Here is a 53,978-nt window from a genome sequence, read left to right as displayed (position 1 = left end):
TGCACCTGAATCGCCTAAAACTGACTGTTTACATTTACCCCGAGATTTTGAAATTTTCCTAAAATTCGGGGTAAATGTAAACACCACTGTAGTTAAGCGAGGTTTAAGAAACAAGTTATTTCAAGCATACTACTGTTTTAAGGGATGGAAAAACTGAAAAAAAATTCTTCGTAGATGTATAGTAAATCAACCAGTTGACTGATAATTTATCATATAAAATAAACAATCAACCATTACAAAACTAGTAATAAAAACTTGAATAACTGGAACAAATTTTAATAGATTTTCATTCAACTTTGTAAAAAGAAGTTTTTAAGGTTGCTGAATAAGAATCTAAAATCGAATTTTTAAATTTCAAAATGGTGGATCCAATATGGCGGATGAACCTAAAAATAATATTTTTAAAAATTGATCAAATTTGCTTGAATCTGGTTACTAGGGGGTTTTTGAGGTCACTGAATACGAATTTGAAGTCAAATTTTAAATTTTCAAAATGGCGGATAAACCTAAAAATATTTTTAAAAATTGATCAAATTTTCAAAAAAAAATTTTTTTTTTTATGAAATTTTTTTTTCAAAGAGGACCTAATTCCCTTTTCTATGTAATTTTACATTGCCAAATTAATGAAATTGTGAAATAGAAGCAAAATACAATTATTTTCTTTTAAAATGTAGTTCAAGTTCTGTTTACATTTACCCCGAGTTTTCGAATTCTCGGGGTAAATGTAAACACTTAATTATTTATTAACTAAATTGACGAAAATCAAAAATCAAAGTCAATTTTTGTTAGGGCATTAATAAGGAAGAATTACATATTTTTGTTTGATTTTTAAATTTATTTTTATGCAAATGCGAGACAAAATACTGAAACAGTAAAATTTTGATTTTCAATCTTTTTTGAATTAAAAAATAACTTACACTATGGCATTGCCAATTGTCAAAATAAAATATTGGCAATACTCAGAACATCTTGCAGGTGAGCTGAGGTAAAAATATTGACGTCGTACTTATTTTTAAATTTGTAAATTTAGCTGAAACATCTACTGTTTACATTTACCCCAAATAACCCTAATTGCATATTTTTTAAAATTGAATTTTTATGAAGAATTTTATCAAAATTTTTAATAATAATTGAATTATTCTTTCGGCGAATTTAAAAAAGAAATTTTTAGAATAAATGCAATTTTCTATCATTTTGCTTCCTCATGAGGAAGTTTTGCATTCGTGACGATTTTCAATTTTTCAAAAGAAAGTTATATGGACTCATTTTCATCTAAAACATAATATGTATATTCAATTCTGAGCAAATGTCCAGATGTATGTGTGTATGTGTGTGTGTGTATGTCACAAAAATTGTGTACAAATTATCTCAGACAAATTTTAATGGATTGTCCTGAAATTTTGCAGGGTTTTTGCTGTCATTAATACTTAAAATCTGACACAAGGATTTTCGAAAATATCTACAAAAATTTTTTTTAAATTCAGAAAAATTTTTTTTTTGTATTTCTTGAAATAATTTTTTTAATTGTTAATATTTTCATTAATTATTTTCAAAATTACATTCCTGACAAGAAAACGAATCGATTGATGTATACAAAGTATATATTTTATCAAAATTTATAAAATTAATAAATGTTTTTCTCTTTCACAAAAAATTCAAATTTTTGAATTTTTGAATTTCAAAATTTTGTACGTGAATTACGTCACGAATTTCTATTTATATATTGAGGAAGCTAAATGGTCATGAAATGAACAACTTGTTATATAAACTTTTTATAAAAATAATTGAAATTCTGCGATAAGTTTCGTTATTCATGAAAATAATTGAATTCTTGCAACGAATTTTATTAAAAATCTTTTTAAAGAATTGAATTCCTGTGAAGAATTTTATTTGTAAGAATAATTGAATCCCAGAGGAAAATAATTGAATTTTTGAGAATTTTTAAAAACTTTTTAAAAATAATTAAATTCCATCTAGAAATTTCAATAAAAAATTTGAAAATAATTGAAAACTGTCAAAGAATTAAAAAAAAAAATTTTTAACTAATTGAATTCCTGTGAAAATGTTTATTTTTATAAAAAAAAATTGAATTTTTGGGAAGAATTTTATTAAAATTTCTTAAATAATTGAATAGCTTAGAAGAATTTTATTTTTTGCGAAAATAATTGAATTGTTTCGAAGATTTTTACAAACATTTTTGACAATAATTGTTTTTCTAGAAAAAATGTTGTCTTTTATTATAATTTTTTAAATTTATAAAGTATTTTATCAAAATTTTCAAAAATAATTAAATTATCAAGAAAGAAAATAATTTATTTCTAGAGAAGAATTTTTATTTTAAATTCCTTTAAATAATTAAATTCCCATAAAAAATGTATTATTTCTGAAAATAATTGAATTCTTAATAAGAAGAAAGGTATTGAAAACAATTGAATTGTATAGGAAAATTTTATTAAAATTGCAATTTAATGAACTAAATCTTGCAAAGAATTTTTTCAACATTTTGTTAAATAATAGAATTATTAAAAGAATTTTATTTAAATTTTTTGAAATAATTCAATTTCTCAGACTATGTTTTGAAATTTTTTTATATATTTGTATTCTTTCGAGAAACTTTATTAAAAAATTAAAAATAATTGAATTGATGTGAAGAAATTTATAAAAGAAATTGGTACGTAATTGAATTCCTGTGAAATTTTTATTAATATTTTGTTTAAATAATATAATTCTTTTGGAAAATTTTATTAAAATAGTAGATATAAAAAATAATTGAAATGAGAAAAACTTTAAAAAATAATTTAAATTTCGGAGAAGATTTTTATTATTTATATTTTATAAAAATAATTTGAAATTTTGACGAGAATTTAGAAAAATTTTTGAACATAAGTAATTGAATTTATGCGAAGTTATTTAAAAAGAAATTATTGTCATATTTTCAGTAGACACCCTGATTTTCTTAAAATTCAAACTTTTAATACTTCTTAGCTTTTTTATACCTATTCTAATTCAGAGAGACCACTTTTTTAAAAAAAAGAACTTTACATATTTAAATTTCATGACTAAAAATGAAAACAAAAATCTCTAAGCAAATAAAAAAAAAATACCTATTGATATTATAGTGAGTGGTGATAATGTTGCCAAACTGTTTATTGAACTCTGATTCAGACTCAATATCATTAGAATTACTAAGAAAATTAAGTAGTTTCAAACGTAAGATGTGAAATTGTGCAGTATAGTGAGTAGATATTTGACTAAAGTAGGCGTCCGATCCAGTGTAAGCGAATGTTCCACAAAGTATTCCCATATATTGGAAAGAAACTAAAATTTCAAATGTTGGACTGTAGTTCCATGTAAATGGAAAATAAGCATCAATAAATAGGGTATAATTTTTATAATAGTCTGGACTATTCCTGAGTGATTTGTTTGCAAAAATACATTCAATCACCATACAGATGACTGTCAATTGACCCGTTAGGACGCATATCAAAGAATATTTCTTTCCCTCTCGACCAATTTTAATCATTATTTCTAATTCTTCGTCACTTTTTTTTCTCTTCCAATCTTCCTTCATGTAATTATAAAGAGTTGTCATTTCTATAAAAATAATACAATATAATAAGGGATTATTATTTTATTTATATGTTATTTTTTTTTTTTTTATTATAAAATTTGATACAAACTTTGTTTATTGAGATAAAGGACAATCATCTTTGTCATTGCTACTGTTAATGGTAATTCCACTGTACACAAAACATTACTCAAACGATCCAAATCCTTCCAAACTTGAAACAATTGACAGAATTGAGGAATAAAACAAGCGAATAGTACACAGAATAGACTAATAGTAAATAGGCCTCTTGATATTCTTTCATTTTTCTGAGTAGGGGATGCTCCAAAAGTGCTGAGACTTATTCGAGGGAAAAATGTAAATTCTTCTAAGTAGTCATCTTGAAATATTTTTAAGAATTAATTTTAAATACTATAATCAAAAAACCAAATTAAAATTAAACAAAGTTGTTTGAAGTAATTTATTCAGGGTTGCCACAAGTCCCGTGGAAAAATAATAATAATGATTAAATATTATTTGAAAAAAAAACTATTTTTGTTTCGAATAATTTTGATTCGACTTCGACTTTCGATTCGATTTTGACTTTGAATTTAACTTTGACAATGACTTTGACTTTAATTTTCACTCTGACTTTCATTGTGACTTTTACTTTCATTTTCACTTTCATTTTAACTTTCATTTTCACTTTCACTTTGAATTTGACTTTTACTCTAACTTTAAAATTCAATGTCAAAGTCAAAATGAAAGTGAAAGTCATAGTCAAATTCTGTCTGCAAATCAGGGAAAAGAAAATCAAATTTTTGTAGTAACCCTAAAAAATTTACACTATAAACTGAATCTAATAATGAAATATTAAGACACACTTTAATTATTTTTAAACACATTAAATTATTATAATCTCATAAAATTATAGAAAATCTAAAGAAAAGACGATTATTTTTGTTATAAAAAAAATGTAATTTATTTTGTTGCCTTTTTTTACCCTCCATTTTTTCTGACTTTTTCATTTTATTTTCTCTCTTACAAGTTTTCTTTTTCTTTTTTAATAATTTTAATTTAATTTAATTTAATTAATTTTCATTATTTTCGCGCACTACAGACAAAATACGAAAATTTCATTAAGTGATACTTGTCATAAGGAAAAAAGAAAAAAAGATCGTTACATTCTAGTCTCTTATTAAAAAGAAAAAAAAATAATGAAATTCCACGTAACGATTGAGTAAAATTAAAAGTTTTATATGAAACAATATGTATAATGCATAAGATTTAGAAACATTGTAGCTGTATTGTAAATGTAGTGCAACACAAAATAATTGAAGGTGTCTATTTTCAGAAAAATTTGAAAAGAAGAAGAACAAAGTATAAAACTTTGTCTCTAAATTACATAATAAGGAATCATTTTGGTATCATTTTTTGTAATTATGCTAAAAAATTCAACGAGTGCAATTATATATTTATACGTCATTTTACTTTTTCCGAGGCATGCGCATTGGACATTTTCCTTTGAATTTTCGCACCATATCGTTTTTTCTTTTCCACAAGTCACATCGTGTGAAATATATTTACACCTCCCTTGATTTTACAAAAGAGAAAAATTTTCGACAGTTTTTCATTTATAATATTCGAAAGTTTGTTTATTTGTCGTATTAACCCTGTTATTTTAACAAAATAGTGGAAAATTTCTTTCAAGACCAAAAAATGTTATGTTAATTAAATCACTAAGAACATCGTCAGTGGTAAAACAAAAACAAGACTTGAAATTTTTAATTCAAATCGAATTTATTTATTTAAAAAGTACTTACAATTTTGTAATAATTTAATCGAAACAATTTTAAACAAATTTTTTACAATCTTTTCTGCAGTGAAAAAGCAATATATTTGAATCAAACAATCTTTGTCATACTGTCAACAAAAAATTATTTTTGAATTAAACATAATAATTTTCATTCAATACATATAATAAGTTTGATTCATTAAAAATTTCGTTTAATTCAATATTATAAAATGTGTTTAATTCAAATATTTTTTTTTTGATTCGCTACATATTTTTGGATTAAAAAAAAATTTTTTTCTTAGTGAGAATCATTGTTTGGAAAAAAAATCTGCAAACAAAAGGCTTTTATTGTTTTCTGCCTGAGAAATTTTTTTTATCATTCTTCAAAATTTGAATATATTCTTTTGTTTAAAAAGTAAAAAGATATTTTTTTGCTGATATGATCCGAAAGTTTCGAATGTTCAAGCGATCGAAATCTATTTATTTCTCGTTCGAATTAAATTTTTATTGCAAGAATTTTGAGTCAAATATAAAAAAAATTATTTATAAATTTTCTAAATGTAAAAATTAAATATTAAATTTTTATTACATTTTTATTACAATCCAGTAATTTATAAAAAAAATAAAAATGTTTTTAATAAAAAATATTTCGTTCATTTGAAAGTTTGGAACTTGAGGATCTTTGATATGTTACCTTAAAATGTGGAAAACACTTTATTTTTTAATGGAAGTACTACTTAAAAGATAATATTAAATGTTAAAATATTTTATTTTTTATCAATAACATATTCTAAACGTATAATACAGTTACAAATCTTTTATTTGTAATTGAATAAACTGGAGAATTATTCTGCTTTCATTCATTTTTCTTCATGGTTATTAAAAACGATAAATATCCGAGAGACGTTTTCACAATCTGAAATTAAATACATTTTTAAAATTAAATTAATTCTTGTATTTGTGTTTTCATTTCTTTTGAATATTTTTGTTTATATTTTGTTAATATTTTTTTAATATATGTTTTATTTTTGTTTCAGGTGATGAATAACTTGAACTATAATATGATTACAACGCACACTGCCAAATAGTTTAAAGTTATAAACGAAAAATTTCCCAGCCGTTATTTCTACAGGTTTGTTTCCACCTTGAATTAATAAAATAATGCATTTTGCTTTTCTTATTGGCAAATTATACCATTCACTTCCGTATGCCGTATTTGCAAATTCAAAACTCTAAAAAACGTATTTTTATTATTATTGGAATAAGTCTTATTTTATTCTATTAATATTAATTAATTGTATTAATACTAGAATAATGTTAATATTAAAATAATATGTGACTCTCCACGGTATCTAAAGTATAATAATTTTATATTTTAACTCTCAGTGAAAAATAATATTATTTAAATCCTTAATACATTTAAAATAGTCAACAAAAATTATTATTTATTTTCTGAAATTAAAAAAAGCTCCACTAATAAAAGTGATACAATCGTAAGCATTACTTAACATTTTTTTTGAGAAAGGTACTCATTAAACCGTTGAACGTCACATAATACGAAACATTAAATTTTAGATCTAATTTTAATGATTAAATAATTATTTAATCATAAAGATAGTTGGATAGGTCACTAAAGTTGTTATCGAAGCTGAGAGTCGAACAACATTTTTTGCAAAAACCGAAAAGATTAAAACCATTTTTTCATCCATTTCAGGTTAAAAAAGTACTCAAGAAAAATTGTTAACTTAAGGAGTTGAAATTAGTGACACTTTTTTCTCTAAAACACCATAAATAACAAAAAATTTTTACGAAGAGCATCGATGTCAACTTCAGAGACATAAAAACGTACCAAAAATCGATAAAGAAATACTTTTAAAATTTAATATAAAATAACATATATCTTACTTCCACTTGTAACATTTCAGTTAAATTGCAAAATATATAAAAGTTTCCCATTTGATATACACAAAATACCAGTATAAAAAGAATATCAGGTACCAGAGACATGTTTGGATGTTTCAGGTACTGGAAGAATTTTTAACAACTTGGAAAAATATGTATTGAAAAAATAATTATGTATAATATCCTAATTAGAAGTTAGAAATATATTCATTTACTGTAAACATTCATTAAACTGTAAAGTAATGAAAATTTACTTACTAAAACAAGAAAGTAACCTAGTAGGCAAAACTGTAGAGCACTAATAACTAATTGTGCGAGAAACATCAAATAAAAGTTACTTTCTATTATTTCGATGCAACTAATACAGAAAAAAAATTATTATTATTAGAGTTAAAATAACAATTGGTATAATTTGTCTTATAAAATTTTAATATAAAGTTAATAGTTTTAGCTGATATTTGAATGTAGAATTACGAATTAAGAATTAAATCATGGTTGCCACACAACCTGGAAAACCTGGAAATAGCATGGAATTTGAACGAATTTCTGGAATTTTTTTGAGTTAATGAAAGATATTAAGAAAAATTTCATTCAACATGTTATTTTTCTAGGTCTGTGAAGCTGGCCGAACCACTTTTATAAAAATGAATTTAAATTATACCATTAATTAGTGCTCAATTAGTGCTATTTTTGTACCATATTGCCGAATTTAGTGCTCAATGTTTATTTAAAAAAAAACAATGGTTCTGCTGAGTGAACGTTCCGCTGGCCGGACCATAACGAAAAACGCTTTAAAAACGCCAACAGAATATTTATAAATAGCCTATTATTTAGTGCTCAATTAGTGCTCAAAGATTAACAAAATAAAAAATTTTTTTATTAATTATTTATTTAAAAAAAAAAAAATTTTTTGAATGAGTGAGTAATCCGTTAGCCAGACCATAACGAAAAACGCAATAAAAACACCAACAAAATATTTATCGATAGCCTATTATTTAGTGCTCAATTAGTGCTCAAAGATTAACAAAATAAAAAATTTTTTAATTAATTATTTATTTAAAAAAAATTTTTTTTCGATTGAGTGACTAATCCGCCAACCGCACCATTACGACAGACACGTCAAAAATCACAACAAAATATTTATCAATACCCTAAAATTTAGTGCTCAATTAGTGCTTAAATATTAACACAATAAAAAATTGTTTATTAATTATTTATTTATAAAAAACATTTCTTCGAAAGAGTGAACACGTTAAAAATGTTTTAAATTCGTTTTATAATTCGTTTTCTTAGCCTATAATTTAGTGCTCAAATAGTGTTCGCAGATTAAGAAAATAAAAAATTTTTTTTATTAATTATTTATTTAAAAGAAAAACTTATTCAAATGAGTGAGCGAACCGCTATCCGCACAATTAAGAAAAACACATTAAAAACGCCAACAAAATAGTTATCAATAGCATATTATTTAGTGCTCAATTAGTGCTGAAAGATTAACACAATTCAAAATTTGTTTATTAATTATTTATTTAAAAAACTAACTTATTAGCTTATTACTAACTCAGCGATCCGCTGGCCGGACCATAACGAAAAACACGTTAAAAACGCCAACAGAATATTTACAATTAGCCTATTATTTAGTGCTCAATTAGTGCTCAAAGATTAACACAATTCAAAATTTGTTTATTAATTATTTATTTATAAAAAACATTTCTTTAATAGTTCTAGAGTTCCTGATAGTTTTTAGAAATAGTTCCGGCGATTAAATAGTAAAAAATAAGTTTTTTCATAATAGGGGGCCAACTTCACGCAGTCCCTCACTATTGAAAAAGTGGATTTATAATTAGAGTTTTGAGTTGTTTTAATAGAGTTCTAGAGTTCCCTTCCTTTTCAAAAAATCTAAAATGTTACGTTACAAGAGTTCTAATCAGATTTCTGTGAGCCCCCAATACTGTTCGATAAAATAACTATAATAGGTAACAATTTTCTTAAGACCCAAAAACTACTGAATTACAAGACTTTAAAGTTTCAAAAAAATTCATTTTTTTGTTAAATTTAGAGTTCTAAGAGTTCTGATGAGAGTTCTGCGAGCCCCCAATAGTGTTCGATAAAAAACCCTGAAACCAATTTTTTCAAAACCTAAAAACTATTAAACTACAAGACTTTTATGTTTCAAAAGAAATTTGGTTTTTTTAAATTGAAAGTTCTATGAGTTCTAATCAGAGTTTTGTGAACCCCCAATAGTGTTTGATAAAAAACCCTAATAAGAATTTTTTCAAAACCTAAAAACTACTGAACTACAAGACATTGAAGATTCAAAAAAATTTGTTTTTTTTAAATTAAGAGTTCTTGTAGTTCTGATCAGAGTTCCGTGAGCCACCCATGGAGTTCGAGAAAAAACCCTAATAACAATTTTCTCAAAACCCAAAAACTACTGAATTACAAGACTTTAAGGTTTGAAATTAATTTGTTTTTGAATAATTGAATAAGTTCAAACACTTAGTCATGTAAAGTTGGCACTACTTTTTAAAAAAATCAAAATTTTAACAAGAGTTCTGGGCACTTTAGCAATAGTTCTCGAGTTCTATAACGATTATTATTTAAATAGTTCTGATGATTGACAAAAAAAGCGACAATGAAAAAACTTGGTGTTAACTTTGCATAGAAGTATTATTTATGCAAAAAAGAGTTTTGTTCTCATATTCTGAAAGAGAATAAAGAGTTCTACAGTTCTCTACCAAAAGAACAAGAGTTCTGCAAAATTTCGAAAGTTATTAACAAATTAACCCCTTGGCTATCAACGAGATTTCCACTGTTCGGGCCAAAAGTTTGTTGAAAAAATTTTTAATAGATTTTTATGAAACTTGGTACCTTAAGGTTTCTAGGGTCGCTGATTATAATATATAATAATATATTATATAATATTATCTCTCTATATTACAAAAAGATATCGCCGCCGCTGTTTCAAGATTTTTTGACCTACAGGTCAAGAGTTGACCTGTAGTTTTCCCCTCAAAATTTAGGTCAATTTTGAGGACTGTTTTGACCTAGACGTCAACATTTGACAAACAATTTTCGCTACCCTCAAAATGTAGGTCAATTTTGAGGGCAGTTTTGACCTACGCATCAAAATTTGACAAAGAATTCCCGCTACCCTAAAAATTTAGGTCAAGTTTGAGGGCAGTTTTGACCTAGACGTCAAAATTTGTCAAACAATTTCCGCGCGCAGACTTAATGATGAGGTGAAGTTTGCCATCTGACCTAACAATGTAAGGTAATTTTATAATTGTGTTTGCTCTTACACCTATCATTTTGACCTAATTTTGACGTTTCATTTTTTACTCTCTCATTTAGTTACGTCATAATCTATGTGTAATTTGACTTTTATTTAACTACAACTTAAGGGGTTAATCTGACATCAGTATGATAATTTTTGGTAAAATCAAATGTCAATAAATACCCTGACATTAGCTGATGAATTTAATTTTTATAGTTTATTAAAATTTTTATATATTTTTTTACTTTTATTTTTTTATACAGGGGAGGATGGGGCAAGGATAGTAAGTTTTTGCTTATGCTCAAAAATCGAGTAATTCATGGTATATTCGCATTTTAACACCAAAAGATGATAGTAAAAATTGGAAGTCAATCTGTCACCATTTGCGAAGTTAGGAGTTTATTTTTGAAAATAGTCTATTTTGCTAAAATGTCAACGTTATGTTTATCATATTGTTTTCTATATTAGAGTTTCAGAATATTTATTTACGTAAGTGTTTTTCGGAGTGGAATTTCCTGCTGAACACGAATATTGTATTTATTTTCAAATTAATTCACGTCGTTCCTTAAAATTTAGAAAAAACTGAAATATGCGCTCAAGGGGCAAGGATAGTTATAGAGATAATACGGCACGGTAAAATCCTGTTAATGCCATTGCAAATTTTAAAAAAGTGTTTAATTGTTCTTTTTAGGTTGATATACATAATGGTGCGTAATTATATATGTAAAACAAAGCTTATTGACCAAGCAATTGGTAGTTGTCTGAAGATTTGGGGTTCACAAAACTCTGATTAGAACTCATAGAACTTTCAATTTAAAAAAACCAAATTTCTTTTGATCATAAAAGTCTTGTAGTTTAATAGTTTTTAGGTTTTGAAAAAATTGGTTTCAGGGTTTTTTATCGAACACTATTGGGGGCTCGCAGAACTCTCATCAGAACTCTTAGAACTCTAAATTTAACAAAATAATGAATTTTTTTGAAACTTTAAAGTCTTGTAATTCAGTAGTTTTTGGGTCTTAAGAAAATTGTTACCTATTATAGTTATTTTATCGAACAGTATTGGGGGCTCACAGAAATCTGATTAGAACTCATAGAACTTTCAATTGAAAAAAAAAAAAATTTCTTTTAAAACATAAAAGTCTTGTAGTTTTGTAGTTTTTAGGTTTTGAAAAAATTGTTATAAGAGTTTTTTATTGATCTAGATGGGGGGCTAACGGAACTCTAATTAGAACTCTTGTAACGTAACATTTTAGATTTTTTGAAAAATTCTCGTGTTTTCAATTATTTTTTTATGACTTCGGATTATCAGAACTATTCAGTCATGTAAAGTTGGCACTACTTTTTTAAAAAATCAAAAATTTTACAAGAGTTCTAGGCACTTTGGTAATAGTTCTAGAGTTCTCTAACGATTATTTAAATAGTTCTGATGATTAACAATAAAAAAAGCGACAATGAAAAATCATAGTTCTAACTTTGCATAGCACTATGATTTTTGCAAAAAAGAGTTCTGACCTAATATTCTGAAAAAGAATAAAGAGTTCTAGAGTTCTTTACTAAAAAAACAAGAGTTCTGCAAAATTTCAAAAGTTATTAACAAATTAAAAAAACATATGAAAATAATATTTTGCAAGTTCTGAATAGAGTTCTGGCATCGTTGCGAAGAGTTCTATAAGTATGTCTAATGACATTTTGTTCTAAATCCAAAATCAAAAAAGTTACGGGACTATGAAGTTTTCTAAAATTTTCAAAATTTAAAATTCAGAGTTCTGAGAGTTTTGTAAAGAGTTCTGGCATCGTCATAAAGAGTTGTATAAGTATTTCTAGTGACATTTTGTTTTAAATCCAAAATCAAAAAAGTTACAGGACTTTGAAATTTTTATAAATTTTCAAAATTTTAAAATTCAGAGTTCTGAGAGTTCTGAAAAGAGTTCTGGCATCATCATAAAAAGTTCTATAAGTATTCCTAATGACATTTTGTTTTAAATCCAAAATCAAAAAAGTTACAGGACTTAACTGTTTGAGGAAAGTGCAACATGATTGTCCCAAAATTATTAAACATTAAATTCTCAGAATTCTGAATTTTTAATTTTTTTAATTTCTTGAAATCTTCAAAGTCCTGTAACTTTTTTGATTTTGGATTTAAAACAAAATGTCATTAGGAATACTTATAGAACTTTTTATGATGATGCCAGAACTCTTTTCAGAACTCTCAGAACTCTGAATTTTAAAATTTTGAAAATTTCAAAGTCCTGTAACTTTTTTGATTTTGGATTTAAAACAAAATGTCACAAGAAATACTTATACAACTCTTTATGACGATGCCAGAACTCTTTACAAAACTCTCAGAACACTGAATTTTAAATTTTGAAAATTTTAGAAAACTTCATAGTCCCGTAACTTTTTTGATTTTGGATTTAGAACAAAATGTCATTAGACATACTTATAGAACTCTTCGCAACGATGCCAGAACTCTATTCAGAACTTGCAAAATATTATTTTCATATCTTTTTTTAATTTGTTAATAACTTTTGAAATTTTGCAGAACTCTTGTTTTTTTAGTAAAGAACTCTAGAACTCTTTATTCTCTTTCAGAATATTAGGTCAGAACTCTTTTTTGCAAAAATCATAGTGCTATGCAAAGTTAGCACTATGATTTTTCATTGTCGCTTTTTTTATTGTTAATTATCAGAACTATTTAAATAATCGTTAGAGAACTCTAGAACTATTGCAAAAGTGCCCAGAACTCTTGTAAAATTTTTGATTTTTCAAAAAAGTAGTGCCAACTTTACATGGCTGAACTATTCGAATAAAATGTAGGGAACTCTAGAACTCTATTAGAACAACTCAAAACTCTAATTATAAATCCACTTTTTCAATAGTGAGGGACTGCGTGAAGTTGGCCCCCTATTATGAAAAAACTTATTTTTTACTATTTAATCGCCGGAACTATTTCTAAAAACTATCAGGAACTCTAGAACTATTAAAGAAATGTTTTTTATAAATAAATAATTAATAAACAAATTTTGAATTGTGTTAATCTTTGAGCACTAATTGAGCACTAAATAATAGGCTAATTGTAAATATTCTGTTGGCGTTTTTAACGTGTTTTTCGTTATGGTCCGGCCAGCGGATCGCTGAGTTAGTAATAAGCTAATAAGTTAGTTTTTTAAATAAATAATTAATAAACAAATTTTGAATTGTGTTAATCTTTCAGCACTAATTGAGCACTAAATAATATGCTATTGATAACTATTTTGTTGGCGTTTTTAATGTGTTTTTCGTAATTGTGCGGATAGCGGTTCGCTCACTCATTTGAATAAGTTTTTCTTTTAAATAAATAATTAATAAAAAAAATTTTTTATTTTCTTAATCTGCGAACACTATTTGAGCACTAAATTATAGGCTAAGAAAACGAATTATAAAACGAATTTAAAACATTTTTAACGTGTTCACTCTTTCGAAGAAATGTTTTTTATAAATAAATAATTAATAAACAATTTTTTATTGTGTTAATATTTAAGCACTAATTGAGCACTAAATTTTAGGGTATTGATAAATATTTTGTTGTGATTTTTGACGTGTCTGTCGTAATGGTGCGGTTGGCGGATTAGTCACTCAATCGAAAAAAAATTTTTTTTAAATAAATAATTAATTAAAAAATTTTTTATTTTGTTAATCTTTGAGCACTAATTGAGCACTAAATAATAGGCTATCGATAAATATTTTGTTGGTGTTTTTATTGCGTTTTTCGTTATGGTCTGGATAACGGATTACTCACTCATTCAAAAAATTTTTTTTTTTTTAAATAAATAATTAATAAAAAAATTTTTTATTTTGTTAATCTTTGAGCACTAATTGAGCACTAAATAATAGGCTATTTATAAATATTCTGTTGGCGTTTTTAAAGCGTTTTTCGTTATGGTCCGGCCAGCGGAACGTTCACTCAGCAGAACCATTGTTTTTTTTTAAATAAACATTGAGCACTAAATTCGGCAATATGGTACAAAAATAGCACTAATTGAGCACTAATTAATGGTATAATTTAAATTCATTTTTATAAAAGTGGTTCGGCCAGCTTCACAGACCTTATTTTTCTTTAAAAATGTTAACATGCAATTTTCCTTTTCCATGTTATCTTCTCTTTAAATTAATTTAATTTTTTTTTAATTATTGACTAAATTAAATTAATTTAATTTTTCCTTTTAATTATTAAATAAAACTGTGAAAAATAGGATTTTATATCTTTATTAGTATTACGATTGTCAAAATTTTTTGTTACCAGTTGCTTTTTGTTCAAGATTTTAAACAAAGTTTGAAGATGAAAATTATTTAATTTAGACATGACTTCAATGTGCTAATTATGGCTGATTCTTCTGAAAGTGACATTTTTGATATCTCGATTAATTTTATAAAATCTACTCTCTGATAATATTATTAACCATTTTCATAGAAAAAATTTAGCACTTACTTATCATTAAAAAAATTAAACAATTTTATTTAACTGAATTTATACAATGGCTAAAATAATTTCATCTTTAAAGTCTTTTTAACATGTCTCCAATAGGAGTTCTATAAGAAAACTAAATTTTTATGGTTTTTTTCAAACTCTTAGAAATTTTTTAAAAATAGTGCCAGAAAATACAATGTTTTTTCTATCATTATGTGCATTTTAAAAATTTTTTGACCTCCGTTTTATATGTGATAAAAATGTTTAAATTTTGTCTTCCGTTTAAGTTAAAATTACTTCACGATGATTAATTATGTTTTTATACATTAAAAATATTCTAAAAAAATGTAAATGCACATTAGAATAAAGTTAATGGTCTGATTGCTTTTATTTTTGATTATTGCTTTTATAAATATTCAAATTTTACATATTGGCCCGAGTAAAATTCAAAGAAGAAAGACTTTATTATTTTCAAATTAATTTTGCGCAACTTAAATTCTTACTATTGAGTATGAAATAAAGTAGTTTCAATAGAAAAAACCATATAATTTTAAAAAAATATATTGAAAAATCGAATATCAAAAGTATCACTTTCAGAAAAATAAACATAAAAATGCAGTTTTGTAAAATACTTGTTTTTTCATCACAAATAATTCCTAAATTTTAACCTGGAATTTTTAATATTTTTAACCTGGAAAACCTGGAAAAAGCCTGGAATTTTGAAATCTAGATTTTGTGGCAACCATGTAATAATTAAGAACATAAATGACCTATTGATATCGTAGTGAATGGTTATAATTTTGCCAAATTCCGCATTGAACTCGGAATCACATTTGAATGTATTAAAATTTTCAATAAGACGCTTGAGTCTTAGGCGTAAAATCTGATATCGTGCGGCATAGTGAAATGATATTTGACAATAGATGCTGTCCGTTCCACTGATGGCAAATGTCGCACAAGTTGCTCCGATGTACTCGAAACAACATAAAAACTCAAATGTTGGACTATAGTTCCATGTGAATGGAAAATAAGCGTCAACATATAGTGTATAATTTTTATAATACTCCGGACTATTCCACATTGATATGTTTGCCAGAATGCATTGTATACCATGAACAATGACTGTCATGTGACCAGTTATTATGCATATCAGTGAATATTTCCTCCCCTGACGACCATTCTTTATCATTATTTCTAATTCTTCATTGCTTTCTTTTCTCTTCCAATCGTGCATCATGTAAGCGTAAAGAGTCAAAATTTCTGTAATAACGTGAATTAGGTTTTGAAATTAAATTAAAATTATTTTATGTAAATTATTATTTGAGTTTTATGTCAAATGAAGTTTATGGAAAATGAAGTTTTTGTCAAATGAAGTTTATGTCAAATGAATTTTATGTTAAATGAAGTTTATGTCAAATGAAGATTTTGTCAAATGAATTTCATGTCAAATAATTTTGACTGTCAAATAAGTTTTAAGGAAGATGATTTTGACTGTCAAACTAAGTAAAATGATTTTAATTGTCAAATAAATTTTAAGTCAAATGATTTTCAAGTTACTTTTATGGTAAATATAAATTATGTTAAATGAGTTAAATTATGTCAAAGGAAATTTATGTTAAATGAACTAAAGTTAAACTAAAGTTAACATCAATTTCCTTTGACATAAAACGCATTTAACATAATTTCCTTTGACATATAAAACTCATTTAACATAATTTCTGTTATTTTTTTTATGTATTATGTTCATTTGACATAAATGTAAAATGAACTTTATGTCAAATGAAGTTTATGTCAAACGAATTTTATGTCAAATAAATTTTAAGTAAAATTATTTTAATTGACAAATTAAATCTGTGTTAATTGAAATTTATATCAAGCTACTTTTATGGCAAATGGAAATTAGGTTAAATGAGTTTTATGTCAAAGGAAATTTATGTTAAATGAACTGAAGTTCATTTAACATAAGTTTCCTTTGACATAAAACTTATTTAACATAATTTCTGTTATGTTTTATGTATTATGTTCATTTGACATAAATGTCAATTGAACTTTATGTCAAACGAAATTGATGTTTCTTTAATATAAATTTGATACAAACTTTGTTTATTGAGATAAAGGACAATCATTTTTATTATTCCCACAATGAATGGCAATTCTGCTGTACACAAAACATTACTCAAACGATCCAAATCGCGCCAAACTTGAAACAATCGAAAGAATTGAGGAATAGTCACACCGAATAGTAGAAAGAATAGACTAATAGTAAAAAAAGTTCTTGATATTTTTTCACTTTGACTAGGCCAGGCTCCGAAAGTGCTGAGGCTTATTCGAGAGAAAAAAGTGAGATCTTCCAAGTAGTTATCTTGAAATATTTTTAACAATTAATTAAAAATATTATAATCAAAAAACCAAATTAAATTCGAACTAATTAATTAATTAATTAATTAATTAATTTTCTCGTTGTCAAAAGTGTAATTTATTTCGTTGCTTTATGTTTACCCTTAGTTTTTAATGATTTTTTCATTTCTTGTATTTGAGTTTTTCTATTTTTGTTATTTATTTTATATATCTATTTATATTAATTTGTATTAATTTAATTTAGTTTAAATTCCAATAATTTAGTTTAATGTAATTCAAATTCCTTTAATTTAAATTCTTTTAACTTAGTTTAAATTCCTTTTCCGCAGTTATGACAAAGATATAAAAATACAAAAAAGATACAAAATTTCTTCAAGTAAAACTGATTGTTATCGCAAGGAAGAAAGAAAAAAAAAGATCGTTACATTCTACTGTCTTATTAAAAAGAAAAAAAAATAATGAATTTCCACGTAGCGATTGAGTAAAATTAAAAGTTTTATGGAACAATATGTAAAATGTAAAAGATTTAGAAACATTGTAGCTATATTATAAATAAGCCGCGACATAAAATAATTGAAGTTATAAATTTTCAGGGAAATTACAAAAGAATAAGGAAGCATGAAAGTTTATCTCTAATTTAGGTAATAAGGAATCATTTTGGTATTATTATAAGTTCTGTTCAATGCAGCAACTTATTAGAAATTAATGAACCTTGTTACATATTTTTGCGCAGGCGCAGTGGATATTTTTCTTTGAATTTTCATTTTCTATCGTTTGTCGCCGCGAGTAGATTTTAGACGTGAAATGTATTAGTACTTCTCTCTGGATTTTTTATATGAAAAGAGAAAAAGCGGAATAAAAGTGTTGAAAGGTTGAAAGTTAAAAAAAGGAAAGATAATTTAATGAATCTATTTCTTTTGCAACAAAAGGTGTCATATAAATAAATTTGTGTAATAGAAAATAAATTTTAATATAAATATTTTATCATTCAACATTTTTGCTTAAAAATGTGAAATTTATATATATAAAGTGCATCTCTCTTAATTTAAATCAATAAAAATGTTTACTAATTTGTTTTAGTGACTATGACTTCTTTCTTTTGAACTAGTAAATTTTACTAATAAAAATTCATTTCATTTTTTAGTAAAATGTACTTAAATTTCTTAATAAATAGTAATTTCTACTAATTTATTCGTCAAATTTACTATAATTCAAAAGCAAAAATTCAGTCACTTATTCAAGTTTGTAAACATTTTTACTAATTCAAATTTAGAGAGATAAGTGACTTAAAAGAAATAAATATAACAAATAAATTTTTGTTCACTGTATAAATTTAGAAGTAAAAACAAAAAAGTTGATTTTTTTAGTGAAAAATATTTATTAAATGTGTATTGTTTCTTTATAGAAAAGTATTTTGAATAATTTATTGGAAAAATGTAAAAACAATTTTTACAGAGAAAAAATTTTCGGTAGTAACATTTTTTTTTTCAAAATTATCCCTGTTGACAATATTTAGAAATTATTAATTAATATTCAAATAAATAAATGAAGAAAGAAAAAAACATATTATGTAAAATATTTATAAAGAAGCAAATTAATTTTTTTGTTTTACTGCGCTTTGCAGATTTGTTGAGAATTTATCTTTTCATTGTTATTAGGAATGATAAATAACCAATAGACGTTTTCATAATCTGGAATTTTAATAAAATCTCTGTTATTAATAAAAATAATTTCGCTATGATATTTGTAAATTAAAATTAAATAAGTTAATTAATTAAAATTAAATTAAAATATATTATTAATAATTATTTATTTGGGAGTTAGTGAAAAATATTTATAACTCACTCTACCGAACATCATGAAGTTGATGACACAAAATTTTCCAGCAGTTATAGACACTGGTTTGTGGCCTCTTAACATTAGTAGAAAAAGATATTTTGCTCTTTGAGCAGATAAATTGAACCATTCTGATTCATATACAGATTCTGCGAACGCAAAACTCTAAAAAAAAATTATTGTTATGCAAAAATATATTACAAATATATTTTTGTTATATTTTTAATTTATTTGAAAATTACTTCTATTTGTAACATTTCTGCGCAATGACAGTAAATGTAAAAACTTCCTGCTTGGAACATGAAAAATATCAGTATGAACATAATTGATGGTAGCATTGATTTTGCATTTTCGTCTGTTACGAACTGAAAAACATATATTTATATTTATAATTTTATTCAATTTAAGCATTATTTTGATCTATTTTTATTAATTTTTTTTACGCAGAAAAAGTTAGTAAATTTTTTAATTTTGTTTAGTTTTTTCCGAAATAAAAATTTTTTATTAAAAGAAAATAGTTTTCTAAACGTAGTAGAAAATTTACACTTACCAAAATAAAAAAATAAGCTTGAAAACAAAATGAAATGAGCAACAGAGTAATTGAATCAGAAACATTACATTGAAGGAGCTTTCTAATATCTCAATACAGCTGTTTAGGGGAATATATTTTTAATTATATATAAAATTATATACAGACATATACATATTTTTGATAGTATTATAAAGAATAATAACAGACAATAAGAAAAAAAAATTTAATTATAAATAAGTAGCTAACGAAAAAAAAATGTTTGAATTAAAACATATTTTATAATTGAATTAAACGTAATTTTTATGGAATCAAACTTTATTATCTATGTGTTGAATTAAGATTATTATGTTTAGTTAAAAAATAATTTTCGATTGACTGTAGAACAAAAATAATTATATGTTTGATTCAAATATATTGTTTTTTGTTAGTGAATAAAAAAATCTTTTATCTTAAATTAAGATTTTCTTTTTATTCTGAAGAAAAATCACCTCATAATATGACAATGAGTGCACAAAATAAATTTAAATTTCTCCTTAAATTCCAACTTTGATGTATTATTGCTTATATTTTTGATGAGTTCAGCAAGTTTTACACGTAGAATTTGATACTGTCCAACAAAATGAAAAGTAATTTGACTGAAGAAACAATCGGTTCCACAATTGGACAATGTTGAACAAATAATTCCGATGTATTGTACCAAGCATGTTATTTCAAAAATTGGACTATAGTTCCATTAAAAGGGAAAATATGCTTCAACTAATAGAGTGTAATTTTTATAATAATCAGGACTCTTCCAATTATTCAAATTTTCCACAATCCACTGAAAAACACGACCATGTACTGTTGAATACGCCAAAACGACGCAAATCGTTGCAAATTTTTTCCCTCGTCGACGATTCTCCATCATTATGCTCAATTCTTTTTCATCTTTAATTTTGTTCCAATGTTCAATCATATTGTTGTAAATTATTGTCATTTCTGGAAAAATTGTCACGAAATTAAAAAAAAAACAGAAAAAGAAAAAGTCAATTAATAAATATTTATAAATATTTTTCCTACACGGAAAAAAATATTTATATGGAAAAATCACATTTTTCAAAGTTTCTATTTTTTAATTTTGATAACTTTTTACTAACGTGGATATAAACTATAAAAATGCGAATAAAAATTTGAAAAACGATTTCAAAATTCAAAAATACGTACTATCCTTGCTGGCAAAAATCACAACCATCTTTGTTATAGCGATGAAAAATGTCAACTCTGCAGTGCAGAGGACATTGCTCAAAAGATCAAAATTAGTCCAAACTTGAAGCATTTTAATAGTTTGAGGTAGGAATAAAAAGAAAAGTACATACAAAAAGCAACAGATAAACAAGCATTTGCTAACTTTTTCATTTTCTATTTTTGGCCAAGCACCGAATGCTGTTAAACTAAAGCGAGTGTATTTTGTCAGAATTTCCAATGCTTAAAAAAATTGAATAAATTCGTTAAATTCAATAAATTTAATAAATTCAATAAATTCAATAAATTCAATGAATTCAATAAAATAAAAATTATAATTAATGATAACACAAATAAAAATGAAGTCACCAATAAAAATTTTGTATAGTGAGAACTATTTTCTATTACAACTCAATTACAGGATTGACACACAATTTGAAATTTTAGAAAATTTCAATTTTGAATGAATTTAATTAGAAATTTTAAAGAACTTAGATTTTTGACAAATTTTAATAATTCAAATTCTTCTGAAATTAATTAAATGTTTCAGTATTGTATTTAATTAATTATTAACAATAATGAATTTTTATAGAAGAATTTTAGTTAAAAATAATAAAAGAAATTGAATTTTGGAAAAGTTATAAATTCAATTATATTTTCAGAAGTAATAAAATTCTTCGCAAAAATTCAATTATGTTTAAAAATTTCTAAAAATTCACGTCAAAATTTCAATTATCTTTATAAATAATAAAATTCTTCTCCGAAATTCAATTATTTTCAAAAATTTTCCTCAATTTAATGATTTTTTAATATCTACTATTTTAATAAAATTATTTCCAAAAGAATTTAATTAGAAAAAAAATTTTTTAAATTAAAAATTTTTTTTTTTTAAATTTAAATTTTTTTTTTTTTTTTTTTTATTTTTTTGATAAATTTTTACGCAAACATTTAATTTTCTTTTCATTAAATAATAAACATTCCACAGGAATTCAATTATTTCCAAAATTTTTTTTTTAAATTTCTTCGCTATATTTCCATTACTTTCATAATTCTTTTTAGGAATTCTTTTTCAAAAAAAAAAAAAATTATTAAAAGTAGATTTTAAAAAGAATTAGTTAAAAATTAATTAGTTTAAATTAATTAAAAATTAATTAATTAATTAGTTAAAAATTTTATAAAATAATAATTGAATTGAAATGATGAAAATAATTATTGAAAATCTCAAGTCCTGTGGAAAAATAATAATGTTTAAATATTTATTTAAAAAAGAAATTATTGATGTTTTCAAATAATCATTTTTAAAGTGAATTATTCTTTATGGTCAGGGAAAAAGTCAAAATTTTGTCTGGAAATCAGGAACAATTATAGGGAGAAATAAAATAAAATTTTTGTGGCAACCCTGAATTGGCTTTTTTGAAAAATTTTTTGAAATTTTACATATATTTAAAATCTTTTTTTGCAGTTTTGAATGTAAAAATTTTTTTCAGACATTGACTATCAAAATTTTTACAGTTTTCAATTCTCATACGTTAACGTACCAAACTCTTGATTCATTTTTTATCCAATGTAGATATAATAATTAATATTCACACTTTTGTTATAAATGAAAACAATTTTTTTGATAAGAAACAATTTGATATTGAACAATTAAAAATTTATAACATGTCATTATAAAAAATTTTCACAATGGTATTTTAAAAATACAGTGGTGTTTTAAGAATACAATAGTTTTTTAAAAATACAGTGGTATTTTTGGATAAAATTGAAAATTATTTTCCAGATAATGTAAAATAAAAAGAAATAAAAACGTAAAGTTGAATTAAACCAAAGACAAAGTATCAGACTTCTATTTTTTTAAGTAAAGATCGGAAAAGAATAGGAAAAAAATTTTATTTCTATAAAAGTTAACTAATGAGTCATTTTGCATTAATGCGGTAGTCAAGAATATGTAACCATAGATAATAATGTAATGATGTCCATTAAGAAATTATACTTTTGTGCATGCGCAATAATATTTTTTTGTTTCGATTTTTATTTCTCTTCGTTTGTCTCCTCTGAGATTTCGTATGTGATGTTTCTTACATACAAAAAGATAAAAAATATAAAAAATTTCAACTATTGTAACATTAACAGTTCAAATATCTTTTACTTAAAAAAATGTGTTGAGAATATTTTAATTTACGTCCTGTAATAAAATTTTACCAGTTTGGTTCATAGCAAAAAATTTGAATTTAAATTTAATATAAGAAAAAAGTAATGAACCTGAAAAAGAAGAGTATAATAATTGAATACAAAAAAATGAATAAATATGAAAACAAAATGATATGATGGAGAAAGAAGTAAATTTTCAATATTGTATAATTATATTTATTCAAGTTTTAACTGTTTTTACATTACAACGTAAGTAGTCAAAAATGTAATTCATCATTTTCTAAATAAGTGAAATCTGTTTTTTTTTCAATTTAATTGTAATTTTTAATTTCTATTTATTTTTTCATCGTTATCAGAAATGACAAATATCCGAGTGATGTTTTGATAATCTATAAGTCCAAATACACAAGGGTTAAAAATAAAAAATATTTGATATTATATTTGCCTTATTTTAAAAAATATTTTTTTAAAAATAAAAAATATTTATATATTTAGTGAATACACTGCAAATATATTGTTTATTTGAAAAAAAATTAACAAAACTCACACTTCCAAACATCATAAAATTAAGAATACAAAATTTTCCGGCTGTGATTTCAACTGGTTTATGACCACTCTGCATTAATAGCAGAAGACATTTTGCTTCCTTCGAAGGCAAATTAAACCATTCAGTTTCGTAAGCCGTGTCGGCGAATGCATAACTCTGGAAAAAATTTGTGATTTTAGAATTTTTTATTCTTATATTTTTACTGTTGTAATAATAATATTTTTTTGTTTCATTACTTCTACTTGCAACATTTCTGCACAATGACAATAAATGTAAAAACTTCCTGCTTGGAACAGAAAGAATATTAGTATAAATATAATTGCTGGTAACATTGAAAGACGATTTGGATGACTTATGTACTGAAAAAGAAGTTAAACAATTTTTGAGAAAAATTAAATTAACTGATTTTATTTTTTATTATATTTATAATACTTTATATGCAATATATATAAAAATCGAAACTTTCTGGAAATGTATATAGTTTCATTGTTCGTTGTCATAAAAATTTCATCAATTCTGGTAAATTTTTATCCACCGATCAGTGACTACATATCGACAATATTCCACTTCTGCAATATGGGTGAAATAATTTTTTTTTATTCTATTGTGATTTTTGAAGAAAAGCACACGACGAATATTAATCGCCATAAATGTCTTGGATATATCTAATAATAAAAAATTACCAAAAGTTGTTGAAATTAATTAATTTTACAATTTTTATTAAATTAATATCTATTTAAAAATTAATTTTGCTTCTGGAATAATATTTTTTTTTTAAGTTTTTTATTTGAATTATTATATTAGCACAATAAACAATTCAATTTATTGAAACTTTTAAAATCGCGCCATTTGTCATGGCGTTGCTCATCCAACTTTCGTCCTTGAATCAGTGGCGGATCCAAAGTTGGGGCCACGGGTGCTTGGCCCCCCAAGAATCGAATATTCCTATGAGATAGAAAGAGACAACATTATATTGGTTTCATTTCTTTTGAATGGATGTGTCAACCCCAAAAGAAACCTTGTTTGGATCCGCCACTGCGGATACAGGTCTAATATATGTTTTATACATACATACATTTTGCACTTGTGTGAAGGTGAACTCTCCATAACGTCCATAACACATTTTTCCCAAAAAAGAAAGATGGGTTAATTTTTCAATAACACAGTGCGACATAACCTCACAATTAATAAACATTGTTTATTCCACTAATATTAAGTATATTATTAAAATAGTGCGTCACCACATAAGAATAGTATAGCTTTAAATACATTATGCTGTAAAAAAAATTTATTTAATAATAATTAGAAAACAGATGGTTTATTTAATCATAGTGACGCCCAGACGCTTTTTCGTGGAAATGCCCTACTGTTCTATTTAATTAGTTTCAACAAATTATTACCTGTATCGATGAATGGCATTAATTTCGGAAATGAACAAAAAGTACAACTTATAGGTAAATAAAAAAAAAATTCTATATTAATAGTCTCGTTGTATTCCAGCATTATGAATTCTTGCAAAGAATTTTACAATATGAATTTATTATTTTATTAACATTTTTCAAAATCCTAATAATAATTTTAAAATAATTATGCATTTTCAAAATTTTAAATTAAATATTTCATTGTTGAATTTTATTAAAAATAATTGAATTCTTTTTAAAATATTTAATATTTATCAAACATAATTAAATTCTTCATAAAGAATGTTATTATTTATTAAGAAAATAATTAAAAGTTCATTAAAAAATTGACATAATTAAAATTTTATAAATAAATTGTATCATTTAATTTCAATTATTCAATTTTAATAAAGTTTTAAAACATTAAAAACTTAAAAACTGAATATAAAAATTTAAGAATTGAATGTAAAATTAAATAATTGAATTAAAGTAATATAAAATTCAGTTCTTAAATTTTTAGATTTAATTTTCAATTTTTTAAATATGTTGTAATTAATTTTTAAATTCAATTTTTATTTTTATTAAAATTCAATATTTAAAAACTTTTTTTCCTTTACTTACAGATTTCACAAATTCGATATCGAGAAACTTGAAAGTGGATTAAAATATTTCATTGGACTACATAATTTTCAAACATTTTCATTTGAAGATAAAGACAAATAAGAAAAAGTCTATTGACGATATTTCGTATGAAATAGTACTGGAAAAGGCAACTCCTCTATTTCCGTTTGTTTCATGCGTGGAAAATTTTGATTTCTGGCATATTAAATTTCGATAAAAATCGTTTGTTCATAATCAGGTATATATATATAATAATAATAATAATAATATTGTTATCAAATTATTTCAAATCAAAAAATTCGGAACTTTAGTTTCTTGTGTAATCACGCACGGATTTCGTTGGCCCCTTGAATAGAGGAGACTCACTGAACACGGGGCCAACGAAAGTCACGCGTAAGCCCTTTTAGTTAACGGTAGTTTAATTACATTTTAATTTAAACAAGATTTCAATTTAAATTTAAAAAAATTAAAAAAAAAAAATGTTTAAATAAATAAATTTTTTTAGATTCGATGGATGGTCTTCGCACTTTTTGCCCTCGCCAGTTGACAAATTGCGGAAAAAGATGTAAAAGAAAATCTTTGAAAACTCTTCTTTTTATTTTAAAAAATAAATCTGAAAAGTTTACTAAACAAAAAACGCATACAATCGAAATCGTATATAAAACTCTCATTTATTAGTGCCACAAAACCAGATTTTGAAATAGTGAAAATAATTTCCGATCTCTATTTAAGTTTATTAAGTGAGAAATTATTATTGAAATATTCGATAAAAAATATTCTCAGTATTGGCATGTTTGAAGATGTATTGGAATGTTTGAGAATTATCTATAATAATTGTCGGTGGCAGTGATGAAAATATTTTAGTTCATATTGAAATAGGAGAATTTTACGTTCACCCACAATTGTCATTTTTGACGATAATTTAAAATAAATTTGTTATTATTGTACTTTTTTTAAAAAATTTATTAGTGAAAAAACATAACCTCAAAAAATCAATATTTAAATATTTCTTTGTATTTTTCTTTTCTGTTCTTTTATTTTTCTCACATTGAGATTAAGAATTAAAAAAATCGCTAAATATTCAATTGAATATTATTTCCATGGGAAAAAAAACAAAAAATGCATTTGCACTGAACTTATTTAGGCAGCGTCTAAAATAGAAAAAAATAATGTGTAATTTGTAGTGTAATGTGTATTGTTTTTGTCATTGCCAACTGTCAGGGTCAATTCAATTTTGGAGAAATTGCAAATAATTTTTTGCAGAAATTCAAAAATGACAATAAAATTCTTGTTCTAATTTCAATTATTTTCAATATCTACTATTTTAATAAAATTTTCCGAGAAAAATTTAATTATTTTAAAAAAATTTAATAAAATCGTACACAAACATTTAATTATTATCAAAAATATTTAAAATTCCACAAGAATTCAATTATTTTACGATTTTTAAATTTTTAATTAAAAAATTGAAATAATGTAAATTATGAAAATTGAAAATTTTCTACAAAAATAAACGGGAATATGTAATGTTTTTTCCCAAAAATAAAAGAATGAGTTTGTAAACAATTTTGTTATTGAAAAATAAAAATTATGCATAAAATGGGTATTTATTTACTATTTCTTAATCATAATGTTTTAACAAATTTTTAATTTTTTATAAATAAACAAGAGAAAAATTTGCATTATTTAAATCAGTCAAACGAAATGTATTATTAAAAAAACATATAATAAACAAAATAGGAAAAAATTTTCATTTATGTTAATCATCATTTTTTTTTAATTTTTCTAATTTCTAATATTATTTTATTATGAATTATGAAAAAATACCTGCATATTTTTGATTTATCAAAACAAATTTTTTTTAAAGAAAAAAACAAAAGAGTACTCAAAAACTAACTTCAGGTGTGGACAGAATGAAAAAATGAATAAGACGAATTATAGTTAATTTGTTATTATAGTATTTTTTAAAAATTTATTAGTGACAAAACATAACCTCAAAAAATCAATATTTAAATATTTCTTTGTATTTTTTTTCTGTTCTATTATTTTTTTCACATTGAGATTAAAAATTAAAAAACTACTTTTAGGTTAGAAAAATTTTCGCAAAATATGCAATCAAATATTATTTCCATGGGATAGAAAATTAAAAATTTGTAAATTATTAATAAATTATGTATTTACCTACAATGTTTACAAAACAAAAAATGCAATTGCACTCAACTTATTTCAAGCTTGAGATAAGTTTGTTATTTTCATTAATGTTTATAATTAAAATTTTTGTAAATTGGCGCGCAAAGAGTGCAATTTCCCACCACTCACCCCTTTTCTAATCTTCCGACCAATGGGAGAAGTATTCAAGAAATTCTAAGCCAATTGCTTTGCCCCTTAAAATCGAGAAATTCACACGTTCAAATAGGCCAATCATAACATCCAATTCATGAAAATCACAAACATTACCAATGTTGCCAGATTCATCTTCTCCACTACATACTTTTAATCACAGTGGCGAAGATGCGCGCATTCCGCATTTAGCAACAGTTAGCAGTTCGTGCGTCATCTCCAAAAATTAATCCTTTATCCAGTGCTCTTTTTAATCGTTTATTTCGAAATAAATAAACGATTCAAAACAATCGAAGTAAGTGTTAAAACTAAATTAATTAATTTTTTTATTTAACCTTTCTTTTTTATACAATAAAATTTCAAAAAAAAATTTATAAAGTGACGTAATATTTTCTTTTTTGCACGCTTCACATTCTCATGAATTTAATCTATACGAAAGTTTTCTCTCAATTTTTTATACTAACAAGTGTTTTTTTTTCTTTGTATTCTTTAAAATTGTGAAATTAATGGTGTTTTTTAGAAAATGTGTGTAATTTGTAAGTGGAAAATTTTCGTCGGAATAATACTTAAAGTACGTTAGCTTTTTCAGCCATTTTATAGCACCCTCCCCCCAAGCGTACTTTTACATATATTAGCGCCATTTTGACAACGAATCGTTAAATAAGTGTTTTATCCAGTTTTATCTTTAATTTTTTTTTATAAGTAAATAAACGATTCAAAAAAAAAAAAAAAATTGGGAACAAAGTAAATTTTTCAAAAAAAGAAATTCTCAATATTTATACAAAGAAAACATAAATTTATTTGCAAAGAAAAAATTATTCCACACGTGTTAATCTGTCAGTTTTCATTAAATTAATTTTGTATTTTGTCTATTATTTTCGGGTGGGCTATCTTTGTTGCACGGTCCGCGTTCTCATAAATTTAATCTATACAAAAGTTTTCTCTCAATTTTTCATTTTCACTGGTGCGGTTTTTTTCTTTTTTCGAATTCTCTAAAATTTAAAAATCAATGGTGTTTTTAACAAATTTTATTATAATATTTATTATTATGTATCTTTGAATTACTAATCGATTTTCCTTTTTTTAGGACGAGGAATATCTACAATTGTGATTCTTGCTACCAGAAAGAATATTCACGTCAGTGACTCGATCAACTATCAAAGAGGAGGCGGAGGACTATCATCAACATCAGCAGTGGCGAGGCGATAATATTATCACACATTTTTAGAATAATAAAAGTAACGGCGAGGATCAGTCGAAGCAATACAGCAGCGATGGTTGCGCGATGGACATGAATCCGGAACAAGGAACAAAGGTTTATTTCTCTCTTTTTATCCTAAATGAAAATAAAAAATATTTCTTTGTTTTTCTAAAAAATGACGAAAAAATTTTTTTTTTATTCAAAGATAAATAACAAAAATTATTTTTATTTGTTGTGTAAATCAAATAAAAATTGTTTTTTTTCTTTTTTTTATAAAGAAAATAACAAAAATTATTTCTATTTTTCTAAAATAAAATTTCAAAAAAAAAAATATGTGAAATGAAGTGTAATATTTTCTTTTTTGCACGCTTCACATTCTCACTAATTTAATCTATACAAAAGTTTTCTGTCAATTTTTCATTTTAACTAGTGCGGTTTTATTCGAATTCTCTAAAATTGTGAAATCAATAGTGTTATTTAGAAAGTGTGTGTAATTTTTAAGTGTAAAATGTTTGTCGGGATAATACATAAATTACGTTGACTTTTTTTTTAAATTTTAAAGCAACCCCCACCCCCTTCCCCTCAAGCGTTTAACAAACTTATACATACAGTAGCGCCATTTGGACGATGACTCGTAAAATAAGTGTTTCGCAACCAGTTTTCTCTTTAATCTTTTTTTACAAATAAATAAACGATTAAAAAAAATTGAAAGTAATTATTATGGAAAAGTAATTATAAAGCTATTTGAAAAGAAAAAAATTATTCCACTCGTATTAATCTCAGTTTTCATTGAATTAATTTTCAATTTTGTATTCTGTCTATTATTTTCGGGCTATCTTAGTTATTGATTTATTAAACTTTTTTTTCTAAAATAAAATTTCAAAAAAAAAATTTGTCAAGTGAAGTGTAATATTTCCTTTGTTGGACGCTTCACATTCTCATGAATTTAAACTATACAAAAGTTTTCTCTCAATTTTTCATTTTAACTATTGCGGTTTTTCTCTTTCTTCGAATTCTCTAAAATTGTGAAATCAATGGTGTTTTTAACAAATTTAATTTTAATATTTATTATTATGTATTTTTGATTTACTAATCGATTTTCCTTTTTTTAAGGACGAGGAATACCTACAATTGTGATTCTTGCTAACCCGAAAGAATATTCACGTGAGTGACTCGATAAACTATCTATCAACTATCATCAACATCAGCAGTGACGAGGCAAATATCAACATAGAGATTATTATCGTGATTCGCGCGATAATATTATCACACCTTTTTTGGAATAATAAAAGTAACGGCGAGGATCAGTCGAATCAAAAGAGCAGCGATGGTTGCGCGATGGACATAAATCCGGAACAAGGAACAAAGGTATATTTCTCTTTCTTTCCTATTCGAAAATAAAAAATATTTTCTTTTTCTAAAAGAAAATTAAAAATTTCTTTATTTTTCTGAAAAATGACGAAATTTTTTTTTTTATTCAATGAGAAAAGAACAAAAATTATTTTTATTTGTTCAGGGTTGCCACAGGTCAGGGAAAAGTCAGGGAATTTTATTAAAGTAACTAGAAAAAATTGAAATTTTGGAAAAGTTATAAATGATTGCAGAAATTCAATTATTATCAAAAGTAATACAATTCTTTGCAAAAATTCAATTATGTTCAAAAATTTTTTTAAATTCTTGTCAAAATTTAATTATCTTTAAAAATAATAAAATTCTTTTCTAAATTTCAATTATTTTCAAAAGATTTATTTTGTTTGCCTCATAAACTATGAAATTGGCAAGAATTATGATTCAAAACCTTTAATTTTTTCTAATTCCGACAATAATTTCTTTTTAAATAACTTAATTCTTGAACAACTATCATAAAATTATTACTTAGAAATTATTTAATGAATAATTTTACTTCAAAATTTTCAAAATTAATTAGATTTCAAAAGAGTTGCGTTTAAAATCTGCATAAATAGATCAACTACAAAGGCTACAATATAAAATTTTTAAAAAATTTTATTTTTAATCATTTTAAATAGAAATTTTAAGTACAACTGATTACAAAAATTCAATTATTTTCAAAAATTTATAAACATTCTCGTCAAAATTTCAATTATTTTTATAAATAATAAAATTTTTTTTCAAAATTAAATTAATTTTAAAAATTTTAATGAAATTCTTGGCAAAATTTCAATTATTTTCAAAAATTTTTCTCATTTCAATTATTTTTAATATCTACTATTTTAATAAAATTTTTCAAAAAAAATTCAATTATTTTAACGAAATTTTAGTAAAAATTTCACAGCAATTCAATTACTTTCCGATTTTTTATCAATTTCTTCGCACCAATTCAATTATTTTTAATTTTTAATAATGAAGTTTATAGTAAGAATTCATATATATTCAAAGAATAGAGAAAAATAGTTCTGAGAAAATCAATTATTTCGCAAAATTCAAATAAAATTCTTTTTAAAAATTTATTATTTAAAAAAATTTTGACAAAATTCTTTACAAGAATTAGTTAATAATATTGCAATTTTAATAAAATTTTCCTATTCAATTCAATTATTTTCAATACAATTCTTCTTAAGAATTCAATTATTTTTACAAATAAATAAATAATACATTTTTTTCATGGGAATTCAATTATTTGAATATTAAAAGCATCATAGCGTGAATTTTTATAAATAAGTGAATTTTGAAAAGGGTCAAAAAATGAAAATGTTTGAAAATTTAAATTTATAGTTGCAATATTCTTATAATATAAAATCATGATTTTATCACTCTGACATTTTTAATTTATTATAAAACGTGAAGAAATCAATTGCTTTGATTTTAATCGATTTTTTCATGTTTTATAACAATTTTTTATAAGTCGTTTAATTTCAGAAGGTTTTGATTTGAAATCCTTAATTCCTATAAAAAATAATAATGATTTAAAAATGAAATTATTGATGTTGCAATAATTTAATTATTTTCATAAATAATAACATTTTTTACAGATATTTAATTATTTTCATGAATAATAAAGTTCATCATAGAATTTCAATTATTTTTCATACAAGTTTAGTTGAATTCCTCTGGAAAAATTTAATTATGCTAAAAAATTTTATTAAAATTTCTCGAAATTTGTTTCGAGAAACATTGATTTATTCAATAAATTATTTATTTTTGTATTTAAATAATTGAATGCTCATAGAATTTTCAATTAAAAATTGATTTAAAAATAAATATTAATTAAAATTTTAGATAATTATAGCATGAATTTTTAAAAATACATAATTGATTATTGAATTCTTTCAAAGAATTTACTTAAAATTGTATTAAAAATAATTTAAATCCTGGGAAGATTGTTATTAATTTATTAAGGTAATTGAATTGTTCCAATTAATTTCCTTAAATGTTTTTTTAAAATAATTAAAATAATGTAAAGAATCTTATTATTTATGAAAATAATTTAATTCCTGAATAGAATTTTTATTACATTTTTTTAAAAAATTGAATTCTTTTGAAAACTTTGATTAAAAAAGTAGATTGTGAATATATTTGAATTTCAACGAAGACTTTCATTATATTCGTGAAATGTAATTAAATTCTTACAAAAAATAATTTAAGAGAATAATAATTTCATTTTTCTAGAAATTTACTTTAAATTTTATTATAAATAATTGAAACCATGTGAAGAATTTTATTATTTATGAAAAAAATAGTATTCTTGCAACGAATTTTATTATAATTTATGTAAATAATTTAATTGATGTGAAAAATTTTATTACTTGTAAAAATAATTGTATTAAAATTGTAAATTTTGAAAATTTAATGCTTGCCAAAAATTTTTGAAAATAATTTCGTTTTTCGAGAAATTTATTTAAACTTGTATTAAAAATAATTGAAACCATGTAAAGAATTTTATTATTTATGAAGAAAATAGTATTCTTGCAAGGAATTTTATTATAATTTTTGTATAAAATTTAATTCTTTTTTTTTTTTTTTTGATAAATTTTATGGAAATTAAATTTTTTTTATTGTTTTGGAGAATTTTAATTCCTATGGAAAAATAATAATTAAATACCTACTCATTTAAAAATTTAGTTATTGATTTTTGCGAATTATTTTACAATTTAAGAAATTCGTAAGTAAATGTAATAGAATAATTTTTTTTGAGTATCTAATAATTTATATTATAGTAAATCAGAATATTCTTTAGGGTCAGGGAAAAAATCAAAATTTTGTCTAGAAATCAGGGAAAAGTCAGGGAAGAATAAAATAAATTAAATATTTGTGTCAACCCTATTGTTGTAAAAGAAATTAAAAATTGTTTTTGTTTGTTTTTTTATAAAGAAAATAACAAAAATTATTTATATTTTTCTCTCAATTTATCATTTTAACTAGTGCGGTTTATTTCTTTCTTCAAATTCTCAAAAATTTTTAAATCAATGGTGTTTTTTACTAATTTTATTATAATATTTATTATTATGTATTTTTTAATTACTAATCGATTTTCCTTTTTTTAGGACGAGGAATACCTACAATTGTGTTTCTTGCTACCCGAAAGAATATTCACGTGAGTGACTCGAGAAACTATCTATCAAAGAGGAGGTGGAGAACTATCATCAGCAGTGGCGAGAGAAATATCAACATAGAGATTATTATCGTGATTCGCGCGATAATATCACACATTTTTTGGAATAATTAAAGTAACGGCAAGGATCAGTCGAAACAATAGAGCAGCGATGGTTGCGCGATGGACATGAATCCGGAACAAGAAACAAAGGTTTATTTCTCTCTTTTTATCCTATATAAAAATAAATTCAATTATTTTTAAAAGTAATAAAATTTTTTGCAAAAATTCAATTATGTTCAAAAATTTTTAAAAATTCTTGTCAAAATTCAATTATCTTTAAAAATAATAAAATTTTTCTCCAAATTTCAATTATTTTCAAAAGATTTGATAAAATTCTTGGCAAAATTTCAATTATTTTTAAAAATTTTCAAAAATTTTTCTCATTTTAATTATTTTTAATATCTACTATTTTAATGAAATTTTTCAAAAAAAATTAAATTATTTTTAAAAAAATGTTGATAAAATTCTAAGCAAACTTTGCAATAATTTAATTATTTTCATAAATAATAACATTTTTTACATATATTTTATTATTTTCATGAATAATGAAGTTCATCATATTTCAAAAAAAATTAAATTATTTAAAACAAAAAATGTTGATAAAATTCTAAGCAAACTTTGCAATAATTTAATTATTTTCATAAATAATAACATTTTTTACAGATATTTTATTATTTTCATGAATAATGAAGTTCATCATAGAATTTCAATTATTAAAATTTCTCGAAAAAATTAAAATTTGTTGATAAAATTTTGTATGATAATTTAGTTTCGAGAATCATTTATTTATTCAATAAATTATTTATTTTAGTATTTAAATAATTGAATGCTCGTAAAATTTTCCAATAAAAATTGATTTAAAAATGAATATTAGTTAAAATTTTAGATAATAATTGAATATTAAAAGCATTATAGCATGAATTTTTAAAAATTCATAATTAATAATTGAATTCTTTCAAAGAATATTAACAAAATTTTTAAAAATAATTACATTTTTTGAAGAATTTACTTAAAATGGTTTTAAAAATAATTGAAATCCTTCATGTTTTATAATAATATTCTTATAAGTTGTTAAGTTTAAAAATGTTTGAATTTGAATGTTTTGAAGAAATTTAATTCTTATGGAAAAATAATAATTAAATACTCATTTAAAAATTTAGTTATTGATGTTTGCGAATAATTTTACAATTTAAGAAATTTGTAAGTAAATGTAATATAATGTTATTTATGAGTATCTAATAATTTATATAGTAAATCAGAATATTCTTTAGGGTCAGGGAAAAAGTCAAAATTTTGTCTGGAAATCAGAGAAAAGTCAGGGAAGAATAAAATTAAATAATTGTGTCAACCCTGTTGTAAAAGAAAATAAAAATTGTTTTTGATTGTTTTTTATAAAGAAAATAGCAAAAATAATTTCTATTTTTCTCTCAATTTTTCATTTTAACTATTGCGGTTTTTTTCTTTCTTCGAATTTTCTAAAATTTTTAAATCAATGGTGTTTTTTACAAATTTTATTATAATATTTATTATTATCAGGGTTGCCACGCAACCTGGAAACCTGGAAATGTCAGGGAATTTTTATAAACCTTGAAAAAACCTGGAAAAGTAAGGGAATTTTAATTGAAATCCTGTAAAATTATTGTTTTCTTTAATTCAATTTTCTTAATTCAATTTTAAAAGAGTTGCGTTTACAATTTTCCTTCGCAATAATTCAATTATTTTCATAAATAATAACAAAATTTATAGATTTACAATTATTTTCATAAATAATAAAACTCATCGTAAAATTTCAATTAATTTTAATACAATTTTAATGGAACTCCCCGAAAAATGCGTATAATTATTCTTAAAAATTTTATTCAAATTCATCAAATAAATTTAATTATTTTTAAAAATAATAAAATTCTTCGCAGAAATTCAATTATGGTCAAAAGTTTAAAAAAATTTATCGTCAAAATTTCAATTATCTTTATAAATATATTAAAATTTTTCTTCAAAATTAAATCATTTTTAAAAATTTTAATAAAATTCTTTTTAACAAATTCAATATTTTTTTCAAAAATTCACTTCAATATCTACTATTTTAATAAAATTGTCCAAAAGAAGTGTATTCTTTTGAAATTTTTTTACAAATTTCTTAGCGATAATTCTATTATTTTCAAAAATATTCAATTTATGTTTACAGAGATTCAATTATTTTTATAAATATATAATACAATTTTTTACAGGGATTTATTTATTATTTTCATAGATAATAAAACTCATAGCAGAATTTTAATTATTTTTGATACAATTTTAATCGAATTCCTCGAAAAATGTAATTATTCTTAAAATTTTATAATTAAAATTCGTCAAAATAATGCAATTATTTAAAAATTTGTTAGTAATATTCTTTATGAAAATTCAATTTTGAGAAACATTCAATTATTCAATAAATTATTTATTTTCATGTATTAAAAATAATTAGGTATTTAAAAAGAAATATTATTAAAAAATTCGTCTTAAGAATTCAATTATTTTCAAAAGTAATAAAACTCTTCGCAAAAATTCAATTATGGTCAAAAGTTTAAAAAAGTTGTAGTCAAAATTTTTTTTAATTTATTTAAAGTTTTTATTTTCTAATATATATTTGATTGAAGAATTTCTGAATATATGAATAATCGATGAAATTTCGTAAAATTGAATTGTAAACAAAAGGATTTGAAAATGAATGTTAAAAGAAATTTTTCAGAAATTATTAATAATAATTAATTTAAAGAACAAATTTTAGTTAAAAATTGTGCAAAACAATAATTGAATTAAAAGAATGAAAGTAATTTTGAATAAGTTACAGTAACAATATTCTTATAATAGGTATAAAATGATGATTTTAGGTTTTAAAAACATGGAAAAATTCCGTTTTTTAACCTGGAAAACTTGTAAAAGTCAGGGAATATGAAATGAGCAAAAGCTTGGCAACCCTGATTATGTATTTTTAAATTAATAATCTATTTTCCTTTTTTTAGGACGAGGAATACCTACAATTGTGTTTCTTGCTACCCAAAAGATTATTCACGTGAGTGACTCGAGAAACTATCTATCAAAGAGGAGGTGGAGAACTATCATCAGCAGTGGCGAGGCGAATATCAACATAGAGATTATTATCGTGATTCGAGCGATAATATCACACATTTTTGGAATAATAAAAGTAACGGCGAGGATCAATCGAAACAATATAGCAGCGATGGTTGCGCGATGGACATGAATCCGGAACAAGAAACAAAGGTTTATTTCTCTCTTTTTATCCTAAATGAAAATAAAAAATATTTCTTTGTTTTTCTAAAAAATGACGAAAAAAATTTTTTTTTTATTCAAAGATAAATAACAAAAATTATTTCTATTTGTTCAGGGTTGCCACAGGTCAGGGAAAAGTCAGGGATTTTTATTAAAGTAACTAGAAAAAATTGATATTTTGAAGAAGTTATAAATGATTGCAGAAATTCAATTATTTTCAAAAGTAATAAAATTCTTTGCAAAAATTCAATTATGTTCAAAAATTTTTAAAAATTCTTGTCAAAATTCAATTATCTTTAAAAATAATAAAATTTTTCTCCAAATTTCAATTATTTTCAAAAGATTTAATAAAATTCTTGGCAAAATTTCAATTATTTTTAAAAATTTTCAAAAATTTTCCTCATTTTAATTATTTTTAATATCTACTATTTTAATGGAATTTTTCAAAAAAAATTAAATTATTTAAAACAAAAAATGTTGATAAAATTCTAAGCAAACTTTGCAATAATTTAATTATTTTCATAAATAATAACATTTTTTACAGATATTTCATTATTTTCATGAATAATAAAGTTCATCATAGAATTTCAACTATTTTTCATACAAGTTTAGTTGAATTCCTCTGGAAAAATTTAATTACGCTTGAAAATTTTATTAAAATTTCTCGAAATTTGTTTCGAGAAACATTCATTTATTCAATAAATTATTTATTTTTGTATTTAAATAGTTGAATGCTCATAGAATTTTCAATTAAAAATTGATTTAAAAATGAATATTAATTAGAATTTTAGATAATTATAGCATGAATTTTTAAAAATACATAATTGATAATTAAATTTACTTAAAATTGTTTTAAAAATAATTGAAATCCTGGGAATATTGTTATTAATTTATTGTTATTAATTTATAAAGGTTATTTGAATTCTTGAATAGAATTTTTATTACATTTTTTTTAAATAATTGAATTCTTTTGAGAAATATATTTGAATTTCAACGAAGAATTTCATTATATTCGTGAAATGTAATTAAATTCTTACAAAAAATAATTTAAGAGAATAATTCCATTTTTCTAGAAATTTACTTTAAACTGTATTATAAATAATTGAAATGATCAGAAAAATTTGTTAACTTATGAAATTCTCAATATTTATACAAAGAAAATATAAATTTATTTAAAAAGAAAAAAATTATTCCACACGTGTTAATCTGTCAGTTTTCATTAAATTAATTTTCAATTTTGCATTCTGTCTATTATTTTCGGGTGGGCTATCTTTGTTATTAATTTATTAAACATTTTTTTATAAAATAAAATTTCAAAAAAAGACAAATTTGTGAAGTGAAGCGTAATATTTTCATTTTTGCACGCTTCACATTCTCATGAATTTAATCTATACAATAGTTTTCTCTTAATTTTTCATTTTAACTGTTGCGCTTTTTTTTTCCTCGAATTCTCTAAAATTTTTAAATCAATGGTGTTTTTAACAAATTTAATTATAATATTTATTATTATGTATTTTTGAATTACTAATAGATTTTCCTTTTTTTAGAACGAGGAATACCTACAATTGTGTTTCTTGCTACCCAAAAGAATATTCACGTGAGTGACTCGAGAAAATAACAAAGAGGAGGCGATCAGTGGCGAGGATCAGTCGAAACCCTAAACAAAGGAGCAGGTTGCGCGACAAATATGAATCCGGAACAAGGAGCAAAGGTTTATTTCTCTTTTTTTCCTATTCGAAAATAAAAAATATTCAGGGTTGCCACAGTTTAAGGAAAAGTCAGGGATTTTTATTAAAGTAATTAGAAAAAATTGAAATTTTAGAGAAGTTATAAATTATTTATTGTTATTAATTTATGAAGGTAATTGAATTCCTGAATAGAATTTTTATTACATTTTTTTAAATAATTGAATTCTTTTGAGAAATATATTTGAATTTCAACGAAGAATTTCATTATATTCGTGAAATGTAATTAAATTCTTACAAAAAATAATTTAAGAGAATAATTCCATTTTTCTAGAAATTTACTTTAAAATTTATTATAAATAATTGAAATGATCAGAAAAATTTGTTAATTTATGAAAATAATGGCAACAAATTTTATCAATATTTTTTTAAATAATTGAATTGACGTGAAAAATTTTATTACTTGTAAAAATAATTATTGCATTTTATGCAACGAATTTTATTTAAATAATTATATTCTTTTGAAAAGTTGTATTAAAATTGTAAATTTTGAAAATTTAATGCTTGCAAAAAATTTTTGAAGATAATTTCATTTTTCAAGAAATTTATTTAAAATTGTATTAAAAATAATTGAAAGCATGTGAAGAATTTTATTATTTATGAAGAAAATAGTATTCTTGCAACGAATTTAATTATAATTTTTGTAAATAATTTAATTCTTTTTTTTTTTTAAATTTTATGGAAATTAAAATTTTTATATTGTTTTAAAGAATTTTACTTCATATCGAAAGATAATAATTAAATATCTACTCATTTAAAAATTTAGTTAATGGTTTTTGCGAATAATTTTACGATTTAAGAAATTCCTAAGTAAATGTAATAAAATCTTTTTTTAAAAAGTATCTAATAATTTATATAGTAAATCAGATAATATTCTTTAGGGTCAGGGAAAAAGCCAAAATTTTGTCTGCAAATCAGAAAAAAGTCATGAAATTGTTATAAACCTTGAAGAAACCATGGAAAAGTCAGGGAATTTTAATTGAAATCCTGTAAAATTATTGTTTTCTACAGTTATTGTGCTTATTCTTGAAATTTAATTTTTCTTTAATTCAAATTTCTTAATTCAATTTTAAAAGAGTAAAAAAGCCTTTACAATTCTTCTTCGCAATAATTCAATTATTTTCATAAATAATCAAAAAATTTATAGATTTACAATTATTTTAATAAATAATAAAACTCATCCCAAAATTTCAATTAATTTTAATACAATTTTAATGGAATTTCTCGAAAAATGCGTATAATTATTCTTAAAAATTTTATTCAAATTCATCAAAGAAATTCAATTATGGTCAAAAGTTTAAAAAAATTTATCGTCATAATTTCAATTATCTTTATAAATTTTAAAATTTTTCTTCAAAATTCGATAATTTTCAAAAATTTTAATGAAATTATTTTTAACAAATTCAATATTTTTTTCAAAAATTCACTTCAATATCTACTATTTTAATAAAATTGTCCAAAAGAAATGAATTCTTTAAAATTTTTTTTACAAATTCTTTCGCGATAATTCTATTTTATTTTCAAAAATATTCAATTCATGTTGTTTACAGAGATTAAATTATTTTTATAAATATGTAATACAATTTCTTACAGGGATTTAATTATTATTTTCAATTTTATAATTAAAATTCGTCAAATTAGTGCAATTATTTAAAAATTTGTTAATAATATTCTTCATGAGAATTCAATTTTGAGAAACATTCAATTATTTAATAAATTATTTATTTTCATGTATTAAAAATAATTAGGTATTTAAAAAGAAATATTATTAAAAAATTCGTATCAAGAATTCAATTATTTTCAAAAGTTTAAAAAAGTTATAGTCAAAATTTTTTTAAATTTATTTAAAGTTTTTATTTTCTAATAAGTATATATTTGATTGAAGAATTTCTGAATATATGAATAATCGATGAAATTTCGTAAAATTGAATATTGTAAAGAAATGGATTTGAAAATGAATGTTAAAAGAAATTTTTCAGTAATTATTAATAATAATTAAATTAATGAACAAATTTTAGTTAAAAAATTGTGGAAAACAATAATTTAATTAAAAGAATAAAAGTAATTTTAAATATGTTACAGTTTAAAATTAAATTAGGATATAGCCGGGAAAAACCGGGAATTTTGTTGAACGAAAATAGTAGACATTCTGAAGATGATAAAAAAAATTTTTCTTTTTAAATATAAAAAAATTATTTCTATTTTTCTAAAAGATATTCTTAACAAATGTTTTTATTTTTCTACAAGAGTAAAACAAAAATGTCTACTATTAAAAAAAACAAACAAACAAAATAATTTAAAAAAAAATTTTTTTGAGTTTATTTTTATCTTTTTAAACTTTTCGTTTGTTTCTAATTTTTTTTCTTTCTAATTAATTTTTGAAAATTCATTAAATTTTTTAAATAAAAAAAATTAAATTTCATTTAATAAACTGTACTTTTTTTTTAGAGTGCCAGTACCGCCAGTAAAAAAGTTTCGAAACCCCGTGAAGAGAGTGGCAAATGTGCTTCGGATGGTTCAACACCTCCAGCAACGAGCACTCCACCTGATGGTAATTAAATTTTATAATTCTTGAAAATAAGGAACATACAAAAAAAATATCGATATTTTGTTATTATTTTTTATATATTCAGGAACTTTAATATAATTTATTCTTCGTAAGAATCCAATTATTTTAATAAATATTAGGAATCATTTGAAAAAATTTAATTATTTTTATAAACGAAGGGTGCGCTAAAACAAAGCATTAAGCGGCAGCACGACACTTTAACTTTTAGAGCCAATTATCAATAATTAATATCAGTTTATTGATAATAAAAAATTATTTATAATTATCATAAATTTTAACTAAGTAAGAATTTTTCACTGATTTAACCATAATAATCTAACCTATGAAAAATTGGCGCTTAATGCTTTGTTTTAGCGCACTCGGATATCTTGAAAAATGCGACTTTTTCTATATTTTTTTCTTGTTTTAAAAGAAATGTGTGTCAGAATTTCTCAAACGGATCACCTAAAACTAAAAAATTTTCTTATTGAACGAAAATATTCTCTTTTACTCTTAATATAGTTGAGAAGAATCCCTGAAAATATTAAGCCGAAAAAATTTTTTAAAAATTGTTTATAATTTTTTTTTAATCAAAGTTAATAATTTGCAAAATTTTTTTATTTTTCATTGCAAATAATTGAAATCAATTTAAATTAGTCTAGCATGACAACCAGACAAAAAGTAATTTATAATACAATTTATTTAAATTGTTGCAAACAATCTTAATTAACAAATAGATAACTTTGGTTCTTTTTTATAAAAATTTTTTTTTTTGCAGTCAAATTTATTGACATAAATTACTTGAATAAACATAGATTTGTCTCAAAAAAAATTTTTATTCTATTTGTTAATTAAGATTGTTTGCGACAATTTAAATAAATTGTATTATAAATTATTATTATTTGTCTGGTGGCCATGCTAGACTAATTATAAACAATTTAAAATTCAAAAATTGATTTAATATCTCTTAGAAATTTTATCCCCTTGAATTTTATTTAAGACCAAGACCATCAAAATCAGATAAAATTTGCAGGCTACAAATAATTTGAAAATTAAATTGTAAAAAATGCCAGTGTGCGCGGGGCGAGTTTAACGTCATGTAAAGCTCTACACAACTGCAGTTTTTAATGAATAACTTTTCTTTCAAAACAGATTTACACTCGGATACGTTTAAGGAATATAATACAATTATTATTTTTTTGTTAGGACGTGAACAACATATTTGTTTATCAACATTTTATAAATAAATAATATAAAAAAATTTAAAAACAAAATATATATTCAAATTACGCAATTCAAGACGAAAAAAATCCATATTTGCAATTTTAAATCAGACAACTGGAACTCGAGAAAAAATTTGTTAATTTAGCAGTACTAAAAAATTCAATTGTTAATAACTTTTACAAAAAAACATTTTTTTGGCTTAATATTTAGAAAACGTTGTTTTGTTATTTGAATTGAAAATATTAAAATGGACTTTTTCGACTATTTTCAACTACAAAAGTCAATCCGAGGCCTGACTAAAAATTTAAAATTTTAATAATAACTTCTCCAAAGAATTCAATTATTTTTTGAAATAGTAATCTTTGCAAAAATTTAATTATTTTCAATAAAATTGTAATAAACTTAAATAAACAAATATTTTATTATAATTATTAGTAAAACTATTTGCAAGAATTAAATTAATTTCAATGTATTGAAATATAATAGTAAAAAATATGCCTATTGATATATTGAAATAATTTTCTGTAATAACAAATTTTTTTTTTGCAATTTTAACTCATTTTTCATTTTCTCTAATAGAATCGTGGAATGTGGATTTCAATCCACCGGCGCCATATCCAGTGGAGAAAATAGTTTCCATCGACTTGGGCTTCAAGTATCCTGTTACAGCTAACGTTTTAGACACTGCTGATAATTTCGAAAAATTCGTGACATTAACCTCTCAGGAATATAACCAACTTAGCGGTTCCAATAGAAGAATAAAATTATCTCATAAAATTTTGAGCAAAGAAACGAAATGGAAGGAGAAATTACGCAAAAATTTAAAATTGAAAGATTTACATAATGATGGGAAGAGGGAAAAAATCTTTAAATACTATTCTCTCATTATGAAAATTAAAAAAAAAAAATTAAGGCAAAAAAAACTTCAAGCCCTCGCGAAGGCGACTAGAGTAGAAACACATAAATTTTGGGATAATTTTGTCAACAAAAAATTGATTGAAAAATCAAAAGATGTTCTCTTTATTTTAGGAAAATATATTCCTAATGTCGGATGTGGATACAGAAAATCCAATCTAAGAATGTTGATTCACACTTTAAACAACAAGTCAAAGGAATTGAAATCAAAAAACATCAGGGTTCAGACGGTGGATGAATATAACACCACTCGAGTTTGTAGCGAATGCGGAGAGAAAAACTACAAACTAGCATCCTCACCGCATCGCTATTACATTTGTCTAACGTGCGGACACAAATCTGACAGAGATAAAAATGCCTGCATTAACATTCGGCAAATTGGTCTTGTTAATGCACGATATCTGGAAAAAGAAGACATAAAGGGAAATGAATTTTTTCGTTTTGAAAAACAGAAGAAACCAGGACAGCGACCAACACCTTGGAAATCAAATAAATATGATGAGTTAATTTGCAAGGACTGCATGGAATCTGGCCATAACTCCAGAAGAAGTTCAAGGTGCTCAATGTACAAGAAAACTGGTAGACAAATCCTCGCAGAATCGCATGAAAATGGTAATTTCACGCAAGAAATAGTCACAAGAAATTTAAAATTCTATGAATGTTTCATAGATCCAAATATTCGGAAAGGAATTAGAAAAGATCAAGATTTCACTGTTGAATTTCGAAATGATTTTACCAATTTTATGCAAAGTGCATTAAATAACAACGAAATTGTTAAGTACATCATTGAAAGAGAAAAGGCAATGGATTTAGGATCTTTTGCCATTTACTTTCACGGAGGACATGGACGTTTGAAAGACTTTCCGTGGGAAACAATGAAAAACTTATTTACAGATTTTCAAGAAGCAATCGGTTTTGAACTCATTGATATGAAAAATAGAAGATATTTGTTAAAGGATAAACTACAGCAACTTGAAACTAACTGGAAGAATTTAATTTCATTAAACTTGCGAAAAAGAATGAATAAATTTTTCATGTGCCACATTCCCAATGATCCAAAAGATCCTACACGGAAATTGTACCGGGAAAAATTAATAAAACAATTATTTCAAGAGAATGTCCATCCGACGAATTTAAAGTTTTTTAAGAAACTTTTAAAAGGAAGTCCAAAGAATTTGGATTTCACAAAAATTGATAAAAATTACTGGAGATTTTTATTAATATTGAAAAAAATTCGAAAATACATGATTCATCACAAAAAACCGTCATTTGATTTATTTCCAAAGGCGAGAGTAACTGATACCTGCGTGTCTTACACAACTTGCAGTATTCAAGAATTTTTCAAGCGGCACAATCTTGGAAATGGTGAAGCGAACATTGCAGAAATGAATGATTTAAGCGAAGCAGAAAAAATCAAACGAAAATGGAGTACATTTATTCAATTGGAGGAAAAACATTGGAATCGGTTCGCAGGCAGTTTAACAACAAATTGTTATGAAGTTCATCTAGGAGTTCAAAAACAAAATTGGTAAATATTACATTTTATTTAAAGTATTACTGTACCAGTTTAACAAAAATAATTTTTTAAATTGAAATTTAAACAATTTAATTTGGAAAAATTAATTATTTGCTATTTTTTGTTAACAGATTGACAAATGCTGAATCGAATTCCTCGAGAGATTTTCTTCCCTTTTCATATTTCGATTGAAAAAATGGTAGCGTTTACCTAACTCGTTAAAAATTTCATTATCGTGAATGACTTTTCTGCTTCAACGTCGAGATTAAAGTTTGAATTTGTTTTCTTACATGTTCCATTTGGCGACTCTAGATTCATGTAAGTTGATGTACTTTTTTAATACGATAAAAAACTCGAAAAAACGGATGAGATTCGACAATTGTATTTATACAGGCGAACTTGGAAAAAGAAAGAAAATTACTTTCTCGAGAGATTGCTTTAAATTTTCATATTGCGATTAAAATAAAAGGTTGCGTTTACCTAATTAGTTGAAAAAAGTATTTTTCGTGAGTTACTTTTCTGAACGACGACAATTATTTAAATACTTTGAAGAAAAATGGTTGCGATTACCTAACTCGTTAAAGATTTAATTATCGTGAATGACTTTTCTGCTTGAATGTTGAGATTAAAGTTTGAATTTATTTTTTGACAATTTGCTTTTGGCGACTCTAGATACATGTAATTTGTTATACTTTTTTTAATAAGATAAAAAAAACTAGAAAAAAAGGTTCAGATTCGACGACAATTGTATATATACAGGCGAACTTGGAAAAAAAGAAAAATACTTTCTCGAAAGATTTTTTTAAATTTTCATATTTCGATTACAATAAAAGGTTGCGTTTACCTAAATAGTTAAAAAATTATTTTTCGTGAGTTAATTTTCTTAACGACGACAATTGTATTAATACTGCGAACTTGAAAAAAGAAAGAAAATTACTTTCTCGAGTGATTTCTTTAAATTTTCATATTGCGATTAAAATAAAAGGTTGCGTTTACCTAATTAGTTGAAAAAATTATTTTCCGTGAGTTACTTTTCTGAACGACGACAATTATGTAAATACTTTGAAGAAAAAATGGTTGCGATTACCTAACTCGTTAAAAATTTAATTATCGTGAAAGACTTTTCTGCATCAATGTTCATATTAAAGTTTGAATTTATTTTCTCACAATTTGCTTTTGGCGACTCTAGATTCATGTAAGTTGATATACTTTTTTTAATACGATAAAAAAACTCGAAGAAACGGATGAGATTCGACGACAATTGTATATATATACAGCGGACTTGAAAAAAAAAGAAAAATACTTTCTCGAGAGATTTCTTTAAATTTCATATTACGATTAAAATAAAAGGTTGCGTTTACCTAATTAGTTGAAAAAATTATTTTTCGTGAGTTACTTTTCTGAACGACGACAATTATGTAAATACTTTGAAGAAAAATGTTTGCGATTACCTAACTCGTTAAACATTTAATTATCGTGAATGACTTTTCTGCTTCAACATTGAGATTAAAGTTTGAATTTGTTTTCTTACAAGTTCCATTTGGCGACTCTAGATTCATGTAAGTTGATGTACTTTTTTTAATACGATAATAAAACTCGAAAAAACGGATGAGATTCGACGACAATTGTATATATACAGCGGACTTGAAAAAAAAAGAAAAATACTTTCTCGAGAGATTTCTTTAAATTTCATATTGCGATTAAAATAAAAGGTTGCGTTTACCTAATTAGTTACAAAAATTATTTTTCGTGATTTACATTTTTGAACGACGACAATTGTATTAATACTTCGAAGAAAAACGATTGCGATTACCTAACTCGTTAAAAATTTAATTATCGTGAATGACTTTTCTGCTTCAATGTTGAGATTAAAGTTTGAATTTGTTTTCTTACAAGTTGCATTTGGCGACTCTAGTAGATACAGCGAACTTGGAAAAAAAAGAAAATTACTTTCTCGAGAGATTTCTTTAAATTTTCATATTGCGATTAAAATAAAAGGTTACGTTTACCTAATTAGTTGAAAAAATTATTTTTCGTGAGTTACTTTTCTGAACGACGACAATTATTTTTTTTTACCTAACTCGATAAAAATGTAATTATCGTGAGATACTTTTCTATTTCAATGTTCAGATTAAATTTTTAATTTGTTTTCTGACAAGTTGCTTCTTGCGACTCTATATTCATGTAAGTTGATATACATTTTTTAATGCGATGAAAAACTCGAATAAACAGATGAGATTCGATGACAATTATAAAAAAATATACTGCGAACTTGAAAAAAAAGAAAATTACTTTCTCGAGAGGTTTTTTTATATTTTGATATTACAATTTGTTTATTGCGATTATAAACTCATCTAATGTTCTTATACTTTTTTTACTTTTCTCTTTTAATTGTTTAATAAATTTTTTAATACTTGGAAATATTGTGTAAAAATTATTTGTTTCCTTAATTTTATATTTATATTAGTATATAATACGCAAATTATGCTTGTTTGTATTTTTGACTTTTGATTAATTAATTTGATGATAACGCGTCCAATATTTTACAAAAATTATTTTTTAAGCAATAAATTCGTCAGATAAATGAAATGTATCGGCAGGCACAGTTGGTGACTAATTTGAATCACGAAAGTGCTTTCTTAAATTTTTTCACGTCCCTTTGTTCTCCACTCAATCAATCTAGGTATCTATGGAAAAAAAGTTTATTATCAAAAAATTCTTTTTCGCTTCAAATTTTTATTTTCAATATCACGAACAGCAGAACCTCCTTTTCATAATCTGTAAGTTGATCGAAATATTTATTCCAACTACCTCACAATTGATTTTTACAACAGGTTTGCCACGCAACCTGGAAAACCAGTAAATGTCAGGGAATTTTTATTGGAATCCTGGAAAATTATTGTTTTCTAAAATTATTGTAATTATTCTTGAAATCTACTTTTTCTTTAATTCAAATTTCTTAATTCAATTTTAAAACCGTAAAAAAACCTTTACAATTATTCTTCGCAATAATTCAATTATTTTTATAAATAATCAAAAAATTTATATATTTACAATTATTTTCATAAATAATAAAACTCATCGCAAAATTTCAATTAATTTTAATACAATTTTAATGGAATTTCTAGAAAAATTCGTATAATTATTCTTAAAAGATTTATTCAAATTCATTAACGAAATTCAATTATGGACAAAAGTTTAAAAAAATTTATGGTCAAAATTTAAATTATCTTTATAAATATTAAAATTTTTCTTCAAAATTCAATATTTTAAAAATTTTAATGAAATTATTTTTAACAAATTCAATAATTTTTTGAAAAATTCACTTCAATATGTACTATTTTAATAAAATTGTCTAAAAGAAATGAATTAAAAAATTTTTTTTTTACAAATTTCTTCGCGATAATTATATTATTTTCAAAAATATTTAATTTATGTTTACAGAGATTCAATTATTTTTATAAATATGTAATACAATTTTTTACAGAGATACAATTATTATTTTCATAGATAATAAAACTTATAGCAGAATTCCAATTATGGTCAAAAGTTTAAAAAAAAGTTATAGTCAAAATTTCATTTATTTTTATAAATATTAAAATTTTTCTCTAAAATTCAATTATTTTCAAAAATTTTAATAAAATTCTTGGCAATATTTCAATTATTTAAAAAAATTTAATAACTTGACAAAATTTCAATTATTTTCGAAAACGTTTCTCCCAATTCAATGAAATGATTTTACATAGATTCAATTATTTTTAATAGGTACATTTCTGATCTAATTTCTCGAAAAATGAAATTAAATTTGTTGATAAAATTCTTTAAATGAGAGTTTAATTTTAAAAAACATTGAATTCTTCAATAAATTTTTTTTTACTTAAATAATTGAATTTTCGTAGAAGTTTCTAATAATAATTGATTGAAACATAAATTTCAGTTAAAAATTTAGATAATAATTGAATTTTAAAAAGCAGGTCTTAAATTATAATCTTTGAATGTTTGAATTTTTCATACTTTGTAGATTTTATTTTTTTTGTAAAAGTTGAATTGAATTTTTTTGAAGTTATTTAAAGTTTTTATTTTCTAATAAGTATATATTTGATTAAAGAATTTCTGAATACCTGAATAATCGATGAAATTTCGTAAAATTTAATTGTAAACAAAAGGATTTGAAATGAATAAAAGCGTGTCAACCCCGTTGTTAATGTTGAATAAAGAACAACAACAACAATATTGCAAAAGTGACAATAAGAAGACGTAACCTCAAAAAAAAACTGTAATCGCTGCCTATTCTCATTTCAATTTTCTCTTTTAAATTTTCTGCTACTCTTCTCTCATAACTTTCTATTAATTCCTTATTTTTAATTCTTTTGTCATTTCTTGCTTAAATTTTCTGTCACTTTTTACAAATTCCTTTTTAATTTTAATCAAATTTTACAAATTTTCCATCAAAAAATAAAATAATTGCATTATTTATATTATTATTATTATATTATAAAATAATTACATTACACTCATATTATATATTCTATAATAATGATTTTCTTTACGAATAATAAATTAATTTAATTTAATTGTTAAAAATTCAATTTAACTCAAGTATTAAAAAAAGGTAATAAGCATATTTAAAAGTTGGCGCCAACAATTGGACAACCGCAGCTCCATCTGCAACATCTCCATCTGCCTTTCTCTAATGCTGTCATTGGCTGCTTTCGAATTTGCGCGGTAACAAGGATCCAATTGAAGAGAAGCGTATCACAAACACATATGACACATTTCTCTCGCAAGTGGTGAATCGAGGACCAAGTTAATATATAAGAGCTATGATTCGCATATCTCATCGTCGGAAAGTCTTGCGGAGTCTGATGTGTTCAGTAGAGTTTTGGATGTTTTGAAGTTCAAAATCTGCGTTTATAACATTTATCGGTCTGCAAAGGCTTGACAACTCTTAGTTAAAAAGTCATTTCATTTTTTTTAGTAAAATGTACTTAAATTTCTTAATAAATAGTAATTTCTACTAATTTATTAGTCAAATTTACTAATTCAAAAGCAAAAATTCAGTCACTTATTCAAGTTAGTAAACATTTTTACTAATTCAAATTTAGAGAGATAAGTGACTTAAAAGAAATAAATATAACAAATAAATTTTTGTTCACTGTATAAATTTAGAAGTTAAAACGAAAAAGTTGATTTTTTTAGTGAAAAATATTTATTAAATGTGTATTATTTCTTTATAGAAAAGTATTTTGAATAATTTATTGGAAAAGTGTAAAAACAAATCTTTACAGAGAAAAAATTTTCGGTAGTAACATTTTTTTCCCAAAATTATCCCTGTTGACAATATTTAGAAATTATTAATTAATATTCAAATAAATAAATAAACATATTATGTAAAATATTTATAAAGAAGCAAATTAATTTTTTTGTTTCACTGCGCTTTGCAGTGAAACAAAAGAGCATTTATCTTTTCATTGTTATTTGGAATGATAAATAACCAATAGACGTCTTCATAATCTGGAATTTTAATAAAATCTCTGTTATTAATAAAAATAATTTCGCTATGATATTTGTAAATTAAAATTAAATAAATTAATTAATTAAAATTAAATTAAAATATATTATTAATAATTATTTATTTGGGAGTTAGTGAAAATTATTTATAACTCACTCTACCGAACATCATGAAGTTGATGACACAAAATTTTCCAGCAGTTATCGACACTGGTTTGTGCCCCCTAAGCATTAGTAGAAAAAGATATTTTGCTCTTTGAGCAGATAAATTGAACCATTCTGATTCATATACAGATTCTGCGAACGCAAAACTCTAAAAAAAATTATTGTTATGCAAAAATATATTATAAATATATTTTTGTTATATTTTTAATTTATTTGAAAATTGTTTTTATTCTTACTTCTATTTGTAGCATTTCTGCGCAATGACAGTAAATGTAAAAACTTCCTGCTTGGAACATGAAAAATATCAGTATGAACATAATTGATGGTAGCATTGATTTTGCATTTTCGTCTGTTACGAACTGAAAAAAATATTTTTAATTTTATTCAATTTAGGCATTATTTTGATCTATTTTTATTAATTTTTTTGACGAAGAACGACTGTAGAATTTTAAATTTTGTTTACTTTTTTCCGAAATGAAAAATTTTTAATTAAAAGAAAATATTTTTCTAAATATAGTAGAAAATTTCTACTTACCAAAATAAAGAAATAAGCTTGCAGAAATGAGCAACAGAGTAATTGAATCAGAAACATTACATTGAAGGAGCTTTCTAATATCTCAATACAGCTGTTTAGGGGAATATATTTTTAATTATATAAAATTATATACAGACATATACATATTTTTGATAGTATAATAAATAATAATAATAAACACTAAGAAAAAACAATTTTTTTAATTATAAATAAGTAGCTAACGAAAAAAATATGTTTGAATTAAAACATATTTTATAATTGAATTAAACGTAATTTTTATGGAATCAAATTTTATTATCTATGTGTTGAATTAAGATTATTATGTTTAGTTAAAAAATAATTTTCGATTGACTGTAGAACAAAAATAATTATATGTTTGATTCAAATATATTGTTTTTTGTTAGTGAATAAGAAAATCTTTTATCTTAAATTAAGATAATTTCTTTTTATTCTGAAGAAAAATCACCTCATAATATGACAATGAGTGCACAAAATAAATTTAAATTTCTCCTTAAATTCCAACTTTGATGTATTATTGCTTATATTTTTGATGAGTTCAGCAAGTTTTACACGTAGAATTTGATACTGTCCAACAAAATGAAAAGTAATTTGACTGAAGAAACAATCGGTTCCACAATTGGACAATGTTGAACAAATAATTCCGATGTATTGTACCAAGCATGTTATTTCAAAAATTGGACTATAGTTCCATTGAAAGGGAAAATATGCTTCAACTAATAGAGTGTAATTTTTATAATAATCAGGACTCTTCCAATTATTCAAATTTTCCACAATCCACTGAAAAACACGACCATGTACTGTTGAATACGCCAAAACGACGCAAATCGTTGCAAATTTTTTCCCTCGACGTCGATTCTCCATCATTATGTTCAATTCTTTTTCATCTTTAATTTTGTTCCAATGTTCAATCATATTGTTGTAAATTATTGTCATTTCTGGAAAAATATGACGCGAAATCAAAAGAAAACAGAAAAAAAAGTTAATTAATAAATATTTATAAATATTTTTCCTACACGGAAAAAAATATTTATATGGAAAAATCACATTTTTCAAAGTTTCTATTTTTTAATTTTGATAACTTTTTACTAACGTGGCTATAAACTATAAAAATGCGAATAAAAATTTGAAAAACGATTTCAAAATTAAAGAATACGTACTATCCTTGCTGGCAAAAATCACAACCATCTTTGTTATAGCGATGAAAAATGTTAACTCTGCAGTGCAGAGGACATTGCTCAAAAGATCAAAATTAGTCCAAACTTGAAGCATTTTAATAGTTTGAGGTAGGAATAAAAAGAAAAGTACATACAAAAAGCAACAGATAAACAAGCATTTGCTAACTTTTTCATTTTCTATTTTTGGCCAAGCACCGAATGCTGTTAAACTAAAGCGAGTGTATTTTGTCAGAATTTCCAATGCTTAAAAAAATTGAATAAATTCGATAAATTCGATAAATTCAATAAATTTAATAAATTCAATAAATTCAATAAATTCAACGAATTCAATAAAATTTAAAAAAATGATAAAATAAAAATTATAATTAATGATAACACAAATAAAAATGAAGTCACCAATAAAAATTTTGTATAGTGAAAACTATTTTCTATTACAACTCAATTACAGGATTGACACACAATTTGAAATTTTAGAAAATTTCAATTTTGAATGAATTTAATTAGAAATTTTAAAGAACTTAGATTTTTGACAAATTTTAATAATTCAAATTCTTCTGAAATTAATTAAATGTTTCAGTATTGTATTTAATTAATTATTAACAATAATGAATTTTTATAGAAGAATTTTAGTTAAAAATAATAAAAGAAATTGAATTTTGGAAAAGTTATAAATTCAATTATATTTTCAGAAGTAATAAAATTCTTCGCAAAAATTCAATTATGTTTAAAAATTTCTAAAAATTCACGTCAAAATTTCAATTATCTTTATAAATAATAAAATTCTTCTCCGAAATTCAATTATTTTCAAAAATTTTCCTCAATTTAACGATTTTTTAATATCTACTATTTTAATAAAATTATTTCCAAAAGAATTTAATTAGAAAAAAAAATTTTTGATAAATTTTTACTCAAACATTTAATTTTCTTTTCATTAAATAATAAACATTCCACAGGAATTCAATTATTTTCAAAATTTTTTTTTTTAATTTCTTCGCTATAATTCAATTACTTTCATAATTCTTTTTCAAAAAAAAAAATTATTAAAAGTAGATTTTAAGAAGAATTAGTTAAAAATTAATTAGTTTAAATTAATTAAAAATTAATTAATTAATTAGTTAAAAATTTTATAAAATAATAATTGAATTGAAATGATGAAAATAATTATTGAAAATCTCAAGTCCTGTGGAAAAATAATAATGTTTAAATATTTATTTAAAAAAGAAATTATTGATGTTTTTAAATAATCATTTTTAGAGTGAATTATTCTTTATGGTCAGGGAAAAAGTGTCAAAATTTTGTCTGGAAATCAGGAACAATTAGGGAGAAATAAAATAAAATTTTTGTGGCAACCCTGAATTGGCTTTTTTGAAATACATATATTTAAAATCTTTTTTTGCAGTTTTGAATGTAAAAATTTTTTTCAGACATTGACTATCAAAATTTTTACAGTTTTCAATTCTCATACGTTAACGTACCAAACTCTTCATTCATTTTTTATCCAATGTAGATATAATAATTAATATTCACACTTTTGTTATAAATGAAAACAATTTTTTTGATAAGAAA

At 23.2% G+C, this 53,978-nt stretch overlaps 3 protein-coding genes, 1 long non-coding RNA gene and 1 pseudogene across 5 annotated transcripts; 2 read left to right on the top strand and 3 right to left on the bottom strand.

Moving 5' to 3' along the window:
- Positions 1–6,364: 6,364 nt before the first annotated feature.
- Positions 6,365–17,489, bottom strand: LOC122501197. Its single transcript, XM_043610490.1, has 5 exons — positions 17,465–17,489; positions 17,064–17,327; positions 15,736–16,225; positions 7,503–7,602; positions 6,365–6,574 (listed from the first exon to the last, which is right to left on the bottom strand). The coding sequence occupies exons 1-5, from the start codon at positions 17,487–17,489 to the stop codon at positions 6,365–6,367; spliced, it is 1,089 nt and encodes a 362-aa protein (XP_043466425.1).
- A 1,327-nt stretch (positions 17,490–18,816) lies between these two features.
- Positions 18,817–21,006, bottom strand: LOC122501195 (annotated as a pseudogene).
- Positions 21,007–23,554: 2,548 nt separating this feature from the next.
- Positions 23,555–24,022, bottom strand: LOC122501194. The gene is made up of 3 exons (XM_043610489.1): positions 23,847–24,022; positions 23,611–23,766; positions 23,555–23,566 (listed from the first exon to the last, which is right to left on the bottom strand). Exons 1-3 carry the CDS (start codon positions 23,940–23,942, stop codon positions 23,555–23,557), a joined length of 264 nt encoding a protein of 87 aa, XP_043466424.1. The 5' UTR covers positions 23,943–24,022.
- Positions 24,023–24,584: 562 nt separating this feature from the next.
- On the top strand, positions 24,585–26,578 carry LOC122501292. The gene is made up of 3 exons (XR_006301555.1): positions 24,585–25,064; positions 25,634–25,869; positions 26,137–26,578. It is a non-coding gene; the product is annotated as an uncharacterized LOC122501292 (long non-coding RNA).
- Positions 26,579–27,846: 1,268 nt separating this feature from the next.
- On the top strand, positions 27,847–47,327 carry LOC122501286. 2 transcript variants are annotated; one of them, XM_043610634.1, is made up of 9 exons: positions 27,847–28,266; positions 29,059–29,286; positions 30,286–30,540; positions 33,675–33,934; positions 36,790–37,048; positions 38,605–38,768; positions 41,251–41,353; positions 43,154–45,017; positions 45,137–47,327. In XM_043610634.1, coding segments are annotated over exons 6-9 (1,992 nt in total). In that variant the 5' UTR covers positions 27,847–28,266; positions 29,059–29,286; positions 30,286–30,540; positions 33,675–33,934; positions 36,790–37,048; positions 38,605–38,744; the 3' UTR covers positions 45,138–47,327. The 2 variants fall into 2 exon arrangements, with proteins under 2 accessions (XP_043466569.1, XP_043466570.1); XM_043610635.1 differs by lacking the exon at positions 36,790–37,048.
- Positions 47,328–53,978: the final 6,651 nt, after the last annotated feature.

The sequence above is a fragment of the Leptopilina heterotoma genome, unplaced genomic scaffold (genome assembly GCF_015476425.1).
Source record: "Leptopilina heterotoma isolate Lh14 unplaced genomic scaffold, ASM1547642v1 Lhet_206, whole genome shotgun sequence".
Classification (NCBI taxonomy): domain Eukaryota; kingdom Metazoa; phylum Arthropoda; class Insecta; order Hymenoptera; family Figitidae; genus Leptopilina; species Leptopilina heterotoma.
This window is presented reverse-complemented; position numbering and strand designations above follow the sequence as displayed.

What these genes read in the sequence shown, in the direction of transcription:
- LOC122501197 (XM_043610490.1), bottom strand. Translation starts at nt 17,489, where the DNA reads ATGAAAAAATCATTAAAAACTAAGG. An exon ending in AAAATCATTAAAAACTAAGG is followed by an intron (nt 17,328 to 17,464) that starts GTAAACATAAAG and finishes AAATATTTCAAG; the next exon opens with ATAACTACTTGGAAGATCTC. An exon ending in TAGGTTACTTTCTTGTTTTA is followed by an intron (nt 6,575 to 7,502) that starts GTAAGTAAATTT and finishes TACGTTTTTTAG; the next exon opens with AGTTTTGAATTTGCAAATAC.
- LOC122501194 (XM_043610489.1), bottom strand. Translation starts at nt 23,942, where the DNA reads ATGTTACCAGCAATTATATTTATACTAATATTCTTTCTGTTCCAAGCA. An exon ending in CAGAAATGTTGCAAGTAGAA is followed by an intron (nt 23,767 to 23,846) that starts GTAATGAAACAA and finishes AATTTTTTCCAG; the next exon opens with AGTTATGCATTCGCCGACAC.
- LOC122501286 (XM_043610635.1), top strand. Translation starts at nt 38,745, where the DNA reads ATGAATCCGGAACAAGGAGCAAAG. An exon ending in ATCCGGAACAAGGAGCAAAG is followed by an intron (nt 38,769 to 41,250) that starts GTTTATTTCTCT and finishes CTTTTTTTTTAG; the next exon opens with AGTGCCAGTACCGCCAGTAA. An exon ending in AACGAGCACTCCACCTGATG is followed by an intron (nt 41,354 to 43,153) that starts GTAATTAAATTT and finishes TTTCTCTAATAG; the next exon opens with AATCGTGGAATGTGGATTTC.